The 72,089-nt window shown below is 41.6% G+C and overlaps 2 protein-coding genes across 4 annotated transcripts in view; both read left to right on the forward strand.

The window, feature by feature from the left end:
• The first annotated feature begins 440 nt into the window (after nt 1-440).
• On the forward strand, nt 441-53,757 carry APOLD1 (apolipoprotein L domain containing 1). 3 transcript variants are annotated; one of them, XM_049882519.1, is made up of 4 exons: nt 441-776; nt 47,113-47,267; nt 48,059-48,239; nt 49,910-53,757. In XM_049882519.1, exons 3-4 carry the CDS (start codon nt 48,117-48,119, stop codon nt 50,651-50,653), a joined length of 867 nt encoding a protein of 288 aa, XP_049738476.1. In that variant the 5' UTR covers nt 441-776; nt 47,113-47,267; nt 48,059-48,116; the 3' UTR covers nt 50,654-53,757. The 3 variants fall into 3 exon arrangements, with proteins under 3 accessions (XP_049738476.1, XP_049738478.1, XP_049738477.1); XM_049882521.1 differs by lacking the exon at nt 441-776 and adding an exon at nt 41,838-42,492; XM_049882520.1 differs by lacking the exon at nt 441-776 and adding an exon at nt 43,047-43,506.
• A 17,487-nt stretch (nt 53,758-71,244) lies between these two features.
• The window catches only part of DDX47 (DEAD-box helicase 47), a 12,719-nt gene continuing 11,874 nt past the window's right edge, over nt 71,245-72,089 (forward strand). Inside the window, exon 1 of the mRNA XM_049882517.1 lies at nt 71,245-71,373. Within this exon, the coding sequence (XP_049738474.1) occupies nt 71,287-71,373 (87 nt within the window). The 5' untranslated portion in view covers nt 71,245-71,286. The remainder of the gene's footprint in view (nt 71,374-72,089) is intronic.

Raw genomic sequence — 72,089 nt, forward strand, 5'->3', positions numbered from 1 at the left:
GTTCGTGTGTCTGTGTGTGTGTGTGAAGGAGAGAACTTGGAGATTATTTTTTTTCCTCTTTTTTTCCCTCTCGTGCTGGTGGTTGTAAACTTGATTGGCATTGGCTGCGCTCACTGACCCCTGCGCCGAGTCCACTGCAGATTTAAGGTGGATCCATTACGCTGCAGCTTCAAGCCGAGTCTCGCGCTTTAGCTGGTTTTGGAGGAAAAAAAAAAAAAAGGCTAAAACCTTGCGCCCGCCGCGTTTTACGAATCCCCTGCGGTACCAGCCCCCCTCCCGTCCCGCCGCCCCCCCCAGCCCTGCCCGCCGCGCACTTCCTCCGCCCACCTCCTCCTCCTTCCCCATTGGCCAGCGCAGGCAGTTTGAATTTTTTTTTTCAGATGCTTGTTTTCTTGTAAAAAAAAAAAAAAAAAAATACTGTACCCCAGATCGCGTGATGAAAAATACAGTACCCCAGATCGCGTGACAACTTCGCGGCCCGAGGTGGGGTGTTTTAGCTGGTTTTGTGGAGGCGGGGGCGGGGGGAGGAGGACGGGCGGCGCCTCTGTTCCAAATTCTGTCCCCCCCAGCCCCCAAAGTGCGGTTGACTGTGTGCAGGCTGGTCAGGGAGCGTAGGGCTGCGGTAAATAAAGAGAAGCTTCGGCTGGGACTGAGATGTAGTATAAAAACGTTAATGGATGTCCAGGGCGCGCAGTTCGCCGGCTGCTGGCCAGAGGTACTAAGAAGGCGCGAGCAGGAGTCCTGCTGAGGAATGCACCTTCCCCTGCCTTGGAAAGGTAGAATTGGGGAAGGCGGGAGGGTGAAGGTGGTCCGAGAAAGAACAGCTTCTCCTCGATACCAAGGGGGAAAAAAAAAAAAAGAAGCAGAAGAAATGGAAATATAGCAAAAATGTATTATTTCAAGCTCCACCCAGTCAGAATCCACCATAATTCAGCCAGTCGGTGTCATTTTTTACTGAATTAAAAAAAGATAGTGTTCTGTCTTTGATTTCCATAGTGGATTTCTTTCTTGTTATACCTGTGGTTCCGTTTCCAGGGTGTTTTTTAGTAAGGAAAATGTTACAGATCGAGGTATGAAATAGGACTTTTTAAGTGCCTTTTATTTCTGGGCCTGGAAATGAATTCTATTGGTAAAATACTTTAAGATTTAGGATAATGTTATTTGTAATACAGGTCTAATAGAAATGGTACCTTTTATTAATTAGAACCCAGTTAGATTTTACTTTACTGTGGACAATTTAAAAGGTTGTAATTCAAATTATTCTCCAAATCACTCTATCTACAGATAAATGAAGTAGCATATATACATACTTTTTTTTTTTGACTGTTAGTCTTGTTAGTGTTGCAGGTGATTTTTATCAGATGTCCAGTGCAGCCTTCAGTCTAACAGTTCCTAACCCAACTCCCATTTTTTAGTTTTTAGCTCTCCCAGTCTTTCCTAGCCTAACAAACCCCTTAGTTACCCTGTTCAACTAAGCTTCACAAAGCATCATAACACAACCTGTTCGTACCCTTAGCAAGCCTGTACTCATTTAATCTCTCATCACAAAGGCCCACTAATCACTCCTGACCTCCAGCAGACCCACCTAATTAGGGTGGACACTATAAAGAAACAAACAAAAAAAACCAAACCCATTGCTGTCAAGTCAATTCTGACTCATAGTGACCCCATAGGACAGAGTAGAACTGCCCCATAGGGTTTCCAAGGAGCACCTGGTGGATTCGAACTGCCAGCTGTTTGGTTAACAGCCATAGATAGCACTTAACCACTAAGCTACCAGGGTTTCCATAAGGAAACAGATGTGTGTTAATATAAAGGGGAATTCTTTGAGTTAAGATTGCTCCAGAATGGACTGACACCTAACCCAACAGGTTATGCTAATGAGGTGACTCTTGGGTGGAAGCCTGCCAGGCCAGAAAGACCCACTTGTGTGATAACAACTTTGGAATATCAGCCTGGTGATATTCCCTGACCTCAGGGGAGAGGGGCTGGAGTTTGGATTACACAGTGGGACCCCCCCAATGAATGCTCTGGATGCTGAAGCTCCTAGGGCTTCCTGGCTGGTGAAAGACATCAATACTGTGGGAGAGTAGTGTGTCCCTTTTTGCGACTTGGAAACTCTGCATTGGAAACCTTCCCAGACCTTACCCAATTGTATCCGTTTTGCTATAATAAAACTGTAATCGTAAGTATAGAGCTTCCCATGAGTTCTGTGAGTTGTTCTAGTGAATTATTGAACCGTAGAGAGTATTTTTTTTTTTTTTTTAGAGAGTATTGGAAGCCAGCAAGTCAGAAATGCGGGGTTCTGGAAACCCCCAAGCTTGTGGCTGTCACCTACAGTATTGGGCAAACTTGTCAGTCTGGAAAACTGTACCGTTTTAACTTGAGGCCTGACCTAGCTCAGGAGGTACGATCAGAGGGAGAAGTGGTGCGTGTGCAGCTAGTATTGGAACAGATGTGAACAGAGGGAATAGAACTGGTAATAAATTGATTTGAATTGATCCGTACAGTTTGGCGTCAGAGAGAAGGAATTTGATATCACAGGATAAATAAAATTTAAAATTAATATCTGTTTCTTTTTACTTTGTTAGTATTACTAGGCAATTTTAATTTACAGGTGTGGCTCGCATTGTTTTTCTTGTGGCTATTGCTATTCTAGACCAACACTTATGGTGACTGGAAGTAGGGATATTCAGGCAGGCAGAAGGTCTGTCTTTGAGAGTGGTGACTGATAATACAGGAGTGGGTGGCAATCTTCAGTTTCTATCCTAAATTCTCAAATTAAAGCAAGACCCACACTCAGTCTTTGGAACCTTTTGAAAAAGAAGTCCACCGGCACCTAACACCTACTGCTTAATATTTAGCACTTAGTATTGGGTTCAAGCCCAGATTATTGGAGTATAAGGTACATCTGATTAGATCAGACTTGAGCACCACAGTTTTCCACATGATGTTAGTAGAGAGACTTGGAAGTCCAATTGATCAGAAATGACTCTGGAAAAAAATTTAGATCCCAAGTAAAGCCTCCACAGGTACCAGCTCTTCACTATACTTCTTCAGGAGACAGGAAGATGGTGGGGAGCTGGAGCAGTGTTCTCATTCTAAGAATGTATCTCTAGCAGAAGAGTTGAACCAATGAAAAGGTGTACAATATTCTTGGACAGGAATATCCAACATAATAATGATGGCTATTCTCCCTAATTAAAACTATACATTCAGTACAATCCCAATTTTTAAAAAATGTCCATAGGAATTATATTTGAAAATAGACAAATTGATTTTAAATCCACATGGGAAAATTAAAAAAAAAAAAAAAAAGAGTAAAAACCTGTTGAGGCAGGGGGATGGGAAGTGGAGCTAGTCCTACCAGAAATTTAAAAATGTACTCTATATTTGCAGAAATTTAAATTATATGGCCCTGGGTGTATTTTTTACCAACCAAACAATGGAACAAAATAGGCTGTTCAGAAGTTATCATCATAATTTAGTATACAATAATGCTGGCATTTCAAATTAGTAGTAGGAAGAGAGTTATGCATTTGGGGTCTATCTGAAAACAAAAAATGTGGGATCCTTATCTCACATTTGGCACCAAGATAAATTTCTGCAAGAATAAAGAGCAAAGTGTAAGAAAATGAAACCATAGACATACCAGAGGAAACCATCAGAGGATATAAACTATACAGAGTACAAAACTTTAGGTAAATAGAGGTACAGTTAGCATCACTCAGACTCATTAGAGGTCATTATTTTTTCTTGATTGTTTAACTTTTGTCCCTTCCTTTGTATCCAAGGCTGAGTGACTTTCTTTCCCAGCCTCATGGGTGACCAGAGGAGAAAGGAGTTTGCATATGTGGAAGCCATGACCACCTTTCCGGCTCAGTGTAAAATCCCTCTCATCTAAACCATCTGTTTTTCACTTAGTGGCGTTAATCACCTTGCTTTGCCTACAGAAATCCCCTGAATCAGCCACTTATAGTCAGTAAAACTGTCTCTCAATGCGTCCTCATTCATTCCTGCTTTTATTGTATTTGTATTTGGGCCAATAATCCAAGTCTTTTCAAAATCATAACCTTATTCTGGCCTTTCCTTCAAGCTCTCTGTTCTCTTTTAAAAGTTTCTAGCAGAGTTTATTATATGATTAATGTGAAGTAGCAAATCAATCGAGACTATATTATGTAATAAATGGTGTTAGATTGTTTAGCTAAACATTTGGAGATAAATGTTAAATCCTTCCTTACACACACACACACACACCAACAATTCCAGCTAGATTACAGGTCTAAATGTAAAATTAAAAAAGCTAGAAGAAAATATAGGAGTTTTTTTTTTTTTTTAATGGTCTCAAAGTAGAAAGGCTTTTCTTAGTGTAAAACCAAGACCAGGAGCCAAATAGGCAAAACTTGCCAGATTGGACTAAATAAAAAGGGTAAAACAAAAACAAAGCCAAACAACCCTTCGATCTTTGTACTATAAAAGACATCATTAGAAGAGTTAAAAGGCAACTGATACATGGGGGAAAATATTTGCAAAATATTTGGTAGCCAAAGGGTTAATACCTTTTGATAGAGAACATTTATAAATCAATAAGAAAAAAAGATAATATCCCAATAGAAAAATAGCATGCAAAAAATAAAAAGAAAGTACAAATGACTAGCAAATATAAGAAAAGCTGTTCAACCTCTGACTTAACAATAAATACAAAGTAAATTTGTTAGTTTGGCAAAGAATGTTATTACCCAATGCTGGGTGGGCAGGAGGAGAGTTACCCTCATACATTGTGCACATATATTGTGGGTATAAAATACTGTGAGTATTTACATTTCATATTTTATATACTGTGGGTTTAAAATGTGTATACCCTTCGATCTAGCAGTTCCTCTTTACAGCTTATTTTTGGGAAATAACCAGTTTTGTGACTAAAGAGGGATCATTCTAGTGCTATATATTAGATTTAAAAAAAAACAATAAACAAACCCTCTTAAATATAGGATTACAGGATTGATTAATTTGATTGAGTCAATTATAGTGTACCCAAGATTGATACAGATTGCAGCCATTAAAACAGCTGAGATAACTTTGTATGTATTAAGGTAAAAAAGCAGACATGATCTCATTTTAATTAAAAAAAAAAAATGTATATATGCATGGAACCTTCCTGGAAAATTACTTCTCACATTAATAATTCCCATTTCTGAGGATGGGATTATAAAGAGACTTTTACTTTATACATTTCTGTATTGATTACATTTTTACAATGGATTTTAACAACAACAACAGAACTCTAAAGATATCTCAAATTTGAAAAATAATTATCATTGCAGTTTCTTGAACGCAGGATCTGAGTTTTTCTTCATGTCTCAGGTACAATCTCTCTTCTCAGACCTTAGCAGAGAACAAGGCATTTCTTTAATTTACTTCTCCTCCATTTTTCTGTCTACTTAGCTTCAGATATTGTTAATCCCATATAAATTATGAGGAGTGTGTGTATGTTTATGCATATTGTTTTCCTTCCAGGGCACATAAACGAGGTATAAATATCATCCCTGTTAACTCAGAGATATCTTAACAAACCAGGGAAAATGGAGCCTACTCCATCTTTTTGCCACATGGGATCCCACTGGTAATATTATCCCAGACCTCACATTCCTTAATCTTTGGTACTTGGCACACTCTGGGATTCCACCTGGGAATTCAACAGATGAGAACTATTCAAGTCCCTCCCTTAGTTTAGTTACTTAGAACATGGTGCTAAGGAAATCGTTCTAAATTTCAAGTTAACAGACCAATCTTTAGCTGTCAGCCCCTATGCAACTGGGTAGGGTCAAATCTTAGAACTTCAGAATATTGGATGTGGGAGATCCCTTTTCCCAATCTTTTCATTTTACAAATTCAAAAATTCAAATTCCTGGCTTCCTGTAAAGTGAGGAGTTAAACAAGATGATCCATAAGTTCCTTTTGGTTTAAAATTTTGTGATTCCTGTTTCCTAGTCCAGATCACACATTCCATCCCTGTGGATCAGATTATTTTCCGGGGAAGCTAGATTCCTGATTTTAGGCCACAAACCACATAGTCACAGGAGTCAAAGGAAGATAATACAAGAGCAGAGGCTGAACAGTGAGCACTTATTTTACTATAAGAAAGCATGTGACTGCATGATCTAATGGTTGCTTAGCAGTGCTGAACATTGCTTCACTGTTGCATGCATGCTCCTGCAGCCCCTACTAAGGGCCAGGTTCTGTGCCTTAAACAAGACAACCAGGAGCTGTGCCTTCATGGAGCTAAAGTCTATTGGAGGAGACAAAGAATCACATCCATAATTATTAAATAGAATTTAGGTGAGTGTGCTGAAGAGTAAGTGCTGTGAAGTCACCTCAGGGCTTCTGCTTATGTCCCAGCAGTTTGAGCCCCACCCATACAATGGTGTCCAGCTGAGGGACTGTATTAGTCTCCTAGGACTGCTGTAACAAAGTACCACCAAGCGGGTGGCTTAAAATGGCAGAAATTTATTCTCTCATAGTTCTGGAGGCTAGAATTCTGAATTCAGGCTGTCAACAGGGCCGTGCTGTCTGAGAAGGCTCTAGGAGAAGATGCTCTGCTGTCTCTCCCAGCTTCTGGTAGCTACAGGCATCGCTTGGTTTGCAGCTACACCATAACTCTGTCTCTGCCTCTGTCTTCCTGTGGCTGCCTTCTTTCTGTGTCTCTTCTCTTCTGTAAAGACACCAGTCTTATTGGAGTAGGGCCTACCTTACTCCATAATGACCTCATGTTAACTGATAACATCTTCAAATACCCTATTTTCAAACAGGGACACAGTCACAGGTACAGGGGTTAGGAATTCTACGTGTCTTTTTTGGAGAACTCAGTTTAATCCATAACAGGGGGCAAGCAGACGCTATAATCCAAACTCTTTGTTCTGACGAGCCTGTGTTCACCCAGAAGAAAACAAACAAACCTCCATAGGATTTTCTTGGATGTAATATTTATGGAAGCAGACCACCAGGCCTTTTCTCCTTGGCACCATTGAGTAGATTAGAATAGCCAACGTTTTACCTAGTAGTCAAGTGCAAATTATTTATACCACCCAGAGACCTTTCACTCAGAAGAAGGAGCCTTTTTAAATTGATCCCTTCCACAGAGGGTACCTTTTGCAGTTTGCTGCAAAGCACCCTGTGTTCTTGTGACTGTTTTGGAGGATGCTATGAAATACCTACAGGGGGCCTAAACTAGTTATGGGGGGCCAGGAAATCTTTCCTCAGGACATGACCACATTGAGACGTGAAGGCTGAGCAGGAGTTAACCAGCTGAAGGGAGGAGGGAAGAAAAGTGATCCAGACACAGTATGGCTGAAGACCCCATGTCAGGGAAGGACTTTAAGGAAATGAAAGAAGGCCCTTGTGGCTGAAATGAAGTGATCCAAGGGCAGAAGACGTGAGCAATATGACTAGAGCAGTGGGAAAGTCCAGACTATGCTGGGCTTTTTAAGCCATGGTAGAAATTGTGGACTCTACTCTAAGAGCTGGACAATGGATAAGGAAGACTAGAGGTGAAATGATGCCTTTGAATTATGGTGTTGGTGAAGATTATTGAATATACCCTAAACCGCCAGAAGAACGAACAATCCTGTCAAGAAGTACAGCCAGAATGCTTCTTAGAAGCAAGGATGGCGAGACCTCATCTCATGTACTTTGGACATGTTATTAGGAGGGACCAGTCCCTGGAGAAGGACATCAAGCTTGGTAAAGTAGAGGGTCAGTGAAAAAGAGGTAGACCCTCAATGAGATGAATTGACACAGTGGCAGCAACCATGGTCTCAAACATAGCAACGATTGTGAGGATGGCGCAGGACTGAGCAGTTTTGTTCTGTTGTACATAGGGTCACTATGAGTCGGAACCAACTCTTCAGCACCTAACCAAAACTCCAACAGTAATGAGAAGCCATCGGATAATTGATTTAAGAGAGTGACTTAAGCAAGTTCAATTAAATTTTCTTATTTCCTCATTTTATCTAATTCTAGTCAAAACCCTTAGTCTCATATTGGGATCATTCTGATAGGATATGGAAAGGAAAGTTCAGGCTTGCTTCTGTTACATTTCTCTGTGATACTGTTTATCATGCGCAACACAAAAAATGTTTTAAAACATTGGCTTTAGTAAGTTAAGAGGATGTAATGTGAAGTGCTCAGATCATCAGAATGGATACTGATCACAACTGCAATATGTTAGGTTTTTAAAGGAGAGCCCAAGCAAGAACCACTGCCCAGGGTCAGTCTGCTGAATCAGCAGTCTAAAGAAGCAGACCTCACCACTTCTCCTGTTCCACCGAACTACTGGTGTTAGCTAGAATTCCTTATTCATTATCATAGTGACCTGTTGCTTGTGTTGTTTTAGCGTCCAGCCCATGTTTTGCTCTTTGCCAGTACGGTCGATGTGTATCTTCTAAGCAAAGAACAATCCAAGGGTGAATATAGAATAATTTTCTTCAAATAGCTCAGCATTTTAGTCTTTCTTTACTAAGTGACTAGATTAAATGTTTTCACAGTTACTTTGGTCAAATGATTATTATTTATTTGGTTTTGGAAAGAGATTTCAAAAGAGTGATAATAAAAATGAACAATCCAGAGTTGTTTTTTTTAAATTGAAGATTAGTAGGAAAGAGACCTCTGCTGGCTAAACTGGTATAACGACCTAGAGTTGGCCTGTGACCCAGCAAAAAGCTGTAATGGGTGTGACCTGCCTGTTATGCTTTTGCAGGTGTTAGCGAATTGTTTGTTCATTTCTTCATCTGTCAACTCAGATTCATTTGGAGCTAATATAAAATGACCTCTAATTCCCAACCCCAACCGTAATCGTTTCAGTTTCAATCTTTAGGGAAAGTGTTGTTAGCCTTTCATATTTCTGGAAAACAATAGCTCTAAATATCAGCCCTGCTTAAAATTCAGACCTGAAATAACTCCTGCTCTTATTTTCCTTTTCCCTTTTCTTCCTCCATCTCCCCTTCTCCTTTACTTCAGTACAACAAAATAAAACAATGCTTCACTCAAAAGAGTACTGCTGATGGAAAGGGAGAAGGAGGGAACTCACTGCTTATCTCTAGCACATCCTCAACTGAATATCAGGGCTTGGGGACCAGTGTTAGGGTTATATGCCTGAAAAAGGCTAAGGTCTTCTGATGGATGTGTCCAACCATGGGAATGTGGATGCACCATAGTGGAGTGAGATTGTGTGAATGGGAGACACAATGCTTGAGAATGTAGAGGGTGGTCGGGAAGGAGAAGGAAGGAGAATGTCTCCTTGAGACCTTGTGCCTGGCAACAGAATAATGATAATAACAGATGCCTCACCTCAACAAGATGGATTGACACAGTGGCTGCAATAATGGGCTCAAACATAACAACCATTGTGAAGATGGCGCAGGACCGGGCAGCTGTACATAGGGTTACTATGAGTAGGAATAGACTCAGGGGCAGCTAACAACATCAACTATGTGCCAGGCCCTGGTCTAGGCATTTTACGTATTTTAATTCTGTTTCTTGCTTTCCTTCTCTTTTCAAAATCTTAAGAATGTCCTTCTTTGGAAAAATGTAATATATGTGAAAAATTTAGAATAATGTCTGCATGCTGCTTTATTATTATATTATGTTTTTACTCTTGCATAAGCTGCAATCCCTACACACCAGGAGAACCTCTCCCCATGCTTACTAAGGTAAATCCTAAACTTGTTTGTAAAACAACACCTCAGCTCCCTCTGGAGCTGTCTTGGTGGTGTGGCATGCTGTCTCTATACAACGTCACCTGCTTTCTGCCTTCTTATGTTGTTCCTTAAATATTCATCCTCATACTTTCAGCAGCCTTTTCAGGGTTGGCTAAAGCATGAGCTATTAGTATCGAGTAATGAACCTACTAGCTGCTTCATGGAGGAAAGATGTGGCAGTCTACTTCCATAAAGATTACAGCCTTGGAAGCTCTGTAGGGCAGTTCTACTCTGTCCTGTAGCATCACTAAGAGTTAGAATCAACTTGATGGCAAGGTGTTTAGTTTAGGTTTTTTTTTTTTTTTCAAATAAGAACTTTAGTGCTATCAAAGGTCCTTAGATCACCTGGTCCGTATCTTTTCTTAGAGAAAATTGAGGCCCAGAGATGTTGTCCCCTCCGCAAGGTGACTCACCTAGTGGGTGGCTGAGGCAGGACTGGAACCCAGAACTCCTGGATTCTTGATGCAGCACTTTCTATACACTATCCACACTGTCCTTGGTCTGCTTCATGCAAAAGAAGGCTTTTACTTGTATTTTTTGCTCCTCTTCTTTCTTGCCTGTCACCCCCTTTTCTAAGGCCCTCATTCCCTCATGCAGCACACGAACAACCTGGGCCCATTAGTGTGGTCACCCCGGCAGCTTCTCTGACCAGCTGTGGGCAGCCTGTCCTCCCTCCCCTAAACTTGGTTATTCTGTTTGGACCTTGTTAGGGCACCAACAAATCCCTTGATTCACAAACTTACCAAAACGTATTCAAAGACTTTTCACCTTCTTTGGAAATGCCTATAGATCTTGGCATTTCTCGGCTGCTCAGTAGTGCTGGGTATTTTCTGTGTATGCCTTAAGTTTGCGTAAATCAGAAGTTGTCTTGTACTTATTTTAATCCTCCTTGCTCCCTCAGCATAATACAGTGCCTTTAATGGAGATACAGCCTCTTTAAAAATATATATATATTTTTTGGTGGCGAAGTATTTATCTCGTAAAATTTGCCATTGTAACCATTAAGTTCAGTGGCATTAATTATATTCAGGATGTTGTACTATTTATTTCCAAGACTTTTTCATCACCCCAGACAGAAACTCTGTACCCCTTAAGCAATAACTCCCATTCTCCCCTCCCCTAGACCACTGGTAACCACTCATCTACCTTCTGTCATGGAGATGCATTTGCCTGTTCTGGATGTTTCATGTAAGTGTGATCATACAATATTTGCCTTTGTATCAGGCTTATTTCACTCAGCATGATGTTTTCAAGGTTCATCCATATCCTACTGGAGATACAGCCTCTTAACTCATCAGAATAGATTTCTAACTCTGGGAATTTTAGGCACTGTGGTCACCAATTACGCAGATATTTTAAACCACAGTATCCTTTTAAGAATTTCGAAGCATACTCTATAGCTTCTAATATGGTACCCTGGGTATAACTGTTGATATTTACTAAAGTTTTGTGAGTGATAAGTTGTTCTACTTCAATGCTTCCATAGAATTAGTTTGTTCATGTAGCTGGCAGTTATTTAAAATGAGTGCTCATGAAGTATGCTGGACTGTGTTAGGCCCTGAAGGGATTTGAATGGAAGTTTGACATCTGCCTGTCTGTCTCCTCCTGGCTGCCTAGAAGGTGGATAAGATGGGTGCAACGTGAGGAGCCAGCCTTTGTTCCTGAGGATAGAAGGTGCATTGTGGAGCAGAAAGATACAGGAACCATAGGCGATGCCCCGCCAGCTCTGCATTGCTTATCTCCAGAATTCCTTTACGGAAAAGAAAAATAAACTTTTTATCTTGTTTAAGCCACTATTATTTCTGGTCTCTGTTACCAGCTGCCAAATGCAAATCTTAACTGATACAGAAGTCCTTGAGGATTTTTGAGCAAGGGATTGATTCTGTAAAATTGGTGGCTATGCAAAAGATGGATTTGGGGAAGGCGGGTGTCCTAGGGCTTACTAAGAGATAAAGTTGGCTTGGCAGGTGGGGACAGATAGTGGAGGGAGAATTGTATGAGGAGACGACACATTTTGCACAGGGTTACTGGTTTTGTTTCTTCCCCAGGACACCCCTGCTAGACTCCTATTCTACAGTGACTATTTAAATATGTGGTTATCGAGAATTTGCATTCTGCTATTGTCAAGTGGTCTGAAAGCTTGCGATTGAGGAGATGGGTGCTCTTTGTGCCTTAAAAAAAAAGCAGGCAAAAGCTGGAACAGGAAAAAAGTATCAGTGTTACAGTAAAGTGAAGTTATTATGCTTTCTGAATTCAGGCAGATATTCAAGGAAAGAGACTTTTGTTACATGTGATTGTCTAATCAAGATACATTAGAAATGTATCCTTTACTGAGTAGCACCTGTAAATAGCATTTAAAAAAATAGATCTTGGAGTAAAGGAGCCCTGGTGGCACCAACGGTTGAGCCCTTGTCTGCTAAGCAAAAAAGGCAGGCAGTTTGAACCCACTCAGGGACTCCATGGGAGAAGGACTTGGCAATCTGCTTCCATAAAAATTACAGCCAAGAGAACCCTATGGGGCAGTTGTACTGTGTCACCTGCGGTCACTGTGAGTCAAAATCAACTTGATGGCAAACAGCAAAAATGTCCTTTTTTTGCCAACTCAATTTTAATGGTAACATTGGATTGCTCCCAGCTCATGGTGGATTCCAAATAATAGGTTTTGATTTACACCTCCCTAAAGTGCCTGAGTTGCATTTTGCTACAGTCTGCACACAGGAAAACAACAACAGTAACTATTTACAATGTGGTGTTCTCCCTCTACAGTTTAAATAAATAGTAACAATAGTGAAGGCTTATGGAGTACTCAGTGTGTGCTGAATCACTATCTCCTGTTAGCCCTTTGCAAACTGATAAAAATCCTGAGAAGTACCTGTACGGATATGGCAATGGAGGCTATTGCTCAAGGTCAGCACACTGAGCAGCTGAGCAAGGGCTCGAGTTTAGGCCTTTCTGACTCTCAGCCTGAGTTTAGTGGCCGTCCTGTCCTTACCATCTCATCAAATGGCTAGTTTCCTTCCTTACTGAGAACAAGGCCAGCCAGCTCAGTTTGACACTTGATCCCAAATCATTCCCTTTCACTTTCTGCCAAATTAGGGGCCCTTATAGTGATTAAATATTTCTGGCCAGGAATGTCTTGCCATTTATTGAAAAAGATACCTCAAAATCTTTAGTAATTGTTTCATTAAAAACAAAAACAAAGTCCCTGCTAAACCACTGAGCGACTATGGGAAAATTTCTATCCTTCTCTGCGCCTCAATCTCTCCTCAGGCAATTATCACCTTCCATGGTTACTTTGGGAAGGAGAGAAACAGTGGATGCTACTTCAGTTATGATCAGCGATAGCCATTTTTTGTGGCAGGCCACAACCACCACATTATAAGGTTAGGAACCCTCTTCTTTAGGGAAGAAGGTAGTTTCATGTTAAGAGAAGCACGGAAGAGCCGAGGAAGTTTTCATATAAGCTTGTCTTTAAAACATCGTTTTGCTTTTTTAGGTCCATTTATATTCAGGTGTTTTTCAAAGGCCACCTTCAAAGGTAGGTAGGGAGGCCCTGAACAAAAGGCTTATGTTTGCTAACCTTGGTTGTGTTGGTTTCCTACCTCCTAGATCAGTTACCTGTGGGGAGGACCCAGCTTACTTTGAGGGTAGGTGTAGGTAGATAAGAGTCATGTGTTGTTTGCAAATTTATTTATTTAGTGAGGGGTCTCATTAAAAAGTTCGTTTCCTTTGAAGGATTAAAGTGCTCCTAGGGAAGTTTTCCCATTTATCTGTTTTTCAGTTCTTGTTTTGGAGGTACTTCTGTAAAGAACAATTAAGCCCTAGGTTTTCTTTTCAACTTGTTATTTAGGCTCCAGGGTTTAGACCCTGGACCTGCCGTTTGCCTTCTGATGGGAATACACCAACAGCTGGGGCGTGGGGGTGCAGGGAAATGTGGATCAATTAGTTGAAATCTAAGGTGGTCTTCTTTAGTGGGACATCTCCAATGTTTCCATCACCTAGGCCTCTACAAACCTGTAGGTTGGGCCAGTATTTTTGTGTACTGTGCCTAACCTCAGGAGCCCTGGTGGTGCAAAGAATTAAGTGCTCGAGTGCTAACCGAAAGGCTGGCGGTTTGAACCCACCCAGTGGGTCTACGGCAGAAAGACCTGGCAATCGGCTTCCATAAAGATTACAGCCAAGAAAATCCTATGGGGCAGTTCTACTCTTTCACCTGGAGTTGCTGTGAGTGGAAATCAACTCTAGGGCACCTAACAACAGCATCGATGACATGCCCAACCTAAGTTACTGCGGGAAACTAATAACCTCCTGTTGCCAGGATCAAATGAAATAATGTTTCTGAAAGTACTTTATGATTTTATGATTATTGTGTGTGAAAATGGTGATTAACGGAAGTGCTATAAAATGTTAGCTATTATTAACAGGAGTGTGAGTCAATGTTATGACTAATTGGAGGATGCTGATTCATGTACACATGTGATAACTTTTCAAAATATGTCCTTTCCCTACCTGTTCACAGATATCCCTCAGCATCCATTCCCCTCATTTCTCGCCCTCTCTCAGTTTGCATAGTATATTCAATACAAAATACATTCTTCCATTCGGTATTAGGAGATAGAGCATTGCATTTGTTCTCTTTGGATGTTCTGAGTGAAGTGTGCATTGACTGTATATTATTCTTTACTGCATGAACGTGGAGAACAATTCAAAGCCAAGGGCATGTGGTAACACTATTTAATAATCTGATACAATATGGCCCAGGGTTTGAAGAATAGGTGTGTTTTCTTCAGGGTTGGTGCATTATTAGGCTTGCTTCATAGGGCCAGTGCCTCGTTCCTAAGCACAAACATATCTTAATTAACCAAAATTAACCCAAATGAAGCCATGTTTATATGATGTAATTGCATCAGCTGTCAGCGTAATCAATTCTGTAGTCATCTGGCTGTGTTATTAAGGCAGCTGAAATAATCGTATGAACTATGGCTCTCCTGCCTACTGTGAGGGACAGTTACCCGACGTAGCTTTGAGCATGCACATTTGCACAAAGTTCAGGCAAGTGTCTGTCTGGGAACAGATTCTGTATCAGTCAGTTTTCTTCCTTCCAATAAACATGTACTGAGCACCTATTATATGCTAGGCATTAGGTATATAAAACGTTATCCCCGTCCTAAAGCCCTTAAGTTGCTCCGAGCTGCATGCATGCTTGCATATGTGTGTGTGTGAGTTGTCTGCGAAATAAAAAGAACACTGAATGGTTGAGATATTTTCTAGAGTATCAAAATTAGCTCTGCAGGCAGAATAAACTCATTCAGGAAAAAAAAGATAACCTGTTAAAGCTGACTGCTGAAGTAAAATGCAAAAAGTAGGAAATGGAAGTACTGACTGCAAATATCCAGTATCTTAAGGAAGAATATGCTGAAAAGAAGGAAATTATATCTATTGTTAACAAAGCTAATGAAACAGGGTAGAAAAGACTGCAGAAATCTGTATACTTGTATAAAGATCAAATTGGATCAGAAAGTTTATTTTATGATGATAAATTGCAATTTATATTCACTAATATTGACCTTAAGCATCCTGAGAGCCCATTTATGTTTTCTCTGCACCTGAATGAAGCAAGGAACTATGAAGTATCAGATAGCCATCTTGAGTTCTAGCAGAATTTCAAGAGAATGTAAAGAAGATCAACAATGTTAAGAAAGCTTTTATGTCCATGGCTTATAATTAGTGAATAAACAGAATATAACAACTGTTCATTTTTCTTTCCTATCATGCCTGGAAACCCTGGTGGTGTAGTGGTTAAGTGCTACGGCTGCTAACCAAAGGTTGGCAGTTCAAATCCGCCAGGCGCTCCTTGGAAACTCGACGGCACTGGGTTTGGTTTTTTGGTTGGTATCATATGCCTACCAGCTGGTCCCTGGAAACACTATGGGGCAGTTCTACTCTACCCTGTACAAAACAAAAAAACCAAACCCAGTGCCGTTGAGTCGATTCCGACTCATAGCGACCCTATGGGACAGAGTAGAACTGCCCCATAGAGTTTCCAAGGAGCGCCTGGCGGATTTGAACTGCCAACCGTTTGGTTAGCAGCTGTAGCACTTAACCACTACACCCCAGGGTTTCCCTCTATCCTATAGGGTCACTAAAAGTCGGAATCGACTCAATGGCAACAGGTTTGGTTGGTTTTGGTATATGTGTCTTTTAAAAAGAATCCCCATTGCTCCCCATTGTCTGCCTTTAATCCTTTTGTATTTTTATAACATTTCTGTGTGGTGTATTTCTTTAAATACGTTTTACTAAACTCTTAGGAGAAAAATTTTAAAAAGAAGAAAAATTTAAAACAGAAAAGGGGGGGAGGGGGGAACATGGCAAGCAAATAAATCAAAAGAAAACCGTTGAACAATATTGAAGTCAGATAAAATAGGGATGATAGGAAGTGAGATACAAGAAGATGTAACAATTTTAACATGGTACATAGGAGCATAATAAAAATGCAAGTTTATAGGGTGTCTCATCAGCCCCTTAAGGTCTGCTTAGTGGAAATAGTCTTCACTTGTCCCTGGCTGAATCTCAGTCTTGGGCTGTCCCTTTAGCTTACTGGCCTGTTCTTAGATAATGAAAACCTCTGTCATAGTCTCAATTCACTATTTAAAACTGTCCAGTTTGATGTTTAATCAACACTTCAATCTTCATTCAAGGGAACAACTTCTCTTGTCCTGAACTAGGAGCAGGGACAAGAAGGATCCTATGGTCTGGGAAAAAGACTTTTTCTCTCTCTCTAGGGCTTCTTCCTTCAGCTTGTTAATCAGGGTTGGGGCAGGGGGAAGGAAGAGGGGACAGAGCACAGCTTTTCCCGGTTGGTGACTACTGAACTGAGTTTGTGCCTTCAGGACTCAGAAGATTCGAGCTGACTGTCTTGTAGGCTCTTTGGAGATCCCCTGCAGAGCCTTTTCATTGTAGCTTTGTAACATGGCCTCTCCTTTGGCAGCCATTCTCCTCTCAGCAATGGATCCTCCTCTAGTCCACTCCACAGGGACTCTCATGCCCTCACCCTCCCAGGCATCCTCTTAGCAGAATTTAAAACAGCTCCAGGCCTGATACTCTTTCTCTTTGCCCACATCTGGTCCATGCATTGTGTGGTAGACATAATAATGGCCTTGAAAAGATGTCCATGTCCCAATCCCTAGAACCTGCAAATATGTTGTTACCTTACATGGCAAAGTGACTTTGTAGGTATGATTAAGTTAAAGATCTTGAGATGGAAAGATTATCCTGGATTATCCAGGTGGACACAATGCAATCAATTTATGCTCTTAACAAGGCAGGAAGCTGATAAACACAAGGAAATGGTTTCTCCCTTAGAGCACCCAGAAAGAATGCCGCCATGCTAATACCTTGATTTTAGCCTGTAAGACCTATTTCAGACTTCTGACCTCCAGAACTGTAAGATAATAAGTTTATCTTGCTTTAAGCTATTAACTTTGTGGTAATTTGTTACAGCAACAGTAGGAAACTAATACACATTTCTTGCCCTGCCATCGGCGGATGTGATGTTGGTTTTATATGTCAACTTGGCTAGTTAGTCAATCAAATACTAATCCTAGGTGTTACTGTGAAAGTATTTTGTAGATATGGTTAACATCTACAATCAGTTGACTAATCAGTTGAGAGTAATCAGGAGATCACTCTCAATAATGTGGGTAGGCCTCATCCAATTGGTAGAAGGCCTTGAGAGCAGAACTGAGGTTTCCCTGAGGAAGAAGAAATTCTGCCTCAAGACTGAAGCATCAGCTCCTGCCTGAGAGTTTCCAGCCTGCCAGTCTTCCCTGGCTTTGCAGATTTTGGATTTGCCAGTCCCCACAATTGTGAAAGCCAATTCCTTGAAATCTCTCTCTCTCTATATATATATATCGTACTGGTTCTGTTTCTCTGGAGAAACCTGACTGGTACACTAGGATTGCAGTTACTTCCCAATTCAGCCTTCCTCTTCTCTGCCCTGCTGCAGCCTACTTAGCCTTCTCAGACACAGTCGGGGACCTCAGGGAACACCAATCGAACGCTCCATGTGGTTCCATTGAGGTTCACTCTCCAGGCTTAAAGTGAAAGTGCATCTCCCCCGTTCCTGTGGCAACAGACTCTCCATAGTCTGGAAGTGGATGTGGGCTTCAAGAGTCATAGGACCAGGTCTTGTTTATCTACACCACCACAGAGTGTTCTGCTTCACTTACACTATGATATTTGATATTTTCATGCCTCAGTCAAAGCCTCAGTTTTTATATCCTGCAACTAAATCATCATATTTTATGCTCTTAACAACGTAACCTCAAAATGTGAAAGCAAAAATGGATCCAATTATAAAGAAAGCTTATAAAATCCACTACTACAGCAGGAGATTTTAACACATTTCCTTCCAAGGATCTAGATAAAGTAGACTGTACAGATACGAAGGATTTGAACAGTAAATTAAAGACTTGATTTTTTATTTAAAAGGAATCCTGCACCCAATATGCAGGGAATACACATTCCTTTCAGTGGAACATTTGCAACAAATCTGTTCCTTCTTAGGCCCAGTAGTAGTTTATATTAAAGAATTAGCATTAGATAGACTGTGCTCTGTGATCAAAATATTTAACAATTAGAAATAAATAATCTTAAGAAGTCAAAGCCCCCTGTATGTTTGAAAACTAAAAAACACACTTTTCTAAATATTTACTCACTTAAAGAAGAAATTATAATAAAATTTGTTGTTAAAGAATAGAAATTTTGTAGAGAACTTGATCTCTGAGACACTGGTCATAGCTGAGGGTGGGGATAAGAGACCATGCTAAGAACAGGGAGTTTCTGTTTCTGGCCATCTTGAAATAACAGGGAGCAGATTTACTCGCCTACCTTAAACAATGAAAAAAACTGTATGAAATCATGACATGGCTTTCGGATGCTGGATGGCAGGTAATGCAGGACAGTAATACCTAAGAGAAGGGGAACAAATGAGGTGTGAGCCCTATCATTGTCCCATCTTACTACCTGGAAAGAGTTCCATGTTGGAGCCCAGAGAGGAGAAATCAAACAGAGCCTGGTGTTATTCCTGAGTTAAGAAAACAGAGTTGGGAATTCAGGGAGGTCAAGGTGCCAGAATTTGCAGGGTAGAGTACCAGAGAGGAGAGAGCTGCAGAGAGGAAGAGAGAAAGAGAGAGACAGCAAGCACCAGGGAGCTCTGGAGATATGTAGAGACTTTTCCTTGAGTCATGGATGTGAGGAAACTACTTGAGACCAGATAAAGACACTGGAAAGTAGCAAACCAAATAATTCCTGGAGCTCGCAAATATTCCCAACAGCGAGCATAAAACTTAATATGGGTACTGCTTCAGAGATTCAGCCAAATTAGTCCTAGACTTAAGGCTGCTCTGTTCTGCAAACCTTTCCAAGTAACGTAACTCCATCTCAGAATGAAGTACAAAAATATTTAATGACATATAAAAATTTTAGCATCTAAAAATGTGAAACTCACAATGTCCAGCATCCAATAAAAATTTACAAGGTATATAAAAAGAAGGAAATTATGACTCATAATGAGGAGAAACCTCGATCAATAGAAATAGTCCCAGAAATGAAACAGATGAGATAATTAGTAGACGAGGAATTAAAGCAGTTGTTAAAAATATATTTTATATATTTAGAATAGGCAAATGTATAGAGACCAGATTTATTTGTGGCTACCAGTGGTGGGAGGGAAGGAGAGAGAAAGAGGGAGCCATTGCGTAGGGGGCACTGAACTTCTGTTAAGGGTGATGGAAAAATTTGTAAAATGGTAGTGGTCATGATTGCACAACTTAATGAACATAATTAAGGTTACCAAATTATACATGTAAAAAATGTCAAAATGGCAAAAATTATGTTTTACGTATATACTTACTATAATAAAAATACATATAAATATTTCATATGTTCAACATCTTAAGGAAAGACATGGAGGATATTAAAAAAAAAAAAAACCCAGATTGAACTTCTGGAGATGAAAACTAGAATGACTGAGGTAAAAAATACACTGGAGGGCAGGGCCAAGATGGCAGAATAGTCAGATGCTTCATGTCGACCCGTCTTACAACAAAGGCCCCCCCAAACAAGTGGATTGAATATATATGACAATCTAGGAACCCTAATCATCAAAGACAAAGCTGAAGAAGTGTACTGAATGGCAGGTAGAAGGAGAGACAATTCAAAAACAGCACATATGGGGAATTATGGATCACCAGATCGCTGATGTCCTGCTAGCTGAATCTGCACAGTGCACGCAGGCCAAGACAAACAGCACATCCCAAGGTGAAACCCATCCCATCTGATGCAGCCAAGCAGCAGTGAATCTGCACGTACCTCCAGACCCAAATAGGACTGACAGCAGACCTGTGAAAGGTAAGTGCAAGCTCAAAATTCACCATGTGTGCTGGCACCATAACCCTTATCCCCCTCCAGAGCTCCATGGCCAAGGAGCACCCCCTTTCCCTCACCCCTCCCCCACCCCACTCTGACACCAATTCTGCAACATTCAACAACACCAGGCCCCCTCAGCTGGGAACTCATAGCAGGTCTGAAGGCACCTGCCCCTTCACTCAGCCACTGGCATAGGGGGTCCACAGACTGGCAGCACCCTTCACCCCTGCCCTAGTGCCTTGCAAGCTGATCCAACATTGCAAGCCCTCATTAGGACAAAATAGGTAGGGCATCCACCTGAAGCCCAGTTTCACCTGCAGCAGCAAAGTGGGAGCTACAGATTTGTGACATTTGACAGCATCCTGCCCATAAGAAGGGGCCTTACATATCCACACCCAGGGCCTGAGGGCTGATGGTACCATTCATTCCATCTAGCCACCCATGACAGGGGCCTGAGAAATAGTGGTGCTTCCCAATCCCTCCAGCCAATGGTGCCAGGCACCCAAGAACCAGCTTCACACTCTACACACTCTAGTGGACAGGGATATCCCCTCCATCCAGGCACCCAGTGGCAGCCAACAGTCCCCTGCCTTGCTCCACACATTGCCCCCCCCCCCCCCACTGAAACAAGAGACCTGTCCCTGCTCTGAACAGTCCCACATAACCCTGCCTGCCTAGGACTGTAGGTGAGAGTTTTTGCACCACATGCTCAGTGACCAATGACTTGGACACCTGCAACCCAAACAACCACACTCCTACAAGAACAGTGAACAGACTCCCAGGCTCACACACCTAGTAGCTGCTCTGACCACCTGGAGACAGGAGGCAAGAGCTTCAGTGATGCCAACAACCAGGTAGCACACATGCTCAACCCACTTGGACATATCAAAACAAAAATACAATAAGTAAATATTATAACTTATTGATGTCTCAGAGACAACAGTCAGTATCAAATCACACAAAGAAGCAGGACGAGATGGCTCCAGCAAGTGACCAAAATAAAGAACCAGAAAATCTTCCAGAGGAAGATAAAGCAATGGAACTACCTGGTAAAGAATTAAAAGAATAATACACAGAGCTTTCCAAGAGATCAGGAATGAAATCAGGCAAAACACAGACCAGACCAAACCAAGGAACACACAGACAAAGCAATAGAAGAATATAAGAAAACAATACAAGAACAAACTACAGAAAAAACAGGCTGCTAGACACCATACAGAAACAACAACTAGGAATCCAAAAGATTAACAACAGCCTAAATACAACAGTAAAGAGACAGAGAATGGCAGATTGTGATGGTTAAGATTATGTGTCAACTTGGCTGGGCCATGATTCTCAGTGTTTTGACAGTTTTTCTCTAGAAAACCCAGCCTAAGACAAGAGTGGATAAAAAGCACCATCTATCTATATGCTGTCTATAAGAGACACACCTTAGACACAAAGATGTAAACAAACTAAACTCAAAGGATGGAAAAAAAAAATACCAAGCAAACAATAATCAAAAAAGAGGAGCGGCAATATTAATCTCTGATAAAAGAGACTTTAATGCAACATCTACCATAAAAGATAAGGACGGATACTATGTGATGATTAAAGGGTCAGTACACCAAGAGGACATAACCATAATAAATACATATACACCTAGTGACAGGGCTTCCAAATACATAAAACAAACTCTAACAGCACTGAAAAAAAGAGAAATAGATAGTACCACAATATTAGTAGCAGACTTCAACACACCACTTTCTGTGAAGGACAGAACATTTAGAAAGAAGCTCAGTAAAGATACGGAAGCTCTAAATGCCATAAACAACTCTACCTCATAGACCTATATAGAAAACTCCACCCAACAGCAGCAAAGTATACATTCTTTTCCAGCGCACATGGAAGATTCTCCAGAATAGACCACATTTTAGGCCACACAACAAACCTTAGCAAAATCTAACACATCAAAATGACACAAAGCATCTTCTTGGGTCATAATGTCATAAAAATAGAAATCAATAACAGAAACAGCAAGGCAAAAAAAACAAATACATGGAAACTGAACGACACCTTGCTTAAAAACTATTGAGTAATAGAAGAAATCAAGGATGGAATAAAAAAATTCATAAGATCAAATGAGAATGAAAACACATCTTACTAAAACCTTTGGGACACATTAAAAGCAGTGCTTAGAGGTCAATTTAAAGCAATAAACACACACGTTGAAAAAGAAGAAAGGGGCAAAATCAAAATATTAGCTCTAAACTCCAACAAATAGAGAGCAGCAAAAGAAGCCCTCAGGCACAAGAAGACAGGAAATAATAAAGATTAGAGCAGAAATGAGTGAAATAGAGAATAGAAAAACAATTCAAAGAATTGATGAGACCAAAAGTTGGTTCTTAGAAAAGATCAACAAAATTGGCAAGCCGTTGCCAAACTAACAAAAGAAAAACAGGAGAGGAAGCAAAAAACCTGAATAAGAGATGGATGATATTACAACAAGCCCAACTGAAATAGAAAGGATCATAACAGAATATTATGAAAAATTGTACACCAACAAATTTGAAAACCTAGAGGAAATGGACAAATTTATAGAAACATACTACCTGACTGAACTAACACAAACTGAGGTAGAAAAACTAAACAGATTCATAATCAAAGAAGAGATTGAAGAGGTAATAAAAAAACTCCCAATAAAAAAAAGCCCTGGCCCAGACAGCTTCACTGGAGAATTCTATCAAACTTTCAGAGAAGAGTTAATACCAACAGTACTCAAGCTATTTCAGAGCATAGAAAAGGATGGAATATTCCCAAATTCAATCTATGAATCCAGCATAACCCTGATACCAAAGCCAGGCAAAGACACCGCCAAAAAAAGAGAACTATAGTCCAATGTCCCTCATGAACATAGATGGAAAAATTCTCAACAAAATTCTAGCCAATAGAATTCAACATCATATTTAAAAAAAAATCATGACCAAGTGGGATTCATACCAGGTATGCAGGGATGGTTCAACATTAGAAGATCAATCAACATAATCTACCATGTAAATAAAACAAAAAGAACCACATGACCTTATTAATAGGTGAAGAAAAGACTTTGACAAAGTCCAACACCCATTCCTGATAAAAATTCTCAGCAAAATAGGAATAGAAGGGAAATTCCTTGACATAATAAAGGGCATTTATACAAAGCCAACAGCCAACATCATTCTAAACCGAGAGAGAGACTGAAAGCATTCCCCTTGAGAATGGGAACCAGACAAGGATGCCCTTTATCATCACTCTTATTCAACATTGTGCTGGAGGTCCTAGCCAGAGCAATAAGGGAAGAAAAAGAAATACAGGGCATCCAAATTGTTAAGAAGGAGGTAAAACTACCCCCGTTCGCAGATGATATAATCTTCTACACAGAAAACCCCAAAGAATCCATAAGAAAGCCACTGGAACTAATAGAAGATCTCAGCAAAGTAGCAGGATACCAGATTGAAATACAAAAATCAGTTAGATTCCTCCATACCAACAGAGAGAACTTTGAACAGGAAATCACCAAATCAATACCATTTACAGTATCCCCCCAAAAGATAGAATACTTAGGAATAAATCTAACGAGAGATGTAACGGACCTGTACAAAGAAAACTACAAAACATTACAGCAAGAAACCAAAGAGACCTACTTAAGTAGAAAAACATACCATGCTTATGGACAGGAAGACTCAACATTGTGAAATGTCAGTTCTACCCAAAGCCATCTAAACATACAGTGCAATCCTGATCCACTTTTCAACAGCATTCTTTAACGAGATGGAGAAACAAATCACCAGATTTATATGGGAAGGGAAAAGGCCTTGGATAAGCAAAGCATTACTGAAGAAGAAGAACAAAGTGGGAGGCTTCACACTACCTGATTTTAGAGCCGATTATACAGCCATGATGTCGAAACAGCCTGGTATTAATACAACAACAGACACATAGATCAATGGAACAGAATTGAGAATGGAGACGTAAATCCATCCATCTATGAGCAGCTGATATTTGACAAAGGGCCAAAGAACGTTAAAGACAGTCTCTTTAACAAATGGTGCTGGCATAACTGGATGTCCATCTGTAAAAAAATGAAACAAGATCCATATCTCATGCCATACACAAAAAATAGCTCTAAATGAATCAAAAACTTAAATATAAAATCTAAAATGATAGAGATTATGGAAGGAAAAAATACAGACAATTCTAGGGGTCCTAATACATGACATAAATAGGATACAAACCAACAAACCATAACCAATGACGCACAAACGCCAGAAGAGAAGCTAGATAACTGGGAGCTCCTAAAAATTAAACACTTAGGCTCATTAAAAGACTTCATCAAAAGAGTAAAAAGAGAACCTATAGACTGGGAAAAAAAATTTGTCTGTGACGTATCTGACAAAGGTCTAATCTCTATAATCTACAAGATATGCCACACTTCAACAACAAAAGACAACCCAATTAAAAAATGGGCAAAGGACATGGACACTTCACCAAAGAAGACTTTCGGGCGGCTAACAGACATATGAGAAAATGCTCACAATCATTAGCCATTAGAGAAATGCAAATCAAAACTACTTTGAGTTAGCATTTCACTGGCACTAATCCAAAAAGCAGAAAATAACAAATGCTGGAGAAGCTCCAGGGAAATTGAAACTCTTATGCACTGCTGGTGGGAATGTAAAATGGCACAATCACTTTGGAAAATGATATGGCACTTCCTCAAAAAGCCTCGAGGAAAATATCAAAATATTAAAAGCCTATGGGGAAAATATTAAACGACCCAAACAATAAAACAAACAAACAAACAAACAAACCTATTGCTGTTGAGTCGATGCTGACTCATAGCAATATTATTAAACGACCCAGGAAGCACTAAAAAAAGATGAAAGGAAAACACAGAATCACTATACCAACCATTTCAGGAGATAGCATATCATCAGGAACCCATGGTACTGAAGGAAGGAGTCCAAGCTGCACTGAAGGCATTGGGGAAAAACAAGGTTCCAGGAATTGATGGGATACCAGTTCAGATGTTTCAGCAAACAGTTGCAGCACTGGAAGTGCTTGCATGTCTACACCAAGAAATTTGGAAGACAGCTACCTGGACAACCGACTGAAGGAGATCCATATTTATGGCTATTCCAAAGAAAAGTGATTCAACCGAATGCAGAAATTATCAAACGGTATCATTAATATCACACCCAAGTGAAATTTTGCTGAAGAGCGTTCAAAAGGGGCTGCAGCAGTATATCGACAGGGAACTATCAGAAATTCAAGCCGAATTCAGAAGAGGATGTGGAACCAGGGATAGCATTGCTGATGTCAGATGGATCCTGGTTGAAAGCAGAGAACACCAAAAAGATGTTTACCTGTGTTTTATTGACTACACAAAGGCATTCAGCTGTGTGGATCATAACAAATTATGGACAATGTTACAAAGAATGGAAATTTCGGAACACTTAATTGTGCTCATGAGAAACCTGTACATAGATCAAGAGGCAATTGTTTGAATAGAACAAGGGGATAGTGAGTGGTTTAAAGTCAGGAAAGGTGTGTGTCAGGGTTGCATCCTTTCACCATACTTATTCAATCTGTATGCTGAGCAAATAATCCCGAGAAACTGGGCTATATGAAGAAGAACAGGGCATCAGGATTGGAAGAAGACTTATTGACAACTTGCGTTATGCAGATGGTACAACCTTGCTTGCTGAAAGTGAAGAGGACTTGAAGCACTTACTGATGAAGATCAAAGAAGATCATAGCCTTCAGTATGGATTACACCTCAACATAAAGAAAACAAAAATCCTCACAACTGGACCAACAAGTAACACCATGATAAACGGGGAAGAGATTGAAGTTGTCAGGGATTTCATTTTACTTCGATCCACAATCAACACCTATGGAAGCATCAGTTAGGAAATCAAATGACCCACTGCATTGGGCAAATCTGCTGCGAAAGGCCTCTTTAAAGTGTTGAAAAGCAAAGATGTCACCTTGAAGACTAAGGCCTGATCCAAGCCATGATGTTTTCAATCGTCTCATATGCACGTGAAAGCTGAACAGTGAATAAGGAAGACCGAAGAAGAGTTGATGCCTTTGAATTGTGTTGGTGAAAAGTACTAAATATACCATGGACTGCCAAAAGAATGAACAAATCTGTCTTGGAAGAAGTACAACCAGGATGCTCCTTAGAAACAAGGCTGGCGAGACTGCATCTTACATAGTTAGAACATGTTATCAGGAGGGATCAATCCATGGAGAAGGACATCATCCTTGGTATAGTAGATGGTCAGTGAAAAAGAAAAAGACCCTCAACAAGGTGGATTGATATGATGGCTGCAACAATGGGCTCAAGTGTAACAATTGTGAGGATGGTGCAGAATGGGGCAGTATTTCATTCTGTTTTACATAGGGTTGCTATGAGTTGCAGTCGACTCTATGGCATCTAACAACAGCAGGAAACTTGGATGCTTTTGCTTTGGTCCAGTTGTGCTGGCTTCCCCTGTATTGTGTGTTGTTCTTCCCTTCAGCAAAGTTGATACTTGTCTACTATCTCATAAGTGATTATTCTTCCCCCTCGCCCCCCACCCTTGTAACCATCAAAGGGTGTATTTTCCTGTGTGTCTTGGTTATATAGTGCTGCTATAATAGAAATATCACGAGTGCATGGCTTTAACAAAGAGAAATTTATTCTCTCACAGTCTGGGAGGATAGAAGTCCAAATTCGGAGTGCCAGCTCTAAGGGAAGGCTTTCTCTCTCTGTCAGTTCTGAGGGAAGGTCCTTGTCATCAATCTTCCCTTGGTGTAGGAGCTTTTCCATGCAGGAACCTCAGGTCCAAAGGACCCACTCTGCTTCTAATACTGCTTTCTTGGTGGTATGAGGTCCCTATGTCTCTCTGCTTGCTTCTCTCTCTTTTATATCTCAAAAGAGATTGGCTCAAGACAAAATCCAATCTTGTACATTGAGTCCTGTCTCATTATCATAATTTCTGCTAATCCTATCTCATCAATATCATAGAGACAGAATTTATAACACACAGGAAGATCACATCAGATGACAAAATGGTAGACAATCACAATAATGGGAATCGTGGCCTACCCAAATTGATACACATATTTTTGAGGGACACGATTCAATCCATGACACTGTGTGTAAACCTTTTCTTGAGTTCTTAAAATAGTAGTCTCATACAATATTTGACTGACTTATTTCACTCAACATAATGCCCTCCGGATTCATCCATGTTGTAAGATATTTCACGGATTCATCATCGTTCTTTATCATTATCTAGTATTCCACTACGTGTATGATTTTTTTTATCCATTCATCTGTTGCTGTCCATTCAGGTTGTTTCCATCCTGTTGCTATTGTGAATAGTGCTGCAATGAACATGGCTGTGCATATGTCCATTCGTGTTATGGCTCTTATATCTCTAGGGTATATTCCTAGGAGCGGAATTGCTAGATCATATGGTATTTCTATTTCTAGCTTTTTGTTTTTGTTGTTATGTACTGTCGAGTCAGTTTTGACTCATAGTGACCCTATGTACAACACAACAAAACACTGCCTCGTCCTGTGCCATCCTCACAATCATTGAGTCGTTATTATGCTTGTTCCCATTGTTGCAGCCACTATGGCAATCCATCTCTTTGAGGGTCTTCCTCTTTATCACTGACCCTCTACGTTACCAAGCATAATGTCCTTCTCCAGGGACTGATCCCTCCTGATAACATGTCCAAAGTATGTGAGATATAGTCTCTCATCCTTGCTTCTAAGGAGCATTCTGGTTGTACTTCTTCGAAGACAGATTTGTTCATTCTTTTGGCAGTCCACGGTACATTCGATATTCTTCAGCAACACCACAATTCAAAGGCATCAGTTCTTCTCCGGTCTTCCTTATTCATTGTCCAGCTTTCACATGCGTATGATGCGATTGAAAATACCATGGCTTGGGTCAGGTGCACCTTAGTCTTCAGGGTGACATCTTTGCTCTTCAACACTTTAAAGAGGTCCTCTGCAGCAGATTTGCCCAATGCAATGCGTCTTTTGATTTCTTGACTGCTGCTTCCATGGCTGTTGATTGTGGATCCAAGTAAAATGGAATTCTTGACAACTTCAATCTATTCTCCATTTATCATGATGTTGTCATTGGTCCAGCTGTGAGGATTTTTGTTTTCTTTATGTTGAGGTGCAATCCATACTGAAGGCCATGGTCTTTGATCTTCATTACTAAGTGCTTCAAGTCCTCTTCACTTTCAGCAAGCAAGGTTGCGTCATCTGCCAAAAGAACAAACAAATCTGTCTTGGAAGAAGTACAACCAGAATGCTCCTTGGAAGCAAGGATGAGAAACTATATCTCACATACTTTGGACATGTTATCAGGAGGGATCAGTCCCTGGAGAAGGACATTATGCTTGGTAACGTAGAGGGTCAGTGATAAAGAGGAAGACCCTCAAAGAGATGGATTGCCATAGTGGCTGCAACAATGGGAACAAGCATAATAACAATTTAATGATTGTGAGGATGACACAGGACGAGGCAGTGTTTTGTTCTGTTGTACATAGGGTCACTATGAGTCAAAACTGACTCGACAGTACCTAACAACAAAAACAAAAAGCTAGAAATAGAAATACCATATGATTTAGCAATTCCACTTCTAGGAATATAGTATAGTATGGTATGGTATGGTACTATACGGTATGGTACAGTATGGCATTATTATATATTTCTTGACTTTAAACTACTCAGTATCCCCTTGTTCTGTCAGAACAGTTGCCTCTTGATCTATGTACAGGTTCCTCATGAGCACAATTAAGTGTTCTGGAATTCCCATTCTTCTCAACGTTATCCATAATTTGTTATGATCCACACAATCGAATGCCTTTGCATACTCAATAAAACACAGGTAGACATCTTTCTGGTGTTCTCTGCTTTCAACCAGAATCCATCTGACATCAGCAATGATATCTCTGGTTCCATGTCCTCTTCTGAATTTGGCTTGAATTTCTGATAGTTCCCTGTCAATATACTGCTGCAGCCACATTTGAATGATATTCAGCAAAATTTTACTTGGGTGTGATATTATTGATATTGTTTGAAAATTTCTGCATTCGGTTGAATCACCTTTCTTTGGAATAGGCATAAATATGGATCTCTTTCAGTCAGTTGGCCAGGTAGCTGTCTTCCAAATGTCTTAACATAGATGAGTGAGCACTTCCAGTGCTGCATCTATTTGTCAAAACATCTCAATTGATATTCCATCAATTCCTGGGGCCTACACTTTGAGGGACTGAATAGCTGGGCTGGAACCTGGGGATCATGGTCTCCAGGGACATCTAGGTCAATTAGCATAGCATAGTTCAAAATGAAAATGTTCTACATCCCATTTTGGTGAGTAGTGTTTGGCATCTTAAAAGCTTGTGAGTGACCATTGAAGATAAATCTGTTGGTCCCATCCTGTTTAGAGGAAAGGAAAATGAAGAAAACCAAAGACACGAGGAAAATATTAGCCCAAAAGGCTAAAAGACCACATGAGCCAGAGGCTCCACCAGCCTGAAACCAGAAGAACTAGATGGTGCCCAGCTACCACCAATGACTGTCCCAATTGGAGCAGGAGAAAAATATAGAGCAGAATTCAAATTCAAGAAAAAAGACCAGACTTACTGGTCTGACAGAGACTGGAGGAAACCTCAAAACTATGGCCCCCAGATACTCTGCTAACCCAAAACTAAAACCATTCCTGAAGCCCACTTTTCAGACAAAGATTAGACAGGCCTATAAACCAAAAAATAACACACATGAGAAATGTGCTTCTTAGTTCAATCAAATATATGAGACTAAATGGGCAGCTCCTGTCCAAAAGCAAGACAGGAAGGCAGAAAGGGACAGAAACTGGATGAATGGACGCAGGGAACCCTGGGGTAGAAAGGGGGAGAGTGCTCTCACATTGTGGGGATTGCAACCAAAGTCACAAAACAATATGTATACAAATTTTTGAATGAGATATTAACTTAAGCTATAAACTTTCACCTAAGGCACAATTAAAAAAAGAAAGAAGAATATTCTGGGCAGGTTTAACAGTGGATTAGATACTACAGAACTGACCTTGAAGACATAGAAATAAAAAGCATCCAAAATGAAGCAGAGAGAAAAACAACCGAAAAAAATAACTAATAAACAGAGCATCATTGAGCTGTGGGACAACTTTAAGCAACCTAATATACATATAATTGGAGTCCTAGAAGTGGCAGGAAGAGGGACCAGAAAAAATATTTGGCAAAATAATGGCTACAAATTTTCCAAATTTGACAAAAACTATAAATTCATAGATTTAAAAAGCTCGACAAAACTCAAGCACAAGAAACATGAAGAAAATTATGCCAAGGCAGATCATAATCAAATTGCTTAAAATCAGTGATTAAGAGAAAATACTAAAATTAGGTAGAGGGGAAAAAAGACACATTATCTACAGAAGAACAAAAATAAGAGTGACAGCAGACTTGTAAATAAAGGCAGAAAACAGTAGAACAACACCTTGAAAGAAAAAACCTGTCAATCTAAAATTCTATATTTAGCAAAAGTATCTTTTGAAATGAAGTAAAGATGCACAGATTCTTCCTGTCTAGGTAGTTAATAAGGTGGTACAATGGTTAAGTGCTCTGCTGCTGCCCGAAAGGTTGGTGGCTTGAACCCACTAGCCACTCCACAGAATAAAAGACTGTTGATCTGCTCCCAGAAAGATAAACCCTATGGAGCAGTTTTACTCCATCCTATAGGGTCACTATGAGTCGGAATGAACTTGATGGCACGCAACAACAACAGATAGCTAATAGTGTGTACCAAACCACAGAATCATTTCTTAACATGCACAGGTCTGTGGGTGATCTGGGGTTGATTGATCTTGGCTGGGCTTGCCTGAGCAGCTCTGCTGATCTTGGCTGGGTTTGTTCACTCTTTGTGTGTTTGTGTGTTGTCTGGGATCTGCTAATCTAGGCTGGGCTTGGCTGGGATGTCTCAGCTGGGATGGCTCTACTTCACATAGCTCGTATCCTCCTTTTGTGACTGAAGGCTAACCCAGGGATGTTTTCCTCACAGTGGTGACAGAGAGCAAGCAGAAACACATAAGACTCTTAGGGCCTAGATAGAACTCTGTCATTTCTGCTCCATTCTGTTGGCTAAAACAAGTCAAATGCCTAAACCCAAAGTTAAAGATCAAGGAAATATACATATTCCTTAGCGGGAAAAAGTTACTGGCAAAGGGTGTGGATACACGAAAGTGCAAAAAATTTAGGGCCAGTAATTCAATCTTCTATAATACCAAAGGTAGAAAGTATCTAATTGTCTGTGCTTGGGTCATGAGTTCATTCCTTAACCATTCTTTGTGGTTGGGGTGGGGACATGGTAGTTTTGATTGGCAGCTGCAATTGCACCACATGCTTGAAGTGGGCAAGAAGGTCTGTTCCACAAAAGAAGGAAGAGATGCTGATCCGAAAAGAAAGGGTAAGTGCTGGAAAACAAAACAAGCAATGTCCACTACTATGCCTGTGTGCATTGTCTCATCAGTTCCTACAATCACCCTTTAAGATAGGTATGACTAAGGTCCTTTTTTAATAGTTGAGGAAATTGAGGTTAAGTAGCTTGTCCAAGATGAGACAGTAAGTGGTGGAGTTTTTGGATTAAACAAACAAACAAAAAGGTTTATTTGCTCACCAAAGCTATAGCAATCAAGACATAGTGTTTATTGAAAGGATACACACACACATCAATGGAACAGAATACAGAGTCCAGAAATAGACCCCACACGTGTATTAAAAAAAAAAACAAAAAAAAACCTATTGCCATTGAGTCAATTCTGACTCATAGCCACCCTGTAGGACAGAGTAGAACTGCCCCATAGGGTTTCTAAGGAGCTCCTGGCGGATTCGAACTGCCAACCAACCATTTGGTTAGCAGCAGTGGGTTTTAACTGCTGCACCACCAGGGTTTCCAAATGTGTATTGGTTTTCCAGTCAGATTCTGACTCATGGCGACCCTGTGTGTGACAGTGTAGAGCTGTGCTCCATGGGGTATTCCATGGCTGTGACCTTTCAGAAGTAGATTGCCAGGCCTTTCTTCTGAAGTGCCTCTGAGTGGATATGAACCACAAACCTTTTGGTTAGCAGCCAAGCACTCAACCGTTTGTGCCACCCAGGGAACTTACACATATACAGTCAACTGATTTTTGACAAAAGTGTAAAGGCAATTCTATGCAGGAAGGGTAGTCTTTTGAATGAATGATGCTGAAACAAATGGACAACCATGTTAAAAAAAAATCTCAACCCGTACCTTACACCTTATACAAAAATTATCTCAAGATGGATCATAGACCCAAATGTAAAGCTATACAACTTTTTTAAAGAGAAAACATAGGAGAAAACCTTTATGACCTTGAGTGAGGGAAAGAATTCTTAGATCTGACATTAAAAGCACAATCCATAAGAGAAAAAAATTGATACATTGGATTTCATCAAAATAGAAAAACTTTTGATTTATGAAAGACTCTGTTAAGAGAATGAAAAGACAAGGAACAGACTAAGGGAAGATATTTGCAAATCCCATATCTCAAAAAGTCCTTATATGCAGAATATATAAGAACTTTCAAAACTTAAGAATAAACAATTCAGTTTAAAAAATGGGCAAAATATTTTAACAAATACTTCAGCAAAGAAGATATATAGATGCCAAATTAGCACATGAAATCATACTCAACATCATCAGCAATTAGGGAATTGCAGATAAAACCACAATGAGATAATGCCACATACCTATTAGAATGGCTAAAAACAAAACAAAAATGACAATACCAAATGCTGACAAAGATGTAAAGCAACTAGAAATCTTATATATTGCTGGTAGGAATGCAAAACAGTATAATAACTTTGGAAACTAGTTTGCTAGTTTCTTATAAAGATGTACTTACCATATGAGCCAGTAATCCTAGGTATTTATTCAAGAGAAATAAAAATGTGTGTTCACACACACACACAAATTGTTCATGAATGTTTATTTCAGCTTTATTTATAATCACTAAAAGCTGGAAGCCCAAATGTCCTTCAGAAATTGAATGAATAAACACACTGTGGTACATCCATACAATGGAATACTACTCAGCAATAAAAAAGGAAAGAACTATTTATACATGCGACAACATGGTTGAATCTCAAATACATCTTGCTAAGTGAAAGCGGCCAGACTCAAAAGGCTACAAGCTATATGATTCCATTCATATGATAATCTCAAAGAGGCAAAAGTAAAGATACCAGGGATTTGGGATGAAAAGAGGTGTTGATTACAAAGAGGCAGCACCAGAGAATTACTTGGGCTGATGTAACACTTCTCTACCTTGATGGTGGTGGTGGCCTCATGTTGCTGCTTCACTTCCAAGTCAAGAGGAGAGTAAAGATGCACAAATTTTCCTATTCAGAGAGCCAATATTCCAGAAAGAAATCTTAACTTCTACTTTCTGATTAAGTTAAAAGTCATATCTACCAGACGAATTCTCTGCAAGGGCTTTAGATCACCAGTGGAAAATTTCAGAGTCAAAGACAAGCCCTAAATGCCTAGAAAATTCATCATATATAAGGCGTGGGAAGCAGGATGATGGCCCACAAAGATGTCCACATCCTAATCCTCAGAACCTGTGAATATGTTACTTTAAATGGCAAAAGGGGCTTTGCAGATGTGATTAAGATTAAGGACCTTGAGATAGGGACACGAGCCTAGATTATCCAGGTGGGTCCAATCGAATCACAGGAATATTTAAAAGCAAAAATGGAGAACCTTTGTTGGTTGTGGTCAGAGGGAGATATGACTACTGGAGGATGATCAGAAGAAGGAGGAAGGGGGCAAGCCAAGGAATGCAGGCAGCCTTTAGGACCCGGAAAAGGCTAAATAAATAAAAATAAACAGATTTTCCCCTAGAGCCTCCAGCAAGGAACGGAGCCTAGCCAACACTTTGAGTTTAGCCCAGTGAGACCCATGTTGGACTTCTAATCCACATAACTGTTAAGATGTTAAATTTGTGTTGTTTCAAGTCATAAGTGTGTGGTAACTTGTTATAGCAGCAAAAGAAAACTAATAATGAGACTGCGTTATTCGTAAGCACAGGGCGGGGCGGGGCGGTGGTGGGAATTATTAAGAGTAGGGAACTGCCTGATTTCCTGATTCCTCAGGCCTCCACTCTAGGTAGGTGATCTATTTGTTCACTTTCAGTATCAGTAGCATTACCACTGGGATCTGATCCTGGCAGTAAACCTCTGGGGTGCCCTGCCTTAGAACTAGTATTAAACTGGACTCTTCTTACTGGTGCCCAGTGTTACTGAAATCCTTCTCGGGCTCTTGACTTCCTGTTGGCCTCATCCTGACCCCAGTTTCAGACCCCAGTGTCTGCCCCTGCCATGAGGTCCATGCTTCTGATCCACTTTGTTGTTCTTACATGCCATGGAGTTGATTTCTACTCACTGTGACCCAATGTGACAGAGTAGGACGGCCTCACAGGGTTTTCTAGGCTGTAATCTTTACGGGGAACAGATCGCCAGGTCTTTTCTCCTACAGAGCTGCTGGGTGGATTCAAACACGCCGACTTTTCAGTTAGCAGCCGAGCACTTAACCGTTGCTACACTGAGGCTTCTTCCTAATCTGCTCTGCTTGCCCTCTCTCAAATGCCACTACAAACTTGTACCTGTCACCACACACTTACTTCACTCTGACACAGCTTTATCTTCCTTCAACTTCTTGCTTGCTTGGAACTTTATTTTATGCCTGTATGACAGAGGAAAAATACATTAAAATGATGTGCTGGTAATACTTCCTCACTTTCTTGTCTGTAAGGAAGAATGAATCCTTTGTTTACCCAGCTCACTAGAGGGCCTTTGTTGAATTAAGCAGGGCGATTGGCAGTGAGAAGAATTAGAAAGCTGAGAGGAGACCAAAGTGCTTTACCCAACACAAAACGAAGGAGGTATTTGGAAGAAACTTTTATGAGGTGAAGATTAGAGAGAGGAGGAAGTAGAAGGGTATGTAAGGAAGAAAGCAGAGATGGATGAGCTACTCTAAGCTGTAGAACATTTGAGGAAACAGAAGGAAATTTAAAGAACACTTAAAAAAGTATTTTATTTTTGGTGAAAATATATACAGCAAAACACGCTCTCATTCAACAATTTCCACACATAATGTTCAGTGATATTGATTACATTCTTCACATTGTGTCAACCTTCTCTTATCTCTGTTCTAGTTGTTTCGCTCCCGTTAACTTAGACCCACTGCCCTCCCCAGATTTCTCATCTATGCCTTAGTGTAACTGTTGTCCATTTGGTCTCAGATAGATAATTTTTTTTTTAAAGAGTTAGGTACTAAGGGTGACATTCTTCACTTTGTGAGCTAAATTGTTAGTTTAAAGGTGACTTCAGGGGATATAGTTTGGCTTGGAAGTTTAAAGAGTATCTCGGGGCAATAGTCTTGGGGATTCCTCCAACCTCAATGGTCCAGTAAGTCTGGATTCTCAAAGAACATTTTAAAGGATGTTTTTCCTATATAATGTGTGGTGTAACACTCTCCTTGCCTCCCTAAGAAACGTTCAGTTGGGTTTGTGGAAGATCGGGTGCCTTAAGTGCTAAGATTGGCATTAAGGCAAGGGCGGTATGACCCAAGAACAACCCAAATAGGGTCAGGCATTCCTTGCTCCTTTCTTTTATTGTCAAGCTCCCTGGACATGAATTCAGGCATATCTGACCTGTGGCACTTGCCGGCCCCTCACTTTCTCAGCCTGAGCCCTCTGGAAGGCAGAGTCTGAAGCAGAAAATCAACTATTGGCCCTTTATTTGCAAGGTGAAAGCCCAGGGTGGTGAGGGGGAGGAAAAAAAGAAAGACAAGGAAAGATGAAAAGCGACCTTTCCAACAGCAGGTCTTTCAGCAGGCATGTTTGTTCAGTGCTCAGGATACTTCAGAAAGGTTGCAAGAAGAAGCTGCAGCTCACAGTAGCTGAAGGAAGGGAGAAAGAAAAGGTCAGTTATCTGCCAGCTGCCTCTTGTCTCCCATTTCCCTTGGTCAAGTTTCACCCTCCAAACCAGTTGTCATCAAGTTGATCCTGACTCGTGGCAACCCCATGTGTGTCAGAGTAGAACTGTGCTCCATAAGGTTTTCAATGGCTGATTTTTTTCAGAAGTAGATAGCCAGGGCTTTCTTCTCAGGTGCCTCTGAGTGGACTCAAACCTCCAACCTTCAGGTTAAAAGTCCAGCGCGTTAACTGTTTGCACCTTACTAAAAAACTACCCAGTGCCGTCGAGTCGGTATGTGGTTTGCACCTTACAAAGAGCTAAACCCCTCACACTTCCAGAAGGTATCTTCTGGCCACTGTGTAATCACTCAGGAAGTTAATTTCACTCCTGGCAGTGTGGCTATTTCCTCCAAGTCTGGAAATGGGGAGCAACTTGCTTGGGTGGGGCACTGACCGAAAGGAAAGAAAAAAAAAAAAAAACCAGCCGTTGTGGGAATCTGAGAAGGCTTAAAACATTTGTTTCTGTGATTGAGAAAAGGCTTCATTTAAATCTTGCTCCAAATTGTGAATCTTGTTTTTTAGGTGCAGAACTAGTAAGTGTATACACATAGGGTAAAGACATACGAAAAACCATTCGTGAGAGTGGGAAAACATTCTCTTTTAACTGGTAATGCCTGAGAAATCTTATCTTTAGACTTCCAGATTAGTACCATGACAGTTTCTATCATCTTGCCTTTAAAAAATCAAGTTATTTAGTTACCTGTAATATATACATATACTTTCCTGGTTAAAAACAATTCACACAAAAACTTTCCTTCCAGGCAAAGGGAGCTCCTTAGAGTAACACCTAGCTTTTCTGTGGCCTGTACTAACTGTGCCCCTGGGCTTCAGGAGGGCATGATTTCATTGGCAAATTTGGGGAAAATAAAGTGGGCATGCTCAGCTCATTTCTATCCACTTCCCTCTTTGGAATCCAGCCAGCATGTGGTCCTCTCATGGCGCAGGCTGACACTCCCACCACCAGTACAGGCACCTCTGCTCTGGGCCAGCTCTGTTGGGTCTTTCTCACTCTGCAGCCTAGTCCTGGGAAGGTCTTCTGACCTTCTTGTTAAACTACATCCTACAAACCACCTTTATCAGTAATAAAGGTGACAATTTGGCCTTCTTCTGTCTCTATCTTTCTTCTTCATTTGTTTTGAACTAAGAAAAGGAAGGGGAGTTCGATTTATTGGGAATCCCTCCACTGTTCCAACATTTGGTGCACTAGCCAGGAAATTGATATATAAGAAACCAAGAGCGAAATTTGGGAGACTCAAGTGATGATACATGAGGAGTGACTGAGGGTTCTGGAGTAGCCAGGGGTTGGCCTTGTACTTTAACGTGTGTGCAGATATTTTGATCTTGGCAGTTGGCATGGGCTCATATTAGGCCAGGCAAGTTTTTACGGTTGCGCAGTTGGCTCTGAACAGCTGTGGCCTGGGGATAAAGACCTCGGCGAAACCACCCAGAGAGGTAGGAGGGCCTTGGCAAAAGCGCAGGGGCTATGGAAGGGCCTTAGCAGGGACCCACAGACTGAAGGGGCCTTAATAGGCAGGCACAGGTGAAGCAAGGATTCGATTATAGGGGCAAAGAAGCAGTCTTTTCAAATATAGTCCTTTTAGACATTAAGGGAGTGGGAAGCTGTTTACTATTTTTGAACTCTAGGACAGCTGGGTTCTCTATGGAGCACAGAGTGTTAGTGAGATATTAGTTTTCAATGTGTTAGTGCTAGGTCTAAGTGGGCAATGTAAACAAAGAGCCCCACTTTTAGTTCCTCTTAGGTTCTTCTGAACTATCTTCAAAGGCAAAAGACAGCAGTGTGGATGGATGAAGTTTAAATATATGTGGCTCAAGAATCATTTCCTCTACTTGTTCTCAAGGTTGCTAGAAACTGGGTATTTAGGTATGGTGGGGAAGCCCTCCCCAGGTGATACTTCTCCTGGTTGTTGTTGTTATTAGGTGCCATCGAACCCGCCCGACTCATGACAACCCCAATGCACAATAGAACAAAACGCTGCCCGGTCCTGCACCATCCCCCTGATTGCTTGCAGATTGGACTGCTGTGATCCATTCGGGTTTCTTAGGCCTAATGAATTCCACAGAAAAAGCCACTGTGGCAAGGAATAAGAGTGGCTGCTCACTAGATTATGGGGGCTTTGTTGTACCAGAGTTCACCTTCATTGCAGCACTGCAGTCAGGAACCTCCCCTTTAAAGAGGAAATGGAAGTTAAAATGTTTTGAATATCTAGGTAGAAAAGCACAGAACCTCAGATAAGATCTGATAACTGAAGATGTTGGCATCGTGCATTTCTAAACTTTGCAAGAAGGTAACACCCTTTCTAATGCTCTGCCTGATAGCGCTGAAGTTAAGCTATGGCTAAAAGATTTCTGCTAACTGGGCTTAAATGCTGACTCGTTGGCATTGGTCAGCTAGCATCTTGGTGAGGCTGCAGTCCTGGCAATGGTCTTTGGCAACTCGAAGTACTGATTCTGTGTGTGCAATTTTGCTTGAGGTAACTGCTAGGAATTGGCTTGCTTTCTGAATGTGCTGAGTGTACAGACAGTGCTGTGATCATTTTACATGTCCTACTAAATCTTTGGAGCCCTGGTGACCTAGTGGTTCAGAGTGTGGCTGCTAACCAAAAGGTCAGCAGTTCAAATCCACCAGCTGCTCCTTGGAAACCCTATGGAGCAGTTCTGCTCTGTCCTACAGGGTCGCTATGAGTCAGAACCAACTTGAGAGCACCTAACAACAACAATTAAGTCTATAGACTCTTTAGGGGAGAAAAAGGTACATCATGGATTTGACTTTTTTTTTTTAGTTTGGAGGCACTGAAGGAATTACACCGACTCTGATGAGATACAACTCATGTTATAGGTGCTAACAGAATGCTGACTGTGAAGTTCCTCCCAGCTGAAGCAAAGCAGAATAAGAAGTTGGAAGATGAATTTTAGACTTTAACTTCTTTGAATATTAACCCACAAAAGCAAAATAACTTTATTTTGAACTTTACTTTCTTTGGAATTCAATGCCTCATGATTTTGACTTACAAGAGGTTTTCATTTCTTAGACATTAATTTCTTCCTAAGAATTTGACAAGGGGAAGGGGATTATGTTAAAAACTGTTTCCTCAACATCGTTGGCTTCTTATTATTGAGCTTCTTTACGCATTTTATTATTGGAATAATTTACTTTTGTCTTTTAATCTCATTGCCAATCCTCTGATATGCTATGTGGACAGTATGGATGAGCATAATCCAAATAGGAACCGTGGATACAGAATGACATTGAACTATTTAAAAAGACAACAACAACAAACTTTATGAAAGGTGTTTAATCTCACTCATAATCAGGGAGTGCATTTAAAAACTGCAGCATAACCAAAACCAAACTTGTTGCTGTTGAGTCGATTCTGACTCCTAGAGACCCTATAGGACAGAGTAGAACTGCCCCGTTGGGTTTCCAAGCAAATCTTACGGAAGCGGGCTGCCACATTTTTCTCCTGCGGAGTGACTAGTGGGTCCTAACTGCTGATCATTTGATTAGCAACTGAGTATGTAACCACTGCACCACCACGGCTCCTTAAACTGCAGCATCGTATTCCAAATAGTAGTTTTAACGAGCCATTTCCTTACTGAAGAAAATTTAGGTGATTTTAAACTTATTATTACATACAACGCTCCATGGACATCTGTGTGTTGCCGTCTGGAGCCTATTTCTGCGTTTGAGATGTTAAACCTTGTATACCTAAGCCCAGAATGTGACAGCAAACATCTTGGTATCTGGGCCCCAAATAGAAGTTGTGTATTACGTGGGTGCACTCGGAAACTTATCATCAGAATGTTCTTTGAATTTTATTCTTAATCATGTGCTTAATCAAATGCATGTAGAGACTACTGGGACTTTTTCTGCTCAGATTAGCTCAAACAATCAGAAATTGTTCTCTTTCCTCGAAATAAAGCTGATTGAAGGATTACATTGTCTGAATAGCTGTAGGATTCAGAGACTCCTTTATAAAGGCTTATTTCATTTTTAGGTGTTAAAAATATCCATGATTTCTTCTGGATTAGTGGTTTAAACATGCACGTTTTACCTGAGCCTTACTTTTGCTTTTATCATAGCCGTAGCGTCTTTGTTGCTCATTAGATGTAAGTATGTTCCAGGGAGAGGAAATTGTTCAATCTCGGCCCAGGATGCAGAGACAATATTTATCACATTCTAAATATGCATGTCTTTTGTTTCAGCAATTCCAGTTTTAGGAATCTATCCCACAGGTATAGCAGCAAGAGTACACACACACACACACACACACACACACACATTCAGCACAGCATTGTTTGTACTGACGAACAATGGAAAATATGACACATGTCCACAATAAAGGAGTGGAGAAATAAGTCATGACCTGCCCATATAATGAGTGACAGCTACATATACCACTTTGGAAAAACGTCTGTATACCAGAGGGTCCTGGCAGAAAACAGAATTCATCCCAGTTGTTTCTAATGAAGAGATTTTAAGGAAAGGTTTACTGACAGAGGCTGGGCTTAATGCAAACTAAGAAGGGATGGCAAATAGTTACTAGCCGTACTGGAAAGCTATTACCACTCTAGGGCCTAAGGTGTTATCTCCTCCTAGAGGGAGCAAAGAGTATAACAGGAGCCCAGCGAAATTTGGAACCTGGGAGGCAGGGCCACCGAGTGGAACTGTAGTCAAACAGGGATACAGTTACTGGCAAAGACAGAGCAGAAGTAGGGAAGAAGCAAGGAAGGAATACTCCAGCTTCTCTCTCCTGTTCTCTGATCTCTTGTTTGGAATACTCCAGCTTCTCTCTCCTGTTCTCTGATCTCTTGTTTGGAATACTCCAGCTTCTCTCTCCTGTTCTCTGATCTCTTGTTTGTGCCGCCATTGGCTGAACCCAATCGGAAGCACCTGGAAAGGGAGCCTGGGTGAGGCAGTCCACAGGCCTCAGCCTACTGGAGCACAGAAAGCAAGTCAGAGAGAAGGTCAGAAAAGGATCTGTGGGGTGTAGAAAGGCAAGCAGAATTTCCATGATACATTTTTTTTAATGGAAAAAAAGTTGCATAGCAATATATACGATACATTATTTTTGTGAAAGAAAATCACAACCACAAATTTGAAATACCCGTATTGGTATAATCATAGAAATGCTGTCAGGACATATAGGAAACTATAAACCTCGGTATGGATGAAAACAGATGAGGGGGGACTTTTATTTCTGTCTACATTTTATATTATATAAATTCATTACAGGAAGCATGTACTCCTTTTGTGACTATGAAAATAAAGATAAACCATATTTTCCATAAAAAGAAAGCATTATGACTTCCAAGGTGAAGAAAAATAATTATGCGTGGAGAAACACCACCAGAAATCCTATAGAACCTGCCTTCCCTCTTTTTCAAAGTTGGTTCAAACTTTCTTAGCAAGAGAAATTAAAAGTAGCAATAATTTTTAACATGCTAATTTTTTTAGGAAAAAATGCATTATACAAAGTGATCTTCTCACCTCATTTAAAAGCAAATAGAGTTGAAAAGCATTAAAACAGCAACAACAAATAACTAGACAATAACCATCAGGGTATTGGGAGTAACTTTCAGGATGTTGGAAAAAAGTCCTTGCTTGGCTGTAATGTTTAATGTGAACTAGCCGAACTCTTCTATAAAAATAGGCTATAAGCAAAGTTGAAAAAGAAAGCCAATATCCAGCATTCTTTCACCTTTAAAAGGACACACTGAAAACAAAACTATGCAAGTTGTCCAAGAGCCGAGGAATCGCTTCTGTAGATACGAAAGAAGCAGGTGTTAAAATCAAGGTTGCAATGGCTTTTGTATATGTCTGGAAACTTAGTCTTAATGACTAAGACTGGGAGATGAAAAGACAAAGGCAATAGTCCTGGGTGATAAGAGCACCTTTATGGCTACTGGAGGGGTGTGGACTCAGGCACAGTTTTTCTGGCACAAGAGGAAAAGGCATGTGGTAAACTAGATACACTGTAATAGGGCCCATGGGGCAAAAGCTTTTATATAAATGATGTAATGTGTGTTTTCACCACGTGAGTCCCAGGTGTTCTGTGCAGGTGTCCACACCGGTGGAAAAGGAAGTGAAACCAACTTAAACTGGCTTTAGTAGATCATATCAGGGTGACTGGGGCTGTTGAAGAGCTTCCTGTGTCAGAGATGTCCAGAAGAATGAACAAGTAAGATTATCAAAGATATACATTTTTTTTTTCCAGTAAAAGGCTATCATGGTAGATTCTCCTTTTAAGAATAAATGTCCTAAATTGAAGCAGTGATTTTCAAAATTGTATTGAATTAAAAACAGATATGCAAACCAGTGAAATACCATATCTTCTAGAAGCAGATGCAAACAACAGTAAGAAATCAATATAACATAAACCACCAGCAACACATCTATATTAAAAACAAACATATTACTAGTTTATTAAAGTGATCAAAATTATATCAGACTGAAACAGAATTAGCATAACTCCTACTATGCACTGTAATAAACTCCAGGTGTGTCGAATTAGGTTCAAATGTTTAGTGTGGATGTTTTCTTTTTCCTTAGCATCAACTTCCCTCCCCTCAATACACTTTTTTTTTTTCAATACATACCCCCTTACCCACACACACCCTATTATTTCCTAGTGTGAAAATTCTTCTCCCTGGTTCTGTGTAGTGTTGGTGGGAGGGGAAGTTCTGTGACCATCTTCCACTTGGAAGCTGAAGGGAATTCACCCTTCCTCCCAGTACAGAAGGCCTGGGGCAGGCAATCCAGAGGTTTCTCCCAGAATTTTGATCCTTATGATTCAAGGACAAGAGAAAACAGTGGTCAGGGCCATTCCAACAGGCTGTTCAACTACAAAACAGCTGCTGTCTACTGGTTTCTTGGTTCTCTAGGGCTCCTTGGTTCTTTCCCATTCTCAATCATGTCCACCAGACTCATAACAATTGTTTGCTTATATTAGCCTGAGTAAGATTCTTTCAATATCCAGATGAAGACTACAATTCCAAGGAAATCACTGAGAAGGAAGAGGGAATATAAGAGGATTGATGTGATATTCTTGGGATATCTTCCCCACAAGGAGAGCACTCTGCTTCCTGGCTGGATGGTTTGAATTTCTTCCTCTTGCCTCTGCCCATCAGAGAAATATACTTCCTACTCCCCTGATGCTGGGCTTGGCCGTATGACTTGATTTGGCCAAAAGAATGTAAGTGGATATGATGGGTACTGTGTTTGAGCAGAAGCTTTAAACACGATTTGCCAATTTTGCTCCCAAAGTTTTTTTTTTAAACTTTACTTGCTCCACTCTTTTCCTTATCAACACAATCCAAATCCATGTCCTATCATCCCTCTTATTGACTTCAATAGCCTCTTAACTCATCTATTTGCTTTTAATTGTATACCTCTGAAAACCATCCTTCACACAACTGTTGGTGATGTCAAACCTCAGTCTGTAAGGCCACAGATTTAAAGTTTCAATGGCTCCCTCTTCCCCACATGACACTGGAGACCTATCATGATTTGCTCCCTAGGTACCCTTCAGCCTCATCCCTGCACTTTATGCTAAGCAGTACCAAGCTGCCTGAAGCATCCTGAACACTTCCCCATGCCTTTACTTAGTCTGCCCTCCTCTCACCCCTAATTTTTCTCCAGATAACTTCTGTTCAACTCTCAAGGTTCAGCTCACCATGGGTGCTTCCAGGAAGTCTTCCCCAGCCCTTCCTAGGCATGGAGTTCCCCTATACTTCCTTGATTTCTGCACACACCTCTGGCACTTTCTACACTGAATCGAAATGAGTTGTTCTGTACCTATCTCTCCCAGTAGATTGCAATCTCCTGGAGGGTGGGGACTGTGCCTTGTTCAACTTTTTAGCCTCAGAATCCAGAATGATGCCTGAACACACAGTAGGTATTTCATACATATTTGTGGAGTTAAAATCAACCAAAAAATTTTAAACATTATCGTAAGAAAACTTTGAGTTGTCTTAAAGCCGGAAGCTGCTCTTCTTACAAAGCCAATGACATTATAAATTGGTTCTTCTAGAAAGCAACATGGAACAAAAACTATGAAAATATTCATTCTCCTTCATCTGGTATTTTCCCATTTGTGATTATTCCCCAAAGAAATAATCCAAAGGGGGAAAATGTACACAGATGTTCCTGGCAACTTAATTATAGTACATAGTTGGGCCGGGGCGGGGGAGGGGAGTGGGAAAGCAACTGGAAACAATCCAAGGGCCTAATAGGGAAATGACTAAGCAAACAATAGGATTATTACATAGCTATTAAAAATGACAGAGGTGAGGACTATGTCAACATGGAGACATCTGTATCTGCAGGAACGTTAAGTGGAAAAAAGAACACAGACTAGTGTTTAAACACTAGTGTTTAAGGATTTGTGTGAGCATTAACAAAGATCAGAGGCCCATTTGGAGAGATGAAAATGGTTACGTTTCAGTGTTCACTGTCTCTTACGCAGTTCCGTGAGTACAGGACAATAATAGTTGAGACTTCATGTAACATCCAAAAACCCGCTGCCATTGAGTCAATTCCAACTCATAGCGACCCTATAGGACAGAGTAAAACTGCCCCATAGGGCTTCCAAGGCTGTAATCTTTATGGAAGCAGATTGCCAGATCTATCTCCCACAGAGTGGCTGGTGAGTTCAAACCACTGACCTTTCGGTTAGCAGCTGAGTACTTAACCACCGCACTGCCAGGGCTCCTACATGCAACATAGACATCCTCTAAGTCCTCCACAGGATAAGTGCTGTAAGGTCTTAATTTTATACTTTTGATGTTGTCTCTGAAAGAGGAGACTGCTCACATGAAACTTTGATCAAAATACCTTCAATTGTTCCTTAAATTTCTTTTTGTGCTTTAATATGTGAAAGGAAATGCATGCCGAGTTTAAATTATTAAGTTCAAGTGTCAGTTTAGTGCATAATGTGAAGTATTCGGCTTTCACAGGCAGTTAAACTTCATTAGGCCACTGTTATATGACTGGATTTTTTATTCCATAAAGAGGCAAATAGGAACAAAATGATTTATAACACAGAGAAAAGCAAATTTGAGATGGGCTGCGTCCAGTACACTCCTGTACGTTCTCCTTCTTCACCCTTGTTCTGTGCCATGATTACTGATGCTCTGAAGATGACCCTGAGTCTCAGCAAAATTCTTCATCCATGAAGTATTTAATTACGGTCATCTAAACCTGAAATAAGGAGCCCTGGTGGTGCAGTGGTTAAGCCCTTGGCCGCTCACCAAAATGTAGGCAGTTCGAACCCACCAGCCATTCCAGGAGAGAAAGATGTGGCAGTCTGCTTCTGTGAAGACTACAGCCTTGGAAACCCTATGGGGCAGTTCTACTCTGTCCTATAGGGTTGCTGTGAGTCGGGATCTACTAGACGGCAATGGGTAAACCTGAAATATACAAGAAACTTGACAATGAAGTTGGAGGTGCATATGGGAACTGAAGAATCAGGATACGGTCCCTCCTTGCCCACCCCCAATTCACCCTGGCTTACCTCCCATTTGGAGCGACTATGTCTGTGGGGACAGAAGAAGATTTTCTCCTACTTCTTACCTCCAAAGTACAGGTAGATACTGAAGGTATCTTGAATAAGGTTATATTTTTTCTTTGGGGAGTTATCACCAGAATATTTGGACATAGGCCAAATTCAGAATAATCAGACTCAAAAAGACCATGGTTGTGAGTAGTGCCAAATGGCATTGTGTTAATACAAAGTATAGTTATAAAAGCTCCTGGGTGGTGGAAACAGTTAACGCGCTTGGCTAGTAACAGAAAGATTTAAGGTTGGAGTCCACCCAGAGGCACCTCAGAAGAAAGGCCTGGTGATCTACTTCTGAGAAATTAGCCATTGGATACCCTGTGGAGCACAGTTCTACTCTGACATACATGGGGTTGTTAGGAGTTGGAGTTGGAGTCATGAGGTGGGAATTTAACCATGTTCCAGAAAGATATGGCTGTTAAGACTTTCCAAATGAACCAAAGAGTAGAGACAGTAATCAGGTCAATTTAAGTGAAAAACTTATTTGGCGTTCTTTATCTGAAGGTGCCAATACCTGTCTGTCAGTTTGTCCTATTGTGGTGGCTTGTGTCTTGCTATGATCCTTGAAGCTATGCCACTGGTTTTTCAAATAACAGCAGGGTCACCCATGGTGAACAGGTTTCAGTGGAACTTCCAGACTAAGACAGGGTAGGAAGAAAGGCCTGGTGATCTGCCTCCAAAAATTAGCCAGTGAAAACCCTATGGATCAGAACAGAATATTGTCTGATACGTTGTCGTTAGGTGCCGCTGAGTTGGTTCCAACTCATAGCAACTCTATGCACAACAGAAGGAAACACTGTCTGGTCCTGAGCCATCCTCACAATCGTTGTTGTGCTTGAGCCCATTGTTGCAACAGTCCATCTTGTTGAAGGTCTTCTTTTTCGCTGACCCTATACTTTACTAAGCATGATGTCCTTCTCCACGGACGGGTCCCTCCTAATAACCCGTCCAAAGTATGTGAGATGAAGTCTCGCCATCCTCCTCTCTAAGGAGCATTCTAGCTGTACTTCTTCCAAGACAGATTTGTTCCCTCTTCTGCCAGTCCATGAAGTCAATATTCTTCACCAACACCATAATTCAAAGGTGTCAATTCTTCTTTGGTCTTCCTTATTCATTGTCCAGCTTTCACACGCATATGAAGGGATTGAAAACACCATGGCTGATATAGTCTGTGATAGTGCTGGAAAATGAGCTCCCTAGGTTGGAAAAAAAAAATTTTTTAACTTTTTTTTTTTTTGGAAGGCACTCAAAATACACAGTGGTCGAAACAATGGACTCGAGGATACCAACTTCATGAAAGTAGCGCAGGACAGGGCAACATTTTATTCTGTTATACATGGGATCTCCATGAATTGGAGCTGACTCAAGACAACTAACAATAGCAACAACATCTGAAGGTGAGAGTGTTAGAAGAGAGATTGTATTTGTGTCCCTACGGTAGGACTGAGTTCCCAGGCTGATCGCCAACCACCTCTGAATATCCTGGCTTGTGACGAGCCCACAGATGCTACACTCATTTTTCCTTCCTGAATTATGCAGGTACTTGCCCTTCAACCCATGCTTCACTAACCTGTAGATAGAATTCATTTAACTATCAAACAGGGGTACAATTGTTGCTCCAAAGGAAAACCCAGGAAGCCAAATCCCTGCTGTTGAAAGTATATAATTAGCATCTTGTGCAGCCTGACCCCACTGATTTTTCTGACGCATTTGGCCAGCAGTATGCCCTTTCAGAGACCTCCAGTATCTTCTCCACAGCTGGAGATGGCCAAAACTGCACGCAGCCCTTCCTGTGGGTGTGGCCTTGTATTCTTAAGACCGGATGATGAGGGCTGCAAGCTGAATGGATCACATATTTCCACCACTCACAGCTTCACAGGAGTAAAACATGAGTGCTACTATCAGATGTAAGAGGGCTTTTTTTCTCTCCCTTTTCTTTTTAAAAATGGTATTGTAACAGTGGCCTCTCAAAAAACACTATACTTAGTCAGCCTGGGGTGCATTTGATGTCCTCCCAGATAACGTCATTCGCTATTCACAAGAGAGGAAAGGCAGGGTATCCCCCTTGGGAGAATGACAACGCTTGTTTCAAGTTGGGGAAGAGCATGTGAGTCTTTTCCTGCATTTGGGGGAAAGCGAACACACAATGTTCATTTCCTAAATACGGGATGTGCTGTGCGACTTGCAGGTCACTTTCCACCATGTCACATCCTTCTGGATGAAGGCAGCAGGGGCCAGGACAGGAAATGGCAAATTCACAGAGCCAGACAAGGCTTTCCCAGGGCAGCCATTGGTCCTTGGGAACTATAAAGCATGCTCATCCAGAAACGGCCTCAGATTTTCCTTTCCCGGAGGCAGCCAAGTGGATGGTAAGTAGGGAGTCTGGAGGGATAGTGTCTGAAAAATAGCTACTGGATTCTTGTTATACTGGGGTTGTAACCTTGGTCCATTAAATATCTTGACTGACTTTATCTCATTTTGCTAAGAGGTGTCTTTACCTGGAAATGTATCCCTGGTGGGTCAGATTATGGAAGCATGAAAGTAAAATGAGGACCCAGGAGTCAGGAGACCTGGGTTCTAGGCTGGGCCCTGTGAAGAATCAGGCACATCTAGAATGAGTCTAGATGTACCTCATCTTCCAGATGAGAATATTAATTCCTGCTCAGATGTATCACAAGGCTATTGAAAGAATCAAAAGAGAAAATGTTCGTTAAAATACCTTTGGAAAGTATAAAAGACCGTTTTATACACAAGGCACTAGTGCTGAACTGTTCTACATCTAAGGCTCATTTGCCACTTTTAAGAAGTTCTTGATATTGGGGACAATAGGGGATACGAAGGTGGAATCTTTGGCAGGTAGGAAGGATGTACTTTTACCCCAGAGTGCACAGTTCTGTCTTTGTTAGTCATCTTCAATTGGCTTCAATTCAACTTGGTACAAGATAGCCCTCAGTGAATTGCTGAACAAAAATTTTGACCACTTTATTTTATTCAATCACTACTAATTTTTTTCTTTAAGCTTTAATAACAAGGAGCCTTGGAGGCATAGTGGCTAAGAGCTACCGCTGCTAACCCAAATGTTGGCAGTTTGAATCCACCAGTCAGAATCAACTCAACAGCAATGGGTTTGTTTTTTTTTTTTTATGACAAAAAACAGAGTGGTATTAATTTAATACAATTTGATTTTAATTAAAGACTATCAAAGAGTGCAATTTCTGAGGGAGACCTAATGAGTGCTAAAAAAACACACACAAAAAAACCAAATCTAGTGCCGTCAAGTTGATCCCGACTCATAGCAACCCTACAGGACAGAGTAGAACTGCCCCATAGAGTTGCCAAGAAGTACCTCCTGGATTTGAACTGCAAACCTGTTGGTTAGCAGCTGTAGCACTTAACCACTACGCCACCAGGGTTTCCACTAAAGAATGCTGTAATGAGTGCTAGTTATCTATAAAAGGAATAAACAATGCAAACCACATTTTAGGCTTGATACTAAGATGAAAGTCTGGAAGAAAAGTATGCCCAAAAGTTGTTTCAGGCAAGCATCTGACTTGGAAAGGCTGATTTCTTAAATTTGATGGACAATATGACTTTAGAGGTTTTGGTGACTTGTCTTTTTCACTTGTCAGAGAAAGAAAAGAGCTGCTGCAAAACTCCTAGGATCCAAACCTATAATGAAAGGGCTTTGTAAACTATACAACCTACCACTTGTAAAACATCCTCTCAAACACAGCAAAAGCCTCAGTATTGCAGGAGCTTCCAGTACCAGTATCCCCTCCTCAATACGTTTAAATTTTATTTAACAGATAATCAACAAAGTCCATAGGTAGCATTCTTCCTATTTGCATACGCGGATATAAGATCCTAAGGACTTGCGTGACTTGTCCGAGATTACAAAACTGGTCTTTGAGAGCGTGACACCTGACCCAGTGCAAACTGCCCTTTGCGCGGCAGTAGCGGTTATTTTCAACTTTCCCGCTTGCATATGGGAACCGCGGGGTGGAGCAGCTGGGCTAACTGCGTGTCCGTGTCCCCGCAGGGCATGGAGAGGCCGGCGGCCTGGGAGCCGCAGGGCGCGGACTCGCTGCGGCGCTTCCAGGGGCTGCTGCTGGACCGCCGGGGTCGCCTGCACGGCCAGGTGCTGCGCCTGCGGGAGGTGGCCCGGCGCCTCGAGCGTCTCCGCAGGCGCTCCCTGGCGGCCAACGTGGCGGGCAGCTCGCTGAGCGCCGCGGGTGCTGTCGCCGCCATCGTGGGCCTCTCGCTCAGTCCCATCACCCTGGGGGCCTCGCTTCTGGCGTCGGCCGTGGGGCTGGGGGTGGCCACCGCCGGAGGAGCCGTCACCATCACTTCCGACCTCTCCCTGGTCTTCTGCAACTCCCGGGAGCTGCGGAGGGTGCAGGAGATCGCCGCCACCTGCCAGGACCAGATGCGCGAGATGCTGAGCTGCCTCGAGTTCTTCTGCCGCTGGCAGGGCTGCGGGGACCGCCAGCTGCTGCAGTGCGGGAGGAACGCCTCCATCGCCCTGTACAACTCCGTCTATTTCATCGTCTTCTTCGGCTCACGTGGCTTCCTCATCCCCAGGCGGGCAGAGGGGGCCACCAAGGTTAGCCAGGCCGTGCTGAAGGCCAAGATTCAGAAACTGGCCGAGAGCCTGGAGTCCTGCACCGGGGCTCTGGACGAACTCAGTGAGCAGCTGGAGTCCAGGGTACACCTCTGCACAAAGTCCAGCCGCGGCCACGACCACAGGATCCCTGCCAACCAGCCCGCAGGACTGTTTTTCTGAGAACCTTTCCGCCTCATGACTAAGGCCAGAAACCATCCCCATGGGATGCTCCGGATTTATAGCTCCCTCAGGAAAACACTAAGTTGGGTCAGGAGCTGAATGCAAAGGATGAGAAAAAACTTCTTGAAGGGGGTGGCTCCTCAGTGTCCTTTTCCTGTCACTGTCCTTTTCCCGTCACTGTGACATCCCGCATGGGGTTGAGTGCCAGGGACTTTTCACTTGCATTATCCCAGTGGGGTATGTGACCTGAAGATGGTTTTTCCTTTTTCAAAACCTTTCAGTCTTCACACAGCTGAGGCAAAGTAGCTGGTCACTCCAGTTTTAAAGTTGAGGGCATCCCTGCCCTGCTGTGGTGGTGTGAGCTGAGGTTGGAGAGCGTAGAGAGAGGAAGCCATGCTCTGGGTCCTCTCTGAGACCCGCTAGGCTCTGCAGGTCCTTAAAATCCCTGTGAGAGGTTAGCTCTAAAACCTTTTTTCCAGAGTTTCTGAGTACAAAGAACCCCAGAGTCCAAAGCAGGCCAGACCCCCTCTGAACCTTCCGGGAGGGTTCAGGACCTAGACAGGGCCTTCCTTTCACCTCTCAGCTCACCCACTCACAGAACCAGCCTGGGAATGGAGTGGACCTTTTCTGGGTGGCTGTGGCCTGGGCTTTCAAACCCAACTTCCAGGTATTCTGATAGAGGAAAAGAAAGTAAGCTGGCATCTAAGTCCTGCCCCCTTGCATAAAGAAGCTAAGGCCAAGAAAGATGGAGTGTCTAAAATTTTTGTTTACCAAGAGAAAAGAGCAGTGGCTTTTGAATTAGACAGTCCTGGGTTTGTCATTTGTGGCTTTGTCACAAACTGTGTGACTTTGGCCAATTAATCTCTGAGATTTAGCTTTCTGGTCTTGTAAAATGGAGATGATAAAACATCACCCTGTTGTGAGGTATTAAATAAAGTGCCTAGTACAGTGTCTGGCACACAAAGTGTGGTACCTGGACTGGCAGCATTAGCATCACCTGGGAACTTGTTAGATAGGCACATTCTCAGACCCACTCTTGACTTACAGAATCAGAAACTCTGGGGGTGGGGCCCAGCAACCTGTGTTAAACCAACCCTCCAGATGACTGTAATACACACTAAGGTTTGGAAACCAGTGTAACAGTGAGACTTCACGAAGACACACAGCCTCTCTAGGGGCTCCATGGTCTTCAGAGTCATTCACAGAAGGTCAAGGACAGACTTTGTCTCACAAGCAAAAGAAAAAATGTGTATGTGTGTGTGATTGCTCATCAGTGCATCCTAGGGCCATTTCCCATCTGAACTAAGGGATGTAACATAATAAGCCCTTTAGAGGGCAGTATTGCCCACTCATTGTGGAAATTGGTACAGAAAGGAATGTGAATTTACAGGGAACTGACCCTTCTCTGGAAACCCTGGTGGCTTAGTAGTTAAGTGCTAAGGCAGCTAACCAGAGCGTGGGCAGTTTGAGTCTACCAGGCGCTCCTTGGAAGCTGTATGGGGCAGTTCTACTTGGTCCAATATGGTCGCTATGAGTCAGAATCGACTTGATAGCACTGGGTTTGGTTTTTGGTTTGGGGACCTTTCTCTATTACCTTCCCTGAAAACCATCAGACCATGTCTTTTTTTAATTTATTTTAAGTTTGTTATTTAATTTCTGTTTATTATTTGCATTTAATTTTATTTAAGCACCATATTTAGAACATAATAGGTAGGAATAGCAAGTTTTCGAATGGGACACAACTGAGGCTCTCTTCAAAATAAGAGGTTGAGTTTTACTTTCTAAGGCAGAGCATCAGCTGGGAATAGCATTGCTCTCCTTGAATAAGTCTTTTCCTTCAGACAGATTTTTTTTTTTTTTTTAGTGTTTTAAGTAAGTGTTGGAAGTTTGGAATAGAGAAACCAGAATTTGAGCTTAAGCTTATAAATGAAGGCTTGAGTTGAGGGACATGTAAATGATACAAGTATTCTTATTCTGAAGGTACTCTGCCAGCGAATAACACTTGACCTGGAAGGAGAACCTATTTAGGGCAGGAAACAATAACAAATAGAGACATGTAAAGGAAGTATGACGATGTGCTGTATTTCTACTTTAGGGTCTGTAAGAACTCTGTTAAGCTATCTCTAAGAAAATACTTATATTCTCTTCAATTTTCATTCCTACAACTGTGATATTGAAAAAAATATGTTGCAAAATCTTTGGGACCACACACAAAAAACCTGGCGCTATTATTTAATTATTCAATATACTATACGTTTATCAACTCTACTTCACTGTTCCCAATGATGGCAGTGTGTCTGAGGGAGTATAATTTCAGTGCTGGGAGGAGGAGTTGGTATTTCTATACTTTTATTATTCCTATAAATTGCAATTTATCTGCATCCTGGTTTATTTTGAAGTTGATATTGGTTTCTTTTTAAACCGATGTCCTTTCCTAGACTACCTTGCACAGGTGCTAGAATTTTACACCACCAGAATGTACTTCGTATTGTCATTTGTGGTTTTTATGTCATAAAGGTACAGCCACTCCCTAGCTTCATGTTTTTTTTAATGCTTAAGTTTGATTTGCTCTTCCAGTGCCTAAGCTATTCCTTAGAAATAAACTGGGCACCTTTGGAAGTAGTAGCAAACTTTTCCTATCATTAGGGTATCTCGGATGTATCAAAGTCCTAACTTCTGAAGTTATAATTTCATTGGCCCAATTTAAATCTAAAGAAGACTGTCTACTTTGGAAGGCTACTTTGCACATAATGGGAGCTCAATGAATGCATTTGAATAATTTAATCAACTGCTTAGCTATGTTAAACCAATTTGTTAATAATGAAAGATCATCCATCCTCTTATGTGCCTCTTATGAAGATTGGAGCCTTTACCAAGCTTTAGTCAAATTCAGTTAAATTGATCCTAGAGACAAGTATATATTTATTTCTTTTGTGGGAATATGAATAAGGCTTCTTTTAAGGCATTCATTCTATAAACAAACAGGTTGAAAATTATATGTTGTAACGAAGGGAGAGGGGTATTTAGATTACAAGTGTACTTCAGAAAAATGTCAGAATTTGAAAAATAAATATGTTTGTGCTAATATGTTGCTCTCTCTTAGTTTCTTGGGTTTGCAATCATTTGGATTGTTTTCTTTCACAATAAAGGAGATTCATTTGGTTCTGCATTTCAAGGATTCAATAAAATTACACTCTGCTCCACTAAAAAAAAAAAAAATCCTTAGCAAATATTCTGAACCTAAGTGCTTTTAGGTTCAGAATATTTGCTAAGTGCTATTCTGAACCTAAGTGCGTTTGCCCTCAGGCACCTGTCATTTCCAATATGCTATATGTCAACATCAATGGTATTTACTGGGGTGGGGGAGGGGGTAGAGGGAAGAGTGCTGTAGAAGCCACTCTAGATTAGATATGTCAAACAATCAGTCAACTTGAAATATTTCTCATTTGATATCTTGGTATGTAAAGAAGGTAGAGGGAATTGAGACACTGAGATAAGGACATTATACACAGATAATAGGGATACAATTAAATGCAGCAATTTTTGAACTCCACATTGCTGCCATAAAACACATTTTTTTCCCACTGTAGCAAGATTAGTCCATCCCCTTTACTGAAATAAATTGCCCATCCCACAAACTTTTTGATCTCCCTGTAATTATCTAATCCCATGTTTGCCTGTGTATGAATTAGTAAATTTGAAAAAGGGCAGATGTTCGATTATTTCCACTTAGAATATTCAACATCAAACTACATGAATCAATTGTGAAAAAGCAATCAACTCATATACAAGAATTGTCTTATTATCTAGAAGTCAGACTTACAGCAGCCTCAAAACCTTTGAACATAATTACAACTTGCTAAGTACCAGGTAATCCTTGATTTATTCAAGTTAAAACAGGCACATTTAGGACCATTCTTTTTTTTTTTTTTTTGTACATTTTATCATTTAAATAGAGCCCTGGTGGTGCAGTGGTTAAGAGCTATGGCTGCTAATCAAAAGGTCAGCGGTTCGAAGCCACCAGCTGCTCCTTGGAAACCCTAATCTGTCCTATAGGGTTGCTATGAGTCAGAATCAACTCGATGACAACGGGTTTGGTTATCATGAATATGGGCTACACACAATGTTGCAGCATGTGATTTGCTGATGTTGTCATTCTCAGATGTTCAGGCAAGATGTTCAATGTCATGATTTATAAAGATACTGATAAAAGGCAATAATAATAAAAACTTTTTAAAAAATGAGCTATTCAACTTATGCCAGAACTGACTCACGATGGAGTTGTTGGAAAGGAACCCCGACATAAGTTGGGGATTACCTGTGGCTAAAAAGAAACCTAGAATCAGGCAAAGTAGCCTTCACGAAACTGAAACACTAGAGAGGCAGAATGGGAGTGTAAGGCACAGCATCTGTATCAGGATGGCAAACTTTCCCAGAACAGGGCACCTCACCTGGTGTCATGGATTGAATTGTGTCCCCCCAAAATATGTGTCAACTTGGTTAGGCCATGATTCCCAGTATTGTGTGGTTCCCCTCCATTTTGTGATTGTAATTTTATGTTAAAGAGGACTGGGAGGGATTGTAACACCTTTACTAAGATCACATCCCCCATCCAATGTAAAGGGAGTTTCCCTGGGATGTGGTCTGCATTACCTTTTATCTTGCAAGAGATGAAAGGCAAGCAAGCAGAGAGTTGGGGACCTCATACCACCAAGAAAGCAGTGCAGGGAGCAGAGCGTGTCCTTGGGACCCAGGGTCCCTGAGCGGAGAAGCTCCTAGTCCAGGGGAATATTGATGAGAAGACCAACAGAGAAAGACATCCTTCCTCTGGAGCTGACACCCTGAATTTGGACTTTTAGCGTACTTTACTGTGAGGAAATAAACTTCTTTGTTAAAGCCATCCACTTGTGGTATTTCCGTTACAGCAGCACTAGATGATTAAGACACCTGGCAAGTTATGGATCATAACCATGAAAGGTGGGCTGAGAAAATGTATCATTTTTAGCTGAGAATATTGCTGCTCTCAGTATACCCAGTATTGTGTGTGTAAGGAAGAAAGGGAAGTGGACATTGGGTAGGGGGCTCAACAGCCCAAACCAAAAGCCTATTGTGGCTGCTGCAGGTGATCTCACCACCTGAGTGCCAGCCTCTGAGGCTCCACCTTGGAAACCTTCCTGGGTCTGGATGCTGCACTGCTAATGACTTCTGCAGCAATGGCAAAAAAGGCTGTGTTGGCCAGACCCTGGCTGTTTGCGAAGGCCAGCCGCAAGCTGGGTTCCTGTCTTTGCTGAGGTATATGTTGTAACAAGTGTCCTTGCAGTTAGTTGCAATAAATCTCTTCTTGTTGAGTTGACAGGAGGTTGGGATGCTACTTTTTGCTCCTGGCAAACTCCTAAGAGAGAAAGCAAACCCTGCTGTGGTCTGGAATAGGACAAATAGTGAGTCCTAAGATCTGGCAACAATCCCTTAGCAACCAGGGAGTTGTTAAGAGAGGAGAAATTGTGCTGATGAAGCAAGACCCTTCTAGGGCCTAGGAGTGAACATTAGGGTCCCTTGGCACCCCGGACCATGCCTGGCATTGGCATTGGGTTGTGGAGAGGAAACTCTCCAAGTGGTGTCTTTCCTGTACAGGTAAAGCTTGTTTGTATGGAGTAGCATCTGAAGAAAATGGTATTTAATCCAACTTTGTATTTTAAATATAACCCCAGGAGTACAGGCAGGCCTGTGCCCTGCTTTGCCCCAGAACTTTAGCAATGAGTCACAGCCAAGGCCTCTGCCTCCCTAAAACACAGGAGCAGACGTATTACAGCCTGTTCCAGTACTTGTGTAGATATGGTTGCCAATTTTACGAAAATACTTTCAAGTGGGAGAATGTTTTTGAATAGATGGAGTGGAGGGGAGGGGGGATCATGTCTACAATCTTTCCTTTAGGCTAGAGACTTCTTTTTCCAGGCTCCCTGGTTAACGAAGACATTTGTTTCTGCCCTCACCTGGCTATGAAAATTGCACTCTCAAAATGTCACTAAAGACCAAATTCAATACTTTTCTCAGTACCTAAAAAAAATGACATTTAGATAATGAACACAGAAAATAAATGTGAGCTATTCAACATTCATTAAGAACTTGCTAGGTACTAAGTATTTGACACGTATTATCTCTTTTACGTTATATAAATTTCATGAGCTGCACACTATAATTACCCTCATATTATTAGATAAAGAAAGTAAGAATTGAGAGGTTACACAACTAGCAAGATGCAGCCCTGTTGGTGCAATAATAGTTAAGTACTTGGCTGCTACAGAAAGTTGGTGGTTTGAACCCACCCAAGGGCTCCAAAGGAGACAGACCTGGTGATCTACTCCCATAAAGATAACAGCTTAGAAAACCGTCTGGGCCAGTTCTAATCTGTCACATGGGGTCACTATGAGTAGAAATCGACTTGACAGCACCTAACAACAGCAACTAGCAAAAAGTGCCCTGGGATTTGAACTCTGGAAGCCTGACTCCAGAGTTATGCTCTTAGCTCCTCTAATAGTAAATATATTCCTGATATAAAATCATAGTTAAAAATAGTGCCTCATTACTAACAACAAACTGGTGGATTCATTCATTCATTTAGAACACATTTATTGAGTTCTAACTTTGTCCCACATACTGTCACTTGTGAGCAAGATAGGGTTCTACCCCTCATGGCACTAACCATCTAGTTATTTAGCAGGATAATCTTATGCTAGCAGGTTAATCAACAAGAAATTAAAATACAGTTTTGTGAATGACTAGTGTTATAAATTGAATTCTGTCCCCCAAAAATATGTGTATCAATTTGGCTAGGCCATAATTCCCAGTCTTGTGTGATTGCCCATCATTTTGTCATCTGATGTTATTTTTCTACGTGTTGTTAATCCTACCTCTATGATGTTAATGAGGCAGGATTAGCAGCAGTTATGTTAATGAGGCAGGACTTGATCTACAAGATTAGGTTGTGTCTTAAGCAATCTCTCTTGAGATATCAAAGAAAGAAGTGAGCAGAGACATGGGGACCTCATACCACCAAGAAACAAGAGCCAGGAGAAAAGCGCATCCTTTGGACTCAGAAGCCCCTCAAACTGGGAAGATTGATGACGAGGACGTTCCCCCAGAGCCAACAGAGAGAGGAATCCTTCCCCTGGAGCTGGCACCCTGAATTCGGACTTCTAGCCTCCTGACTGTGAGAGGATAAATTTCTCTTTATTAAAGCCATCTACTTGTGGCATTTCTGTTATAGCAGCACTAAATAACTAAGAAAACTAGTATTTGTAAAAAACAAAACAAAACAAAAAACTAATGTGGCTTGATTTGAACATTGTCAAACTTTAGCTTTGATCATAAAAACTTATGTACAGATATTTTGTGATGTTGTCCTAGATCTCCTGAACATGACAAGATTCTTGTGAACAAAACACCTGGAATGGAAGAACATGTTTAATGAGAACTTTTTGTACCTATTGATGTGCTGGGACAAGGCATCAACTGAGACAGCACAGATATAAAAGAATGACTGGTTCAGAAGGCCTTTCCAGATCTTTTATAAAAAACCTCTGAAAAGGAAACTTCTTAGGGTCTGTCTTAGGATGCGTTCTCTAGAGAACGAAAACCAGAGAAGTGTGTATATATGTGTATATATATATGTGTATATAGAGAGAGACAGAGACAGAGAGACAAGATTTATCTCAAGGAAATGGTTCACAACACTTGTAGAGGCTGGAAAGTCCCAAGTCTGTGGTTCAGGCTAGAGGAATCTCCTGACTCACACAGCTGCAAGGCCTGATGAACCCAAGACTGACAGGTTAGACAGCAGGCTGCTGGTTCACGGGCTGTGAGGGCTGACAAACCCAAGATTGGCAGGGAATACAGCAGGTTTCTGGCTCCAGTCTTAAAAACTGGAGGCCATCATTCTCGGGGAACATCTAGATCAATTGGCATAACATACTTTATAAAGAAAATGTTCTACATTCTACTTTGGTGAGTAGCACCTGGGGTCTTAAAACCTGTGAGCAGCCATCTAAGGTACTCCACTGGTCTCACACCTTTGGGAGCAAGGGAGAATGAAGAAAAGTAAAGATACAGGGGAAACCTTAGTCCAAAGGACTAATGGACGGCATCTAACACAGCCTCTACCAGACTGAGTCCGGGGCAGCTAGATGGTGCCTGGCTACCACCACTGACTGCTCTTACAGGGATCACAATAGTGGGTCCCGACAGAGCTGAAGAAAAATGTAGAACAAAATTGTAACTCACAAAAAAAGACCAGACTTACTGGCCTGACAGAGACTGGAGAAACCCCTAGAGTATGGCCCTGGACACCCTTTTAACTCAGTACTGGAGTCACTCCGAGGTTCACCCTTCAGCCCATAAAACAAAACAAAACAAAATGGGCCCATCAGCCCAGGGGCAAGAACTAGAAGGCAGGAGGGGACAGGAAAGCTGGTAATAGGGAACTCAAGGTTGAAAAGGGAGAGTGTTAACATGTCTTGGGGTTGTTAACCAATGTCATAAAACAATATGTGTACTAACTGTTTAATGAGAAACTAGTTTGTTCTGTAAACCTTAATCTAAAGTACAATGAAGAACAAACAAAAAAGACCTGGAGGTCAGACGATGACAAGTCTGATGTAGGATCCAGAGTGAGCAAAATCTAGTGCGCTTTGCCAGAACATCCATGTATATTGGATGCAGGCCACACCCTCAAGGAAACTCCCCTTACAACTGATTCGCTGATCACATCAGAGCACGTCATGGAGGTGATTACATTATATCACAAAACAGAGGATAACTACATCATTACATAACTGCCAAACCACTATGAATCTTGGCCCACTCAAGTTGATGCACAACATTAACCACCACAGGCTCACTGCATCCAAACTGCCACTGAATCTGCTTGTTAATTTTTCCTCCTGTTAGGGGTGTGTACTCAAATTCAATATAGTAGCTATGGACTAAAACTGCTGGAGGTTGTGGGTGAGAAGACAGGCGTGAGTAGGACCAAGACTTTAGGTCTCATAAAACTACTAAAAATGATAATGCTTTGTTTGTTGGTGGTTTGTTTTTAACACCATTTCCTGAGATTTTGCACAGAATACACTATTATTTGACTTTAATTCTTTCTAACTTCTCTATAACATTTGACCTTGCTGACTATCCAAATCTTACAACTCTTCTCTCTTGAATTCTGTAACAGCCTTTCTTATTTGTCTTTCTGTTTTGCTTCCTTGATAGCTCTTCTTTCTTCACTCCTAAACTTTAGGTGATCCCTAAGCCTCAGACCTAAGTTAGTATCTCTGCCACCAATATAGTCCTTTCCTGGTATGTCCATCCCCAGTGTTTCACCAATCCTGGATTGGATGTTGGTATGGATGAAACCAGCTCTAAAGGACTTTTTTGGGTCATTTTTAATTGAGTGAGTATTAGATGGGATGAAAATAAAGATGGAGATCATTGACTGAATAAAGCAAGTTACAGGGAGAATGTTCAAAAAAGAGAGCCCTCGCTGTATTCCTTCCCCTCCATTCCCCTCATGGGAGCACTGCACCTCAGCTTCAACCAATGCAGTAGGAAGCAAGGTGATCAGTGGAGAGTGATGATGGGAGAGGGGTCATTGGATGGTTGAGAGGAGTCGTTTAGGAGAGAGGGAGAGTGAATGGACTAGAGAAATGCATGACCTATTGCCAAGCAACATGAAGGGCCATTTAAAGAGTACTATTTTTTTTTTTTTATATGAAGAAGTATTTCCTTTTGCTGTGAAGTAAGAGGCAGTTTGGTGAGTGTGTTTTATCTTGAGTTGATTCCGACTCATCACAGCCCCATGTGTGCAGAGTAGAACTGCACTCCACAGAGTTTTCAAGGCTGTGACCTTTCAGAAGCAGATCTTCAGGCCTTACTCAGAGGCACCTCTGGGTGAGTTTGAACCAGCGCTTCAAACTAGTTCTTCCTGGCTCAGTCATGGCTGAGGAAGTGAAACTGGAACAGACTCTAATTTTAAAAATCTGAGTGAACCAGAATGATAACCTGAACATGAAAAATTGCATGTTGAAGCCCTGCTAGAAACATAATCTCTCTCTTAGAAAACAAGGGCAGTATACACATTGCATAGCAACCAAATCTCTTGCCAGTTGTATTTTGAGTAGAGTCAGAAATAGCAGTGCCCTGCTCAAAGATGGCAGTTGACTGTGCCACTTTGAATGTGTGTCACTCTCCACAGTCCTGCCAATAATCCAATCTCACACATCAGGCTCCTGAAGGCTCACTACACATCTTCCGAGTCTCTCATCCCTGGGCTTTGACCCATTATCTTTTCCCATCTAGTTATCGTTTCGGTTCACCCAAATTGTAAAAATTTGTGTCTGTTCTGATTTTGCTTTGTCGGCCATGACTGAACTGGTTCTAATCGGTTGGAAGCCCTGGTTTGAACACCAAACGGCTGGTCAATAAGCGAGTGCTTAACCATTTGCACCACCTAGTTGCAAAATACAATTATCCTGTTAGGTACTGTCAGTCAGTTCCAACTCATGGCAACACTACGCACAACAGAAGGAAACACTGCCTGGTCCTGCGCCATCCTCACAATTGTTGCTATTTTTGAAACCATTGTTGCAGCCACAGTGTCAATACATCCTGTTGAGGGTCTTCCTCTTTTTTGCTGATCTTCTACTTTACCAGGCTCATGCCTGGTCCCTCCTGTTAACATGTCCAAAGCACGTAAGACAAAGTCTTGCCATCTTCCCTTCTAAGGACCATTCTGGCTGTGCCTCTTCCATAACAGATTTGTTCATTCTTCTGGCAGTCCAAGGTATATTCAATATTCTTCACCGACACCGTAATTCAAATGCATCAATTCTTCTTTGGTCTTTCTTATTCATTGTCTAGCTTTCTCATGTATAAGGCAATTAAAAATACCATGGCTTAGGTCAGGTGCACCTTAGTCCTCAAAGTGACATCTTTGCTTTTCAACATTTTAAAGAGGTCTTTTGCAGAAGATTTGCCCAATGCAATACGTTTGATTTCTTGACTACTGCCTCCATGGTGTTGATCGTGGATCCAAGCAAAACGAAATCCTTGACAACTCCAATAATTTGTCCGTTTATCATGATGTTGCTTGTTGGTTCAGTTGTGAGGATTTTTGTTTTATGTTGAGGCATAATCCATACTGAAGGCTGTAGTCTTTGATCCCAAAATCTTTACTCCTTCCGTGCCGTTAAGGTTGACTCTGCTTTGAGGAGGCAGCTCTTCCCCAGTCGCATTTTCAGTGCCTTCTGACTTAAGGGGCTCATCTTCTGGCACTATATCAGACAGTGTCCCGCTGCTATCCATAAGGTTTTCACTGGCCGGTTTCTTCAGAAGTAGATCGTAGGTCCGTCTTCCTAGTCTGTCTTAGTCTGAAAGCTCCGCTGAAACCTGTCCACCATGGGTGACCCTGCTGGTATTTGAAATCCCGGTGGCATAGCTTCCAGCATCCCTGTAACACATAAACCATCACAGTACAACGAAGTGATAGACGAGTGGTGGATAACTACCTTGATTATATACAATTTGGGAAACAGTTTCTTTTCCTTAGTGGCTCTGTTAGTTAGGGTTCATAAATGCAAATAACACAACAAATACCAGCTAGTTAAACAGAAAAGGAAATTATTAAAGCATATCAGGAAGCTCACAGAATCTCCAAGAAGGTGATAGCCAGGCTTGGGGACAATGCAGCCCAAAGCAACACCCAAAACATATTGTCAGATTACCATTCCAGCAGCACCCCGCTGTTGGTGTCACTATGCACCCCATACTTTATACTCCATTAGTGACCAGGCTCTGGACATCAGAACTTTTGCCACTGCTGCCCATTAAGTTGTTCACCTCTGCCAACACCAGTGTCCACTTCCTTGAATCTGCTGGGTAGGGCCCCAGTCATGTGCCTGCACTCTGGATACAAGAGAGGGTGAGCTTCTAGTTTCTGCTTTAAGGAGATGGACTCCTAATGGGGGAAATTTGCCAATAATAAAAAAGCTGTTTAAAAGATGTTGGGCTATCACCAAGCATGAGAAATGTCCAATATAGCAGTTAATGTATAATTATTTTTTATTGTACTTTAGATGAAGGTTTGCAGAACTAGTTTCTCATTAAACCGTTAGTACACATATTGTTTTATGACATTGGTTACCAACCCCACAACATGTCAACACTCTCCCTTCTCTACCTTGGGTTCCCTATTACCAGCTTTCCTGTCCTCTCCTGCCTTCTAGTTCTTGCCCCTGGGCTGATGTGCCCCTTTAGTCTTGTTTTGTCTTATGGGCCTGTCTAATCTTTGGCTGAAGGGTGAACGTCAAGAGTGACTTCATTACTGAGCTAAAAGGGTGTCCGGGTGACATACTCTTGGGGTTTCTCCAGTCTCTGTCAGGCCAGTAAGTCTAGTCTTTTCTTGTGAGTTAGAATTTTTTTCTACATTTTTCTCCAGCTGTGTCCGGGACCATCTATTGTGGTCCCTGTAAGAGCAGTTGGTGGTGGTAGCTCGGCATCATCTAGTTGTACTGGACTCAGTCTGGTGGCGGCTGTGATAGGTGTGGTCCGTTAGTCCTTTGGGCTAATCTTTCCCTTGTTTTTGGTCTTCTTCATTTTCCCTTGCTCCCAAAATTGTGAGACCAGTGGAGTATCTTAGGTGGCTGCTCACAGGCTTTTAAGACCCCAGATGCTGCTCACCAAAGTAGAATGTCGAACATTTTCTTTATAAACTATGTTTATGTCAATTAAGCCAGATGTTCCCCTAGACCATGGTCCCTACCACCCTCACCCCAGCAGTTTGGTCCCTCAGGGAGTTTGGATATGTCCATGCAGCTACCATGACCTTGCCTTGTACAAGTTGTACTGGCTCCCCCAGTATTGTGTACTGTCTAATTTTATTTATTCATTTATTGCAAACATGTAGTCTTCAAACTCCTTATACTTAAATCCACACACTTTGAAGTATGGTTGGAAGCTGCTTTGGATTACACTTATTTCATTGTGGCTACAGTATTTGGATTGCCAAAGAATTTCACAAACACTTCCATTTCTAATAAGGTTTTTAAAAACTTTTTTAGTGTGTGCATTTGAATATACATGTGTATGAAAGGAATATGAGACAACCAGGAAGCCAGGAAATGAGTCAAAGCTGCCCTTTCCTTTATTACTCACCCTATAGAATGAACTGACCTTGAAACCTTAGCCTTTGTGGTTTTCTACCTAAGGATTATAGCATAATATTTGAATTTCCTGCCTCTTGTTGACTTTAGGCTAAACCCATCCCTACGAGATTTTAATTTACTTATTAGAACATCATTTGTTCTCTTCACTGTAATTCCTAGTCTGAGACACCAGATTTTTGGGTACTGGACACAAAAATCTCTTATTCTTGGAATATAAGGGGTGGTTTTGGACCTAGGTGTTCTGGCTAATGTTCAAGGGGGCAAATCACCGGTTTGGTTGAGAAATTGGCTTTAGTGCCACCTCCCACCCCAGCCAGACTAAGCTGCAGCCAGACTAAGCTGCTTCTAGCGACTGTCTACTGGGTAGTGCCTGCCAGGGGAGTTGCTGCAGCCTCTTTAAATTACCACACTCCAGCGTTGGTTTCTCCATTTTATTTTCTGGTTCAGAAACTCCCTGTGATCCATATAATTAGTAAATAATTAGGCTGTGGGGGATTTATTCATGCTAAGCCCACTGACAGGAGACTAATCTACAAACCAGTCTCATTCATTACTGCACAAGTATTTACTGAATGCCTATTATATGCTAGGCGCTGGGGATTGCAGTGGTGCGTGGCGGAGATGTGGTTACTGCTCTGGTAGTGCTTAGAGTCATGTGGGATATCAAACAATAATAAAGCTTATTTTGGACTATGATGGTAGTGACGGGAAAGGAGGAGAAGCAGAGGGATACAAGATAAATTTTGGTAGCAAAGTCTTTAGGATTTGCTGATGGATTAGGTGTGGGGACTGGGAAAAGAAGAGGTAAGACAAAGAATGCTTAACCACTCTGATACCATGGCTCCAACCACAGGTATAGGGGTTAGGATTTATAACACATATTTTTACAGGACAGAGTTCAATCCATAACAGTGAGCTTTCTCCACATTAGACTACAGGGTATATTATTTCTAGGAAGATTTTGTGCAGAAACCGATACATAACTGATTCTTATTTGAGTCCTTCACAAAACCCTTGTCCCTAGGTTTGGGGCTCATTTTACTTTTGCCCCAGGAGCCACTAATATACAAACATGCCCATACCCCACAGTGGCCCCGTGTTACCCGCCTATTAAGGGCTTCACCCACGTTCCTCATTCCCTTCCCTTATCCGTCAGGCACAGTGGACACAGTGCCAGGGCCTACAATACTTTTAGCCAAAACCAAAACAAACCCGTTGCCGCTGAGTTGCTGCCAACTCATAGCTACCCTACGGATGGAGTAAAACTGCTCCATACAGTTTCCAAGGAGCGGCTAGTGGATTTGAACTGCTGACCCTTTGGTTAGCAACCTGATCTCTTAACCACTGTTGTCTAGAGGACCACGGAAAAAAGAAGTTTTAATTTCTTTTAAATCAAGAGAAAAAAATCTTTAAGGCAAAGAAAATGTTTTAATACATATTAATATATTTATACTAAATGAAGTCCTAAAACATAATTCTTTACATTTGTTTATGGAGGGAGGGGCTCACAAAAGCAAAAGTGCCTAGGGCCCACGAAAGTCTTTGAATAAGATGGTATCAGTTACTTAGACCCCTCCTTTGGAGCCAGTATATTGTTTCAGGTTCTCATCATTTTGAATGTTTATTTGGATTTCCTCTTTAACCTTCCTCATTGTTCTGAAAGTACAGGATATGACGTGACTCAGTTACTAGAATGGACCTCTAGGGTTTATTTCCACCACCAGAGTATATATTTCCAAACTACTCTAAACCTGGTAGGGATAGTCAAAAACAGACACTTCTCTTGGTTAATGCAGGTTTCTTCTTTGCAAGGCATGTGTGGTCACCCTGTTGGTCTGACATGAACCTGTCACCGGGGTGGGTGCTGGCTGAAGGCCCAAACCTTGCTGGTATCCCTCAAACCAAGGAAGGGAGGATTGCTGGTGAGACACCACATCCTCTTTGTGTCCACGAATGCCCTGGGGGGCACTGGCACCAAAGGAAGTTTTAAAAATAGCCAATGTCTATGTTATCCAAGAACAAAGAGAAATGATTTTTGTTTTGGCTAAAACGGACAGAGTTTTACATTACAATAACAGTTGCGCAGTTTAAATCAGTTTCCCAAAATAGGTTTCCTTTGAAGGGAGCAGCAGAAATGTCATCTCTTTGGAATTAAAATATTTTCCCCCTACAAAGATTATGCATTTTGTTTTTTCCCCCTCTTTATCCGTAACACATTTTAACAGAACTTGGGTAACTTTAGACCCTATTTTATATACAATTTTATAGTCCTTCCAATTGTTTCCAGCTGGGACCCCTTTTCAGGACCCTTATCTGTGCTCCCCACCCAACCCCACCCAGTCAGTTTTCTCACCTTCTCTCAACACTTTTCATTTCCCATTTCATGCTCCTAAACAAAATCAGAAAGAGCACCCGGGTGGCACAAAAGGTTAAGTATTGGTTTACTAACCAAAAGGTTGGCAGTTCAAATCCACCCAGAGGTGCCTTTGGGAGTAAGGCCTGGCAGTCTGCTTCTGAAAGATCATAGCCTTGAAAACCTTATGGAGCACACTCCTACTCTGCACACATGAAGTCGCCATGAGTTGGAACCAATTCAACGGCAACTCAGAACAACAACAACAAATGAAATCAGGGAATGAGTCCAAGGGAAGCAAAATACATAGTTCAGCTGTTCTCTGTTTTCAAAGAAAAATCTGTGTGACAGAGGAATTCTGAGTGTGTTTGTACAGAAGACAGCTGCTCGCGATTGTGTAAAATGATGTTCTTTTCAGTAAAAGCATTGATCTGGGCCTCAAGAGGCTTGGGTTCTAGTCTTGTCTCCTGTTTCTTACCATGTGACCCTGGACACTTCTCTTCATCCTGGAACTCGAGTTCCCCATTTGTCAAACAAGAAAGATATAACGCAAGTTTCCAACCAGTCTACATGACTGTACAGAAAGAAGAAGAGCCAGAGCTAATTTGGCAGACTTTATTTGGGAGAAGATAGCTTCCCGTTATCTCAAAGCATATCACACCCTTTGGAGATCATCTAGAGTGGCGTAGGAAAATGGAGAGGGTAGCTGCGAGGGCAGTCCTTGGCTGATACAAACAATTAATGCACTTGACTGCCAAAGGTTGGAAGTTCGAGTCCACCCAGAGACACCTCAGAAGCAAATCCTGGTCATCTAATCCCAAAAAAGCAGCCACTGAAAACCCTACGGACCATGGTTCTACTCTGATGCACGCAGCCGCCATGAGTTGGGGTGACTCCCTGGCAATTGGTACTGGTACTGGTGGCCGAGAGAGAGCTAAAAGGAGAGCTGGTGCGCCTTAGGTCACGTTAGTGCACAGCATGTGCCTGTGACTGCCTGACTACCTGACAGAACCAATTTCAGGGATACCTATTGTTTTAAACATTGAGTATTCTCTCCTCTTTCCTTTAACTTAGAGTGATCTGGTATAAAAAGAACAAAATTCTCAGCCTATTCTGCAGGGGTGTGGGTAATCACAAAGAAAAGCTTCACTCCCTAAAGAGACCATCAGTGAAGTCCTTCCTGGTTTGCCATGGTACCTGACATCTCAATGTTTTGCCAAGTTCTACTTCATCAGTTGTTGTGGTGTGTCATCGAGTTCATTCCGACTCATACTGACCCTATAGGACAGAAGAGAACTGCTCCACAAGGTTTCCAAGGCTGTAATCTTTACGGAAGCAAACTGCCACATCTTTTCTTCCTTGGAGCCACTGGTGGGTTCAAACCATTGACCTTTTGGTTAGCCCCAGAGCCCTTAATTATAACCGAATGCCTCTCGGGTTCTTGTTCTGTCCTATTAGTCAAATGAAATAAGACGGACACCTGATGCAAGGGAAAGAGAAAGTGGCAAGTCTATTGTCTGCACAGACAAGGAGCGAAGTGAGGTCGAGTGACCAAAAGAGAGCGAGCTCCCTGAGCTGGGGATTTGGTGATCTTTTATGGGGAGACTGGTTCTGGGTCTTACACCTCAGTCTCCCTTCGCATGCCCCATTCTTGGAATCCCCCTATCCTGTTCAAGTTTGGGAGTCCGGTTGCCGATTCATCTTGGGCCAAATGCACTGGTGGCTGGACCTCTGGCTCTAGAATGGGGTCCAGATACAATGGTGGGCTGGTAATTGTGCTCCCCTCCGGAGAAAGGAGGTTTGGAGGCTAGGTACTGTGCAAGCATGGGTAGCTGGTTGGAGCTAGTTCTCAAGGTGCAGCCTTCTGGTGGTTGGGCTTCCCAGAAAATGTTACTAAGAAAATGTTGCCTGGAATATATTAGTGGCTAGTCATGAAGTAAAGGGAGTTGATGGACTTTGCACAACCACTCTATCTTATCTTGGGGTGCCTCTCAGGATCCTCTAGCTAGGGTTTCAATCCCTCCTCTAACAGGTTCCCTTTAATCCTAAAAGGGGAGCAAGCCGAAGGTCTCATCTTCTGTAACTTCTTCTTGCTGGCTAGAGGCGAGGTCAGGGACCTACATGGAATCTTTGGACAGGTTCTTCCCAGGGGATTGGCTGGAATCCTTGGGCAACCACCATTTGGAAATGGAACTTTTCGAGCCTAGAAGATACAAATCTTACGAAGAGTTTGAAAAGGCAGGGACCAAAAAGCAGCAAAAGAAGGATACATACTAGAGGCCCCAGTAGGGGTAGGAACCACGTCGCAGAAGGGAGAATGTTCTTGACAGTTTCCCAGATGCCCTCTGCTGTGCTGCTCTTTCCAAGGGTATATAGCCACTTGGCTTCTTCATAAACTTTTTGACATTGATTCTACTTGCCCTGAGGTGTTGACATAAGCACAATAAGAGGTATTCGTAACTGCACACATTCTTCCCTGTTCAGGCTGTAAGAAATCCTGGGCGAAATGGACCTCAAGTGCAGGGGTGAGTTATCCAATAGGCAAGGTAAGCACAGTGTTTACCTTGCATACCACATTATCTTTTCAGCACATCCAAGATTCTGCTTCTAGGTATGGCTGGCATCTGTCTCTCTTCCAACCCCACAGGGTGAACCTCAGGTAAAATTGTTCACTACAGATTAGTAAGTGTTATGGATTGAATTGTGTACCCCAAAAATATGTGTCAACTTGGCTAGTCCATGATTCCCAGTATTGTGCAATTGTCCATTATTTTGTCATCCCATGTGATTTTCCTGTGTGTTGTAAAGTTTACCTCTATGATGTTAATGTGGTGGGATTAGCAGGACTCAATAAACCAGGACTCAATCTATAAGATTAGGTTGTGTTTTAAGTCAATCTCTTTTGAGATATAAAAGAGAGAAGTGAGCAGAGGGACATGGGAACCTCATACCACCAAGAGACAAGAGCCAGGAGGATAGCACATCCTTTGGATCCAGGGTCCTTGTGCTGAGAGGCTCCTAGACCAGGGGAAGATTGATGAGAAGGACCTTTCTCCAGTCCTGTCAGAGACAGAAAGCCTTCCCCTAGAGCTGGTGCTCTGAATTTGGACTTCTACCCTCCTAGACAGTGAGAAAATAAATTTCTGTTAAAGCCATCCACTTGTGGTCTATCTATTACAGCAGCACTAGATAACCAAGACAGTAAGTAAGCACAAGTAAGTTCATGCTTACCTTGCCTACTGGATAATCCACCTCTACTCAGGTGAGTTGAGTTCATCATACTTCTCATCAGAAGTCCCCTCTCTTGCTTTGTATACGTATTCTGTTTTATCCTCAATTTTCATTCCCATTCCTTTCCCTTCACAGGCAAGCATTCTAAAATGTTTAACATGCATCTGTCAACTTGTATGTGTTCTCTCAGAATGTGATATCTGATAGACATATGTTTTAAATGTGCATGGACATACTTCATTCTGTTTTGTACTATTCTCACTCAGCACTAGGTTTTGACATCTAACCATATTGTTATGGGCACATTTGAACACACCATGTACACATTTTACCTATCCATTCTCCCAGTGGTATACGCTGTATTGCTTCCAACTCCCTATCTCAGGAATGATGCTGTAACGAGCACCCTGGCCACTGGGTGACAACCTGTGTGCCGGGCAACAGGAGTGCACTTTCTGGGCATTAGGTATGCAATACACTTAGTTTGCCTAAGTAGTAGCAGATTCCACAATAGCCTCACAGGCTATACTACCTCAGGGTCTCTGTACTTGCTGTTCCCTTAGTCTGAACAATCGCCCCTTGGGCTCTTGAAGGGGCTCTCTCCTACTCATCAGTGAGGTCTCAGAGAGGTCTTCCCAATCTCATAGTTATCCCAACAACCCACCCTTCCCAGGTTTGTTGTTGTTGTTAGTTGCCATTAAGTCTGACTCATGGCAACCCCATATGTGCAGAGTACTCTCTGTCATTTTTATTTCCATTTGTTAAATGCTTAGCAGTTTTTACAATTTTAAGTTATTTGTGATTAATTATTTACTATCTGCCTTCTCCCCAAGGATGGGGGCATTATCCTGTTCACTAGGCATCTTGCCCTAGCCTGTGGTAGGCTCTTAACAAATCAACCAAACCAAACCCAGTGCCGTAGAGTCAATTCCGACTCATGGTGACCCCACAGGACAGAGCAGAACTGGCCCATAGAGTTTCCAAGGAGTGCCTGGCGGATTCGAACTGCCGACCGTTTGGTTAGCAGTCCTAGCACTTAACCACTACGCTACCAGGGTTTCCTTTTAACAAATACTACTAAATAAATGAATATCATTATAAATAAATAGTAATATGATATCAATGTAGTCCCTGGGTGGTGCAAACATTAAGCACTCAATTACTATTAGAAAGGTTAGCATCTAGAACCCACCCAGAGGCGACTCGGGAGACAGGCCCGGTGATCTGCTTCCCAAAGGTCAGTCTTGAAATCCCTATGGAGCAGTTCAACTCTGCACACATGGAATAGCCATGAATCAAAATCAACTGTATAACTACTAACAACAACAAAATTATATTAATCGGTTCTAAATTGTATAGTTAGGAAAGCCGGGAACATAATGGACCAGAGAACTAGGAAGTGCTTTTTAAATGGGACCGAAAAGGCAGATTGCAGAGCGCTGGTGTCGCAGTGGTTAAGAGCTACAGCTACTCACCAAAAGGTCTAAAGTTCGAATCCACCAGCTGCTCCTTGGAAATCCTATGGGGACAGTTCTACTCTGTCCTGTAGGGTCGCTGTGAGCCGGAATCTACTGGACTTAAACTTTTTTTTTTTTCTTGGTCAAAGGACAGACTGGAGTCCCCGGTCAACAGCTCCATCTGCACTCAGCTCAATTCATGTCCCCGCCGTTATAACCATCCCTAACTATTTTCACATTTCCACGAAGCCCGTCCCACCGGACAGGTGGTGCAAGCCCCAGCATAACTGCAGGGGCGCCCGGAACACGCCGTCTGGTAAGAACTAAAACTACGTTTCCCAGCATCCCGCGCGCTGCCGACCCACTTCCGGAGCCCTAAACGAAATGGCGGCGTCCGTGGAGCACGATTCTCCGACTGAAACGCCCCAGCCGCAGGTGGAGGAGGAGGAAACGAAAACTTTTAAAGACCTGGTGAGAGTGGATGACTCTGGCTTCTCTTTGTACAGCTGGCGTCAGACGCAAGGCAGAGCCTGGTTTCCTTAGATCCCGGCCGGTGGTGTAGAAAAGCAGGCGGGGCCTAACTTGGGCTTTCCCTAGAATTTCAGAAGCTCGGCTTCGGAGGTGCACCTTCAACCGCCGAGTTTAGGTGGTAGGAGGGCTGCCACGCTCTTAGAGTCCCCATTTGCCACTTTGGCGAAGTTTGTATTTCTCCGGGAGATTAACATGTGGCAAATCAGTGTTTTGATATCTTGGGCTTTGGAGTCAGATTAAATAGGTTTGAATTCTGATGATCGCTTACTGGAGGCAAGTTATATTACCTCTCTGTGCCTCAATTTCCACATCTGCAAATTGGGGATAACAATAAGTAATTACCGCACAGGATTGTAGGGACGATTAAATGGTATAACCCTGCCCCCCCACAACAAACAAACAGACTCATAGCCCTCGACTCGATTCTCAGTCATGATGTAAAGTTCTTGGCTTTGTCCTTGTGAGTAGAAAATACCAGTAAGTCTTGAGCCACTGTCTAATAGTATTCATAGTTAAACAGCAGGCTCTGAATAGGTGCATAATAAGCACCTTGTGAATCAAAGTGAAAGGCATGTACATGTCACCGGCACGGTGGCTCTGACTGTCATTTAAGTAGGAGAGAGGTGGAGGATATGCTCTTCTTCACTAAGTTGTGT

The sequence above is a fragment of the Elephas maximus genome, chromosome 4, assembly GCF_024166365.1.
Source record: "Elephas maximus indicus isolate mEleMax1 chromosome 4, mEleMax1 primary haplotype, whole genome shotgun sequence".
NCBI classification, from domain to species: Eukaryota; Metazoa; Chordata; class Mammalia; order Proboscidea; family Elephantidae; genus Elephas; species Elephas maximus.

Excerpts from the sequence above, each read along its gene's own strand:
- APOLD1 (XM_049882519.1), top strand. The coding sequence starts at position 48,117 with ATGGCAAATTCACAGAGCCAGACAAGGCTTTCCCAGGGCAGCCATTGG. Across the intron at positions 48,240-49,909 it reads CGGAGGCAGCCAAGTGGATG|GGCATGGAGAGGCCGGCGGC; the intron begins GTAAGTAGGGAG and ends GTGTCCCCGCAG.